General features: G+C 41.4%; 1 protein-coding gene across 1 annotated transcript; it reads right to left on the reverse strand.

The window, feature by feature from the left end:
* Nucleotides 1-13248: 13248 nt before the first annotated feature.
* Isoc1 (isochorismatase domain containing 1) lies at nucleotides 13249-35432 on the reverse strand. The gene is made up of 5 exons (XM_034518391.2): nucleotides 35090-35432; nucleotides 23828-23947; nucleotides 23495-23698; nucleotides 21772-21888; nucleotides 13249-15847 (listed from the first exon to the last, which is right to left on the reverse strand). Exons 1-5 carry the CDS (start codon nucleotides 35396-35398, stop codon nucleotides 15701-15703), a joined length of 897 nt encoding a protein of 298 aa, XP_034374282.1. The 5' UTR covers nucleotides 35399-35432; the 3' UTR covers nucleotides 13249-15700.
* Nucleotides 35433-72089: the final 36657 nt, after the last annotated feature.

Genomic DNA, 72089 nt, shown 5'->3' on the forward strand with positions numbered 1-72089 from the left:
TGTCAGCACATGATACCCATCTCAACAAGACACCTATTAGTTCTGTTATTTAATGATTGAAAGTACAAGAATGGAATAAAATAAAGATGGGACAAGAGGCATTTGAAATTAAAGATGGCTACTGAGGTTGTCCTATGAGAAGTAACTAAGTGACGTAATGTGACCTGAGGGAGACAACACAGGGAAGTCTGTATTTCAGTTGATTTTCAATTTTGTTTTGTGACTTCGAAATGGATACAGTTTGCTGACCTCTGTTAGGAAAGAGAAAAATAAGATGACTTGTAATTATCTTTTATTTATTTTCCTTTCTATTTTATGTAATAAAATGTAATGTTAAAAACAATCCCAATAAAGAACAGAGTCTCAAAAAAAGAAAGAAAGAAAGAAAGAAAGAAAGAAAGAAAGAAAGAAAGAAACAAACAAACAATGACCATATTACTCCATAGGGGAAAGCTTTATTGTGTGAAGACGAGTTTATAGAATACAGACTGGGGAAAACTGAGCCAATAGTGATCGATTATTGGTTTTCATTCTGGCTGCATACTAGCTTTCCCCTGGGGCAGTTCTTTCAAATACACATGTAAAGGGCAAGCTACAATTAAGTCAGGATCTTCTGGGTTAGGTGTGGACATATTTTTTAGGGCCCTGATGATAGCAATGATTAAAAACTATTGCAGGAAATATTAAAGAGAACGGCAAGTTCCCCCACTACTCCAGGCACTGGTAGGCCACATGGCTCCAGCTGGGTGTTCTCATCTCAGCCATTCTCTTACCCAGAGCTTCAAAGTTCCCTTGGCTGGTCGCTGCCACGCCAGCCCCAATGCAATGACTGCCCTCCTTGTGGTTAGCTATCACAATTCCCAGTAACCTGGTAAAATCAAAACTCTAGAAGCTTATAATTAATCAGTCAGATTTATTTATCAATAAATTCTCAATACCCAAGATGCCACACAGTAAATTCAGAGCCAATGATGATAAAGGCTGCCCACCTAGATTAGACAAGTTACCTCAATTATTCTATCCCTATATGATATTATATCTACCTGTGGCCTTTTAAAACCACGCAGAATCTGAATCATCCTGTTTGTCCTCCATTTTGCTTCCTCCTCCCTACCCTATCTCCTCTGTCTCCATCTCTGCTACTCCTTGCTCCGCCTCCCTTTTCCCTGTCCCATCACAGGCTTCTTGTTGTATAAATACTTAAATTAATTAGATCGGGAAAATCCTGCTACAAAGAACCACTGCTCTACACAGGAGAGATGGCTCAGTATTTAAGGGCACTTGCTGCTCTTCCCAAGAACCTGAAGTGGGTTTCCAGCAACCATATCAGGCAGTTTCTTCCCAGCTGCCTATAAACTCCTGCTCCAGGGAATCCAGTGCCTTCTTCTGACCTCCACAGACAGACATTCACATATGAGCACCAGCAGCCCCATCTTTAGGCTGAGGATTGAGTATCCCTCTCACTCCAGAATTAAGTAGTACTTCTCAAGCATGGCAACTGTCTAAAGATTGTGTTAAACTCCAGCACGTTTCTTGTTTGCTGCACTTCACTTTTAAAGTGATACACACCTTTCAGTTATAAAATTAAGAAAACTCATTGTCATACCTCCAATGGCTTACAATCTAGAGCCAAGAGTCTTCCTTCCCCCTGGTCAGCCAGGTTCTGGGGTAAGGCTTGAGATACACAAAGCACGTCATAAACATAAACCAAGCATATCTTGGTCTCAGGCATGGAGACCTGGGTTTTGTACTTGTAGAAGCTGGGTTTTAGAGTTTTAAAACCTTCTCCAGGTGATTCTAAAAAAAAAAAAAAAAAAAAAAAAAAATGGCTGCTGTCTCTGAGAGCTTAAAGGGTCAAATATTGAAGATCAGTTGGCAAACTATAATTAAGGAAGAATTAGAATAAAACATTATTATTATTATTATTATTATTATTATTATTATTATTATTATTTTACCTATTCACCTAACATCCCACTTACTGTCCCCCTCCTGGTCACCCCCTCCCACAATCCTTCCCCCATCCCTCCATACCTTCTCCTCTGAGTGGGTGGGGCTCCCCTGGGTATCTCCCCATCATGGCATATCCGCACATAAGTAGCAGATGTGCAGCTTGGTCTTCAAGTGGCTCTTAAACAACTGGATCAGGGACTGTCCCAAAAGCTGTTGCCTGCACGTGGGATATGTTCTTCTAGCTGGGCTGCCTTGTCTGGCCTCAGTGAGAGAGAAAGTGCCTAGCCTCACAGAGAATAAAACCTCATTTATGGCTGATAAATGAATCTACAGAGTGGGCTTGTGGACCACAGACCTGCCAGCAGAATTTTCATTTACTTTGGGTCTGCAGTTCCAAATGGTTCTGCATTTCCCCGTGGTAACCAGGAGAGCCAAATGGTACCTGGCTGACCATTAAAAGGTAGGAGAACGTTCCCTGTGCTGTGTAGGACCTGTTCTGGTTCAAGTATTTATGTTCTTCTTTGCCCCATGGGTTCTAGATTCAGCAGTGCCCAACAGCATAGTAACTCGAGGTCACTTAGCATGATGAACACTGTTGTCATATATCAAAAATGATTGCACCTGAAAAAATAGTTAGCCTTCCCAGTAGACATTTAGATACCACTCTGGTGTAGGCATTAACAAGTGGTCCTTTCACAACTGAGCTGACAATACCAGTTATTTTGTTACATTAACAGAAAGTCAATGAATACAAATACAAAGCCTTAATAATACTGAGGACCCCTCCCCTAACAATCCCTGAGCACAGTTCTGCTTCTTGACACAGATTACTCTGTGTTTACGTTCTACCTCTAGACTGGGTTGCTTCAGAAACAGCAGTTCTTCTATAATTGTCCCAAGAAAAGGGGCTTTCATTATATAGGCAATAAGTTAAGCAGAACTGAGAAAATGTACAAGCAAACCCACAAACACTATACATTGATTCCAAAGAACCCTCAGTAGCTAATGTTTGTCTGGATTTTATCCCTTATGACCTAAATTCTTCATCATCACTTATGTGTCTGTAGGAGAGTGTTGTGGGTGCTCATGAGCAAACACAATATTGACAGGAACCTGAAGCAAGCTTGGGTCTTCTGGAAAAGTGAGACCTCTTAACTGCTGAGCCATCTTCCCAGCCCCTAAAATCCTTTAAAGCCTACTCTGCTCTATCCATGACAGATCATCTCGCATCATTAAGTAATGAAAATATAAATATCTGTAAAATGAATTACTTATTTTCATTTCCCCATTCTAGTTAATCGTAATATCTTTGTAGAACCAAAATGTTATCAAATAATGACAGTAAGGTTATTGAATTTCTTTCTTTCTTTCTTTCTTTCTTTCTTTCTTTCTTTCTTCTTTCTTTCTTTCTTTTAAAATCAGAATTGTGGTCTTTATTTTAGCTACAAAATACTTTTCTTACACAAGCTTCCTTTACTTATTTCTTTATTAAGTTTTTCTATATAGCTGATATTTTAAGGTTTGAACAGGAAATGATAAAACTATTCTGAGAGATATCAACATACACATAGCATCATTTATATCTTCCCAGAAATTATAATTTCTGTTTTTAATCTATAAAATGTGCTTTAAGAAGTAATGATTATATGTTCTTTAGTTCATAGAAAGGGAATAATCTCAGAACATGCAGCCCATCTATCTAACTTTTAAACTGCTCAGCTCTTTGTGTGTGATATTTTGTGCTAAGTAAAATGAAATGTGAAGTCAGCCCTCCTCAGCAACACATCTACCATTGTGACTGTATTTGCTAAGACGATTCTTGTTAAGAAGCCCTGCTACTTAAGGTCGAAGTCTACCATGTTGGATAGCTCTTCTGAGCTGGGCTCAAAGTGGAAGATGTCCTTTTCCAGCAGGGCTTCCTTTCTCTGACATATCTGGGGAGCCACACCCTCTACCTGAGGAAGGTCAGGCAGTCCTTGGCAAACCTACAAGTTCAACTTCCTCTTTCCCAATAAGAACCTGCCTAGCAAGTACCTGGGATTTCTGAAATGCCTCTCCATGCAAATGAGGCATTCATAGTAGTTTAAACTCTAGCCAATGACTTATATTTACCTTGAAAACTCCTTCTCACTCTCCAAGGGTCATATATAGCCTGTGTTTACCCAAATAAAGTGTGTGAGTACAAGCTGGTTCACAAAGATTGTCTAAGAGAGCTGTTTCATTAAATACCATCTAAAAGAGTTGTAACACTAAAATCCTTGGAGAACCCTTACTCCCACTCCCATCCCTGCCCCCATTCCCACCCTCACCCCATTCTTCCAGACCAGTGTGCAGGGGTGCCTGAACATCCTGAGGGGGAAAGTGGAACTTGGAAGCACAGATTCTGTTAACAGTGTGAAGGGTTTACTGAATAATTACAGTGATCCAGGTTGTTGTTGTTTTTTTTTTCTCAGATTCCATTAGTCCCAAGAGTAACCAGCCCCTGTGGTGTTGTATTGCTTAGTTATATGAAAACTGTGGAGTCAAATCTTCAGCCCTGAGTAAGGTTTTCCAAAGACCATTCCACCAGCAGTTTTTAGATAAAGGGAGGTATTTTGTCAGCTCATCCACCCTCCATGAAAAAACCTGGTGAGTCCTCAGGAAGGTTACTGTACATGAGTTAGAACCCAAATCCTGCCAAGGCAACCCTGCCTGTTTCAGTGTACCATGCTTATCTGCTGGAAAGCATTCCTCTGAAACCCTTGTGTTGCTGTTGCTCTTCATAAGAGTACCAAGATGTCAAGGCTATGGAGACTTTGTACCCAAGCCATTTCTCTGGGTTGATCAGGTAGCTTTGATTGTTGAGATAACAGCTCCTTTGGGCACAGAGAAAGCTTGTTTATTGCTCTGTAGAAAACCTCAGTGTTAACCTATTCTCAAAAGGGCATTCAACTGGCAAACAACATCACCTTAGTGAATGTGTGAGCAAAGCAAACGAGCAGAGAGCTGCCCATCCTGCTTGCAGAGACATGAGTAACAAGGTCCTGTTGCTGATCCAGAAATGTCATGTCTACTGTCAGCTTCCACAACACAATGGCAGGCTAATCGATGAGTTCATCCGAAGAGAAATCAAATCCCAGACATGACTGCCTAATTTTAGCTTGAAAATTCACAGCGTGTATCATTATAGAAACTGATTTTATTTTAATTACTCAAAAAAAAAAAAATCACACTACTTTGTAAGAGAAGAAACCAAGTAAGGTTCATAGTGGGCACCCCCACTGCTGTTCAATCAATAAATCCATTCCAGCTTTCCTCAAAACTATTCATGTCACTAAATAATCTCACTGACCTTAAAGCTAATACATAATATATTCAGATACTCCAAAGAACTAAAGGCTTTCAGTTTTAGATAAGCATGGAGCTATTAAAAGATAAAATATGTATAAAGTAATTTGTCAAAGCCAGTGACTATTCAAAACAGATAAAATGAGCTTCTACCGCTGAAAGACTTGAAGTCGGAGGTTGGATGAGCTGAAGCAATTGTTTCGTGCTAAAATAAAAATAATTGCAGATTTGAATGCAATTCTAAAAAAAAATGGGGAGGATTAGAAAGTTTTAAATGAGTGACATACTCTGCATTTAGTGTGTTGGCCAATTTCTCAATGAATTTGTAAAACTGTAAGTCTTGAGAGAGCAATCAAGCTATGATATATCTGAAATTACAGAAAGGGTCATCCAGTATAATAAGAAAAAAATTGGAAGCAATGCACTGCCAAGTTGCTCCTGCTTCTCGTACCATCAAGACTTGTTCAAGGGTTTTTCTAATATCTGACAGGCTCTGTGGCTCCCAGGCAGGCAGACTGGGGCATGCTATCCTGGAATAACAGCTATAGACCCGCTTTCTAAATTCCCACTGAAAGTCTAGAGAATGTTTTAACTTTTCCACTTCCAGCCAGCTAGTCAACGTTGGGTAAGTTATTTGTTCACTTTCTTGTTTTACTAAGTGACAGATACCCAAGGGACATTTCCTCTTATGAAAGTCATTTGGCAGACATTTGTTAAAATAAATTTTATTGTTTACAGTTTGATGCGTGTCATGTGAATTAGAATCACAACAGGATTTAATGTTTTTTTTTTTTTTTTTTTTTCATCTTGAGGATAAAAAATTTCCAAGTGTAACACTTAGTCCTAAATGGGATGGTTCCATCAAATCCTTGCCCTCAAAGCTCAAAGAACCCTGCAGAAGAGGCAGTGGAAAGATAGTAAGAGCCAGTGGGGGATGGAGGACACCTAGGAAACCAGGCCTTCTAAACACAGCAGGATAGACACACAGGTGAATGAATCATGGAGACTGTGGTAACATGCACAGGTTCAAACCAGATGGGGGTCCCATTGCTGAGAGGGGAAATGGACACACAATTCATCCTAACTCATCCTCTCCCATCCCCAACTCAGAGGCTCTAAATACTTGCAGAGAAAAAAAAATTTCCAAGAGTCTCACTGACTATACAAACCACACTTAAGGTCACACTTAAGCGGTAGATGGCCAACACAAAATGAACTCAGTGGAATTTTTCGATGTTCCTTGTCACCTAATGCTATGTCTGGGCATTATATTTACTTATTTTTTTCCCCCTCATACATCTTTTGTGTATATAATCTGGTTTCTAGTGTTATGAGATTTCAGTCTGTGTGAATGTCAGTATCTGTCTATGTGGGGCTTGTGTGTGTGTGTGTGTGTGTGTGTGTGTGTGTGTGTGTGCTCTTTCTTTGGATCTTTGTCTCCTGGTAGTTTGTTTGCTTTATCATATTCTGATTTTTTGTTTGTTTGTTTGTTTGGTTGGTTTTTTTTCCGAGACAGGGTTTCTCTGTGTAGCCCTGGCTGTCCTGGAACTCACTCTGTAGACCAGGTTGGCCTCAAACTCAGAAATCCACCTGCCTCTGCCTCCCAAGTGCTGGGATTAAAGGCGTGTGCCACCACCGCCCGGCGATTTGTTTGTTTTTATTTTATCTTATTTTATATCATTTTTTAGACACCTGTCTGTAGTCTAATGAGAGAGAATGAAAAGGTGTGGATTTGGGTGGGTGGGAAGTTGAATCAAGACAGAGCTGGTAGGAGTTGGGGGAGAAGACATTGTGTGGAAAAGAATCTGTTTTCAATAGAAAAAGAAATTTCCATGTGTTAAAAGCTATCAAAAAATGATCAGTAATTTTAATGTTTTCAATTAAGAAGTCCTTCAAATGACCACTGGCATTTCCTCCAGTATGCAAAAGAAAATCTCTTTTTCTTGTCTTCTTTATCAACTCATTCGGTGATCCTGTTTTTGATTTATTTTTTTTTTTTTTGAGACAAAGGGTGTCACTAGCCTTTAAAATGCACTCCTATTTGTTATTCAATATTCTATTTAAAACACCCCTGTCCAGCTGGAAGAATAAATTGCTTACTTTACAGGGCAAAGAGTATTTGTATTTTATCAAATTATCCAGAAGGCTAAAGATGTATACATATAATACAAAAGATACTAAAATTTGAATAGTAGCAAAAATGTTTTCATCCTTCAGTCATCAATCTGTATCTAGAGTCTTCATTTTTTAAGAGACAAAGACTCCAGATTTTCAATTTTTCAACTTATACGCAAACCATATTTTTAGTGGGTGCTGCTAAAAATATTTGTATTTCTAAAACAAACAGTTTTTGGTTCATTTCAAAGCTGTAAGCATTCAATACATGTTAGCAGTGGATGCCTGTGTATTAACTATAGGGTCTAAAGCACATCACCTCATTTCTTACATACAGTCACTGTCTGAGGTGGGAGGAACAGTTCAGCAAGGAACCAGCTGCAAGAACAATGGACCAATCTGAAGCCAGTAAAATATACAGTGCAACTAACAATTACATCAAGTCACGAAGCTTTGTCTATGACAGGTATGCTCCAAACTGACTGCTCTGTGCGGTGAAACCTACAGAAAGCTAGCTTAACAGGGAGTGGTGCTTTATTATTAACCGAATGGGGTGTACTACTCAATTAGCTACTACTTCTGGAAAAAAGTAGTAGTTAATTGAGAAGAGATGGCTTGATTTCTTTTTCTGCCGACCCCCTGCTTTTCGTTTCCTTCTTCCTTTTCCTCCCTATTGGAGGAGCATCATAATGAAAACATCAAAGTGAGGTTGTTATCACACTATCTGCTTTTCTTCATGCTAATGATTCCATGACTAACAGGGCAGATTGTCTTAGAATAACGCAGACATTGCTGACACAGAATAAACCGAGAATGCATGAGTTTATTGAGCTTAATAAATCTGACTGGTAAAACAAAACAAAACAGAACTGAGCTTAAAAAGAAAAACTAAGCCGGGCGGTGGTGGCACACGCCTTTAATCCCAGCACTTGGGAGGCAGAGGCAGGTGGATTTCTGAGTTTGAGGCCAGCCTGGTCTACAGAGTGAGTTCCAGGATAGCCAGGACTACACAGAGAAACCATGTCTTGAAAAACAAAAACAAAAACAAAAACAAAACAAAAAAACCAAACCAAACAAACAAAAAAAACCCTAAGAGAAAAATCCAAATCAATCAATACAGATACTTGAAGAAAAACTAAAACCATAAAACTTTCTTTCCTTAAGAGGCTGGAGAGATGATGCTGTGGTTAAGAGCATGACTCTTACAGAGGACCTTAAGTTTCCTTATGAAGCAGATTATGTCCACCTGGAACTCCAAGGATTACCGTGCCCCACCCCCCCACCCCTTTTGAACACCCCTGGCATCAGCCCACCAATGTGCACATACCCACTGTTGTCAAATTCCTTTCTAGAGAGAGACTAAGCAATATCTGCTCCTCTTCCTAAACTCCCAATGACAAACTGAAACACAATTCTACCCAAAGTTTACTTTGGGGAACCAATTTATAAATATTTATTGCAGTTTTCCTTTTACCCCAGCTGGCTCCCAAATAATTAAGGCAGGAATATTATATTTATTTAACAAGCTTTAAAAGCACAACAAATAGAGCAGTATTACTCTATTTTAATCCTCTATGCTAATCTGGCTACTTCCCAGCCAAAATCCCCATGACTCTTGCCTTTAGGACTAATCTGATCTGGTTCTCTGGAAGCTGTTTTCTCCGAGCTGCTGCTGGTCTTTCTCACCAAGGGGAATCCTAACTTCCTCTTCTCTCCTTTCTTCATTCCTCTGGCTGGGAGGAAGTCTAGCCTTAGAAAGGAAGTTGTTTAGTCATTGGTGGATCAGCTTTTTAATTGAACAATCAGGGAATAATTGGGTAGCAGTTTTGTAACCATATATGGGGGCATAGAAATGAGCATTTGATTAATACAAGAGTAATCTTTACACGATGAACCATACTTTATGCCTAAACACAGGTAAAGGTTTACTTACAGGGGTGTGAACACATCTTTCTTCCAACAAGCTACCCCAGGAAAACCTTTTCCTAACAGTGTTAAGATCTTCTCTGAAACCACATAGAAAGTCCCCTCCCTTACTCTTTCCTACCTTCTACCCTCTTCTATTGCCTGTTGTATGTCACCATGCCCTAATTATACAAAACCTCAGAGAGGGACTAGAGTATAAAGGTTGGCTCAAGGATCATTTCAAATCTTCCAAGCTCCCAAGAAGAATCAAGGTACCAAGCAGACCTACCTTCTCTTTCTACTCTCCAAAGATGAACTTCCTTCTGAGCTCAGGTAAATAAAGATTTTGTAGAACCCAACAGAAGTCCTAGCTTCCTTACAGGTTGTTCGCTAACCCATTAGCAGACAACCACCCACATTTTCCCTCACTCTAGAACTCACTATGTAGATCAGGTTGGCCTTAAACTCAGAGATCCACCTACTTCTGCTGAGATTAAAGGCATGGGCCATTAGACCCAACAGCCACAATTTTGTTTTCCTCCTCTATCTTCCTCATTGGAGGAGGTGTGGCCTTGTGGAAGGAAGTATCACTGTATAGATGGGCTTTGAGGCCTCCTATGCTCAGGCTCCGCCCTGTGTGGAATGAGAGCTTCCTCCTAGATGCCTGCAGATGTCAGTCTCTCCTGGATGCCTGTGGATCAAGATGTAGAACTCTCAGCTCCTACACATCATGTCTGCTACCATGCTTCCCAGCATGATGATAATAGACTGAACCTCAGAAACTGTACACCAACCCCAAATGAAATTTTTTCCCTTATAAGAGTTGCCTTGGCTATGGTGTCTCTTCACAGCAATGGAGACCCTAACTAAGATACTTTTCTTCCCCAAGTATCCCTGAAACTTAGGTTTGGGAGTCGTACTGTAGATGTACGCATTGAGGCTGGGCTCTGCAGCTCAGCATTTCGATAGCTTGTGGTTTTCTGTAAAAGTCTCCACCTATTGCAAAGAGAAGTTTCCTTGATGAGAAAAATGTTGGATTTTGTCAAAGGCCTTTTCTGCATAAATAGAGATGATTATGTGATTTTTGTCCTTCAGTTCACGTATGTCTTTAAATCCAATTATGCTCATTACATTTATTGACTATGCATAGTGAAGCACCCCTGCATTTCAGGGATATGGCCAAATCAGTTTTGGTGTATAATTTTTTTTATATATTTTTGTATTGTCTTTACATATTTTATTGAGCACTTTTAAATCTACGTTCATAAGGATACCGGCCTGCAGTTTTCTTTTATGTGTATCCATCCCTACCTGACTTTGGTATTAGAGTAACAGTAGCTTCATAGAAGGAGTTCTGTTTTTCTCATTTTGCTTTTGAATAGTTTAATAACCATTGGTTGTAGATCTTAGAAAATCTTAATTTTGCTGTGAATCCATCTGACCTGAGCTTCGGAAGACATTTTATTACTATTTTAATCTTATCATTTATTGAGCTGTTTAGGTTGTTGAGCTCTTTTTGGTTTAATTTTGGTAGTTCAGCTGAATCTAAACATTCAACTTTTTAATTTTTCATTTTTAGGTTTTCCAGCTTAATGGTGTATGGGTTTATACACTGTTCCCTTAAAATTTTCTGAATTTCTCTGGTGTCTAATGTAATGTTTCCTGTTGATTTCAGAATCTGTTCATTTGGGTCCTCTCCTTTGCTTAGTTAAGCCACGGGTCTGTCAACAATCTTTATTCTCTCATAGAACACCCCACTTAGACTCACTGATTTTTATTTTTTTGTATTTTCCTATTTTATTGATTTCTGTTTTGATTTCATTATTTCCTGGTGTTAACTAGGCTTGGATTTGAATTGGTTTCCAAATTTTTGAGTTGCATTATTAAGTTGCTTATTTGTGCTCTGATTTTGAATGTAGACACTAAGAGGTATAAATGTTTTCAATAAGCCTCAGGTTTTGTTGTGTTGTTATCTTTTCCATTCAATTCCAAGAAACTTTTCTTTCTTTCTTGATTTCCTCTTTGACCCATTCATCATACAGTAAGAATTGTTTCCATGAATTTGTGAATTTACTAGAGTTGTTTGATGTTGATTTTGTTTTATTACATTGAATAAGGCAGTTAATTCAATCCTTTAACTTGTAAAGATTTGTGTATCAGGATGTGGTCTATTTTAGAGGTATATATATATACCTCTAAAAAATATATATATTTTATGTATATGCTGCTGAGTAGAATTACTCAGTGTCTGGGTGGGATATGTTATAAATATCTGTTAACTATATTTTATATATGATGTCACTTAATTCTAATGTTTCTTTCTCCCTCTCCCTCTCTGTACAGCTGACCTGTGTATTGGAAAGTGGAGTATTGAAACCACATGTCTTTAAATCCAGTAGCACACTTCTTATGAAACTAGTTACAACAGAATCTGATTTAGGATAATGTCTTCTTGGTTAACTAGTCCCTTGACAAGAATGAAATGTCTCTCTTTAGCTCTTCTGATTAATTTCAGTTTGAAGACTATTTTGTTAGCTATTGAGATAGATGCCTGCTTGCTTTCTGTTCCTATTTGATTGGAGTAATTTTGTCTTCTGCCCCTAAGGCTGTGTTTATTGTAGAGACCACAAAAATGGATTTTGTTTCTTGATCTAGTCAGTCAGCCCATGTGTCTTTTGACTGGAGAATTGAGGCCATGGCCATTAACATTTAAAGTTATTGTTGAAATGTGTGCATTAACTGTGGTCATTATGTTGTTGAATTTTGGCGGTGTTTGTTCTCAGGGGTCCTTTCTGTTTTAGTAATTATGGTTGGTTTTATGTTTCTTTCCATAGTCTACTGGCTATGCTCATTTCCCTCTTTAGCCTGATATATTACTTCCTGTATTTTCTATAGGTTTGGTTTGTTGAGTATATATATATAAAGTTTTCTTTTTCCTTCAACTACAGTGAATTGTCTATGTAGCTGGTCTTTTGCAACTTTGTGGGTTCTTCTTTCTTCCACATTTTCAACCCCCTCACACTACATAGGAGAGGGAAAAAAAAAAAGAGGAAAGGAAAGAGATCCCTGAATAAAGTTAGAAGTTGGAAGGGGTGTGTGTGACATTATCAAATTAGACAACTTCTTGCTGATTAGGGGCACTGGATTCATTGGGGCAAGTTTGATCTTCACTGTCAGTATATCTAACTTCTTGTTGTTTCTTCTTTGTGCATGACTACTTAACAAACTGACCAACAACAATCAACAACCAATCAATAACCCACGCTACCTCTCAGGGCCCTAGCATTTATATAACCTCTGAAAAGTCCCCAGATTTCCAAGCATCACACAAGCACAGACACTATCTGCAGCTGGCAAAATCATGTCTCTGCTAAGGCATGAGGCAAATCATAGTCAGCTGCTGTGGACAATGTAACGAAGTCTTATGTCCCCACACCTGGGATTAGAATGAAAGCACATTCTTATTTCTGTGTTTTTGTAAAGAAGGCAAAATTCTTACTCCATGTCTATTGTTCTCCACCCTCTGATCACCTCTAGCATGGCTGAGTAATGACTCCTAGTATCAGTGATGAAGTGAAAGGTACGGGACATGGAGTCAGGTAACTGGTTCTCCTCTTCCTGTGTGAGTTTAGAAAAGCCATCTCTGTGCCCCAAACACTGCATCTCTAAAGTCCAAAGTTATAGAACCAAAATGAACCTCTGATTGGGGCCTTTCTTTCCCCAGCTGTAAAGTCATACTTGCCCAAATAATTTTGAAAGAGTGAAGTTAAGCCACTTAAGGCGAGAAATGTGCTATTTCAATGGCCATAACAAAATATCAGTTTCCTAGCTGGAGTAAGTTACCAGCTTAACTTTAGATTAAGTTTGCACAAGATGTTGAGCATTTCCGGAAGGAGCCTCCTGCTGCTCCCAGACCCCTTGAGATTCAATACACTGGACCTTTCTTGCTTACAATCTGAAGTTCTTTATTTATGTCAATGAAAGGAATTTCATTATCCTACAAAGTCATGGACACTTCCATTTCAAAGTATTACAATCAGTTCAGTTTTCCTATAATCATAAAGTCTTGCCACCTTCTTGGCATGATTCACAAGACAGAAAAGAGAAGGCAGAGTTCACAATCATTCTGAGCTTCCATTGTATTTACATTCCTGGACCTGATACAATTTCATTCAATTCACACTCACTAGCTGATGTCTGTGTACAATTTCATTCAATTCACACTCACTAGCTGATGTCTGTGTGAAGATACTCATGTCTTAATCCCTAGATCCTGGAACAGAGATACATGGCCAAAGGATGTTAAGGCTGCAGGTGGAATACTGTTGCTAATTAGGAACCTTAAATCACATGTGATCTTAGGCCAGGCAGAAGGGAGTCAGAAGGGACCTAAGGACCCACACTTGTTGCCTGAGAAGATGGAAGTAATGGGACAAAACAAACAAACCAAAAACAACCTATCAAAAAAGCCCACGTGAGCAGATTCTAAAATCACAGAACTGGAGGAAATAAGTCATCGCTTATACAGGCCTCAGAAAAGATCACATCTTTGCAATACAAGCTTTGATATCACCACAGTAAGTCCTAGAACTTGAGTTGAGATGAAACAGTCTGTTGTCTTGAGACGTGGCATCTATGGAGTTTTGTTAGGGCAGCCACAGGACACTAGTCCGGGACCCCAGAGCTGGCTTCAGCTGTGGAAGAGGCATGGGTACAAGGGAGGGAAACCATCCTACATTAAATCTTTGTTTTGCCAGTTGCTATGCCTTTTTGTTTTTTATGAAGGGGGAGGAAAAAGCTAGAATCAGTATTTTAACAAGCACTCCAGATAATTAGAGTTTGAAAAACTAGATTATATTTATTAGACATTATCTTAAACCATGGATAACTATATGATGCTTCTTTCTGGATTCATCTGCTAAGCAGTAGCTCTCAGCCTTCCTAATGCTGCAATCCTTCAATACAGTTCCTCATGTTGTGGTGACTAACTAACCATCAAAGTATTTTAGTTGCTACTTCATAACTCTAACTTTGCTACTGTCATGAATCTTAATGCAAATATCTGATACATAAAATATCTGATATGTGACCCCTGTGGTCACAGCCCAGAAGTTGGGAACAACAAAGCACACCAAGAACACTAGACTGTGGTGCCTTACCAAGGCTCAAATGACAAAACACATTTCTATAGTGCTAACAGGAAAACTCTGCAGGAACTTTATGGGTCTGGGCCTGCGGAGGATTCTCCTCCTTTGAAAGTTCCGACGAGTTATAAGATTATAAATATCAAATCTGTTACCTTTGAAAAGTCATTACCATTTTTTGACTAATATTCATGGAGTCATGGGAAACAAACAATTTCACTCACATAATACATTTTCTTTAATTTTATACAAAGAGAGCAACGTTCCATGTATCACAACATACATTAAAATGCTTTTTAAGCACTAATCAGTATGAAATGAAAGTAGGTTTATTGACAGGTTAACAATGACCACAGTATTATTCCTATGAGTCCTGTTGATGACATCAGCTATAACAATGCTTGAAGGGAAATATGGGCATTTTAAACTACATTTTACCTAGTGTTTCTTTCTCCACCAACTCCTGTGTACGGTAAAAGACGCACTCAAAAATACCGTCAAGGCATTGTTAGGGCATACCTCTGTCGATGACCCAGCACTGCAAACCACTCCCATTTGTTTACAGGTTTGAAATAACCAAGGAGGAAGTAAAACATTTGGTGGAAGAAAAAATGTTAATATAGACAGTTAGCCAGAGGGAGAAAATCCATGAAGATGGTAACAGGAATAAGAAAATTAGTGCAGTCAAGACAGATACACAGTATTTAAGATAACTTGCTCTGGTTAAGTCATTGTACCTCCCTCGGCAACTCCAACACTGTGAGAGGAGTAGGCACACGAGTCAGAGTCCTGCCTGTCAGTTCTCATCCAGGAATCATTGGGTCTACACTGACATTACAACGGATGTTCCACAACAATAGAAAAGTCAAATCATTGTGGTAGGTGGTTTTTTTTTTTTTTTTTTTCTCCATTAAAGTGCACAATTTAAGAAAAACGTCACCAGAGGATGCACTTTGGAAAGATATGGTCAGGGTATACAGTGTAGACAAGACAGGCACCTCCATGGTAATTTGTCTTAGTAACTAAAAGCTCATTAGGAAACACAGAAGAGAAGCAGCACCTGAAGCCTCAGCATCGTAACGAAACACTTGTGACTAAACACTTGTACCCAATGGTCTAGACAGTTAAGTGTTACTAAGAGCTGCAAAGAAGGAGCTGCTGTTGACTTAACATATTGGTTCTAGTAGAGACGAGGGCTTGTCTGGCTTGCAGTCCCGCCGCCTGGAGGGAAGGAGGATCCCAATCCTTCACGCCTCCTATACTTTGGAAAGCAGACCAGACTCCGGGGCACTCGCCTTGATGAGGTTCTGGATTTCCTTGAACTTCGGGTGGTCTTTGTCAGCTACCAGCTGTAGGAGGACAGCCTCGCTAGTGGTCACGATGATCCCAGTTCGAGCAAGACGCTAGAAAAACGAGAAACACAGACGAGAAGTGAGCTAGAAAACAGACATGACATAAAAACAGCGGAAGTGGGCCAGGACCACAATCAGGGCCTTCATCTACAGCAGTGGTTCTCGGCCATAGACGTAAATTCAGGGAGAAAGAAAAGTTTCAAACCCAGCTGTATCACAACTGTATCATGATTATTAATGGGCTAGAAACATGTAAAGGGAAACAGGAAGCCAGAGTCATGTTACCAGGCTAATCACATGAGCAAAGAGAAAAGAGTGATAGAAATCGTATCCCTATCTGTGTCAATCAGTTTTCATCTCTACTTGACACTCACACTGGGGTCTTCTGGGAAGAGGAAAACTTAAGAAAATGCCTCTATATAATTGCCCTCTAGGCAAGTCTGCTAGGCATTTTCTTGATTAATGACTGATGTTGGAGGGTCAGCCTACTTTGGGTGGTGCAAAGGCCCTGATAAAGTGAGCCTAGGTTATGTAGAAAGCAAGCCAAGTGCACTGGCTGGTTTTGTGTGTCAACTTGACACAAGCTGGAGTTATCACAGAGAAAGGAACCTCTCTTGAGGAAATGCCTCCATGAGATCCAACTGTAAGGCATTTTCTCAATTAGTGATCAAGTGTGGGAGGGCCCATTGTGGGTGGTGCCATCCCTGGGCTGGTAGTCCTGGGTTCTATAAGAAAGCAAGCTGAGCAAGCCAGGGGGAGCAAGCCAGTAAATAACATCCCTCCATGGCCTCTGCATCACCTCCTGCTTCCTGACCTGCTTGAGTTCCAGTCCTGACATCCTTTGGTGATGAACAGCAATGTGGAAGTGTAAGCTGAATAAACCCTTTCCTCCCCAACTTCCTTCTTGGTTATGATATCTGTGCAGGAACAGAAACCCTGACTAAGACACCAAGCAAGCCAGTAAGCAGTATTCCTTGGTAGCCTCTGCTTCAGTTACTGCCTTTGGCTTTCTGCCTTGAGTTCTTGGCCTGAATTTACTCAGTGATCAACTGTGACATGGGAGTTCAGATAAAATAAACCCTCTCCTCCCCAAGACACTTTTGGTCTTGGTGTTTATCTCAGCAATAGAAACTAAACTAGGGTACTAGCCCCCCAGAGGAGCACACTTCCTGGGGCTGTACTGCTTTGCCTCTCATTTCACTCTCTCAAATGGGGGCTTCTTTTGGCTTCAAGTTTTGATAAACTCTTGTGTTTTTATTTATAACACAAAAAAGCAAAAGAGGCACCACATCAGAATTTACCCTGTACAGTGCAATGAAAACAGGAGACCATGGGGAATATTAATACTTTTGCCTGGTGTTACTGCCATTGGGTACCTATTTATTTAAAAATAATCTGTAATATGGATATAATTATAACTATCCAGTCTATTTTATTAGTAGTTTGCTATCCAATGGTATAAAATAGGTGCTTAATTGCATTAAGAAAATAGGGTTCTTAAATTATTTTCTTCTGACTCCAAAACAGCACCTGATGACTTCTCATAATTAGAGCTCTGGCCTAGGAATGACTGGCAGAAGGGAAGAGCCTCAAGTGAGACTTGAGAATCTGCCCCAGGGAAAAAATGGAACCACCAGGTCTTCTGCCATTATAAACTTTTTTAGAATGACTATAAACAAGGGTTATGAGATGGAAAACTGTGTAAACTCCCTAACAGGACTGCTCCCAACAGAGAGACTTTGCCAGCTGTTCCTGTAGAACCACAGGAACTACAATAGATATTTCAAGGAGTGGGGATAAGAGGTGGGGGAGTAGCAAAGAGAAAGGCAGAGAGGAGAAAGTCAGGAAGGGGCAGGGAGAGAATCCAACATCGGGGACTTTTCCTCCTGCTGTATGGATCAGAATCTTGTTCATCTACCCTAATCATCTTTGGAGATGCTGGAAGTTGGGTCACACTGGGGTGTACAGGGCCACTTACCTAAAGACTGGGGGGGGGGGGCTAAAAATAACTGAGCAAAGAACCTATTAAAAAGGAAGGTGTGGTACAAAAAATGCAAAGCTTTTAGAACAGGCTCCTAGGTGTTTGCATAGAGGTTGCCCTCATGGATTGAGAGGAAGCTGGACAGACAATAGCATCAGCTTCTGGTGTTCTGTGCACTTCCTGATCATTCAGTCTTCAGCCCACCTTCTCCCTGAGTTTAAATGGAGCTCTGGAAGATTCCTCCTTATACCTGCAGTTAGTCCAACTGGGCCAATGAAAAAGGAAGGTTGGTTCCTTGATGTTCAACCTAAGACTATAAGTCAGTGAAGAAGTACCTAACCCACTTCATATCCGAGCAACTGAAAACCACCCATCAGTACATAAGTCAGTGATGAAGTACCTAACCCACTTCATATCTGAGCAACACTGAAAACCGCCCATCAGTACAGGGGCATCAAGTTCAAGAGAGGATTTACTCAATCTATTCTGCAACTCTTCTGAGATCAGACAAAAGTCAGGCAGGTGCAGGTTGCTACATCAATCCATTATACAATTTTGGACAATTGTTACCTCAAAGTGACACAGCCCGACAGATGGCAAGTACATACAAGGACACGTCCAGTCATTAAGTCTATGCTTGATGCTTGCTAACTAACTATACTTATTGCAAGTAAAATAAATTTAAGAGTCAATATGGATCAGGAATATCTGAAGTAGTTCCGCTCTGAGGGAATAGAGAAGAAAGGGAGCTGGCCATATTGCTGTTAACTTTCAGTTCATATATTTAAAAAAGTATTTCTGTAAAAACTTTACAAACTGCCTACAACCTGGCAGGCACTGCAAACCTCACCTGACCTCACTGCAGACACTGCATACCATCACCTGACCTCACTGCAGACACTGCACACCATCACCTGACCTCACTGCAGACACTGCACACCATCACCTGACCTCACTGTACACACTGCACACCATCACCTGACCTCACCTGCAGACACTGCACACCATCACCTGACCTCACCTGCAGACACTGCACACCATCACCTGACCTCACCTGCAGACACTGCACACCATCACCTGACCTCACTGAAGACACTGCACACCATCACCTGACCTCACTACAGACACTGTACACCATCACCTAACTTCATTGCAGACACTGTACACCATCACCTAACTTCATTGCAGACACTGCACACCTTCACCTGACCTCACCTGCAGACACTGCACACCATCACCTGACCTCACTGCAGACACTGCACACCTTCACCTGACCTCACCTGCAGACACTGCACACCATCACCTGACCTCACTGCAGACACTGCACACCATCACCTGACCTCACTGCAGACACTGCACACCATCACCTGACCTCACTGTACACACTGCACACCATCACCTGACCTCACTGAAGACACTGTACATCATCACCTGACCTCACTGTACACACTTTACATCATCACCTGACCTCACCTGAAGACACTGCACACCACTATCTGACATGCTGTGGTCACTTTCCCACTTTCAACCCTGATGCACTTTCATCTACACAGGCTCTTCTGTGTCCAGGCAAAAAGATCTGGCTCTTTCTGTCCCTTCCCAGCATGTTTCAGAGCCCACAGAATCAACTAAGCAGGACTCAAAGAGACTAAACCATGGAGCCTGTATGGATCAGAGCTAGGTTTTCTGCATATACATTATGGTTATATAGTTGGGTGTTTTTGTGGAACCCCTAACAATGGGAGTGGAGGGGTATGGGGAGTCGACAGAAGGCGGCTATCATCCTTGCAGCCATCTTGAGCCATATACCCTGACAAGAGACTTGCTTACAATAGCCTACAACAGCTGAGCACACTCTGATAACATCTTGTTTTAGATACCCAGGATTTTCCCCTGGGTGTATGAGACTTAAAGGTGTGTGACTTAAGGGCATGACTTAGAGGTCAGATTTAGAGACAAGACCTAAGGGCATGACTTAAAGGCTTTGAGGTGAGTCATATAAAAGGTGAGAGGCAGCCAGAAGAAATTATTATTAAGTATTATTAAGTATTAGACACTTGGAGGCACTAGTGACTAGGAACTCAAGACTTGGGACTTGGACTAGGAAGAGAGACTGAAGAATAAACGGTTGAATCACACTCTGTCTGGTCTCCATTCCTCGAGTCTGTCCTCACTCTCTCTCTTGCTGAACCCCGACCCAAAGACCAGAGCAACTTGGGGCAGTTTGGGCTCTAACAATTTAGCCCCCAAGGCTTTTGGCAGTGCAGGTTCCAACATTGACAGAGCGTTCCGCAACATTTTTGGCCCCCAAACGTCAGCTAGTGCGGCTCTCAACAGGGGGTATCTCTGACTCTGTTGCCTGCTCTGAGGACCCCTTTCCCCCTACTGGATTGCCTCATCCACCCTTTATATGAGAGTTTGTGCCTAGTCTTTTTGTAACTTGTTATTCTGTGTTCGGTTGATACCCTGGGAGATCTGCTCTTTTCTGAGGGGAAACGGAGGAACAGTGGATCTGGGGAAGAGGGGAAGTGGGGAGGTAGAACTGAGAGAAGTGGAGGGAGAGAAAACTCTGGTCAAGATGTAATATATGAGAGAGGAATAGAAAAAAGAATCCATATGAATGTAGAAGAAAAGTCCTGGAAATACCTTCACAGCGCACAAGATTTTTTCTGTTTGCACGGCTTTCGACCATTTGGTTCCTTTAAAAGGCTTCAAAGTCTGATCATTCCCATGGCAATAAAGTTTCCACAGGAAAGTCATGAAGACAGCTGCCCGTTGGGGTTGACCTGACAGCTGTTAAACCTTGGTTAATAAGGAAGCTTGAAAAGTGGATTCTGAGGAACTCGTGAGCTTACAAATCCTTGCTGAGGTGAGGAGCCGCCCCGTTCATTCATTAGACATCCTCCTACCCACTAATAAAACTTCCAAAGGGCATGAGGACATTTTAAAAAAGCAAACTTCTACCTATCGGACAATCATTTTATGTTCCTTACCCCAAAGCTCCAGAGTCTTTGAGGAAAAAGGGACAGAAAGACTGTAAGATCCAGGAAGCAGTATTTTCTAGACATACCAGAGAAAATGCCCATGTGAACTCAGAGCAGTTTCAACACCACACAAGACCTCTGTAAGCTCCAGACAGACAAAATCCAAGCATAGAGAGTGGAGGGTGGACACATAAATTCCATATCTGGCTGAGGAGCCATTGGTATTGAATAGCTACTGGGAGAAAGGTGAGTCAGTGCCTTGTAAAGATATGAGACCTGATAGGCTAAGCAACTACACTGCAGGGCTTGGACTCAATCCCAGGACCATAGGCTAACCAACTACACTGCAGGGCCTGGACTCAATCCCAGGACCATAGGCTAACCAACTACACTGCAGGGCCTGGACTCAAACCCAGGACCAGACGGGCAACACAAATTGGACTCTGGGGAAGAGACTTAAAAAAAAAGTAATCTCAAACTTAGATGATGAGGGTGGTGTATGGGGAGGAGTTGGAGAGGGCTGGCCATGCTTAAAATGTATTGCATGAAATTCTCAGGGGATTGAGAGAAATATTGCAATAAATAAATAAACAGCGAACGTCTACCTACAGTCCCAAGAGAGGTTCTAATCTTTCAGGAAAAACCAAGAAGGGAAGCCCACTATGTTTTGAACCAGTTGTTACTGGGACAAAGGTGGCCAGTTCCCTATGGCCTTTCATCTTCTGTCCTTTCCTTTTGCAATCTGCAGGGTACTTCAGGCTCCAGAGCTGGCACAGTCCAGAACAATGCACAAGCCAGTCTGTACCCAGAGCACTGGATGATCTCCCAACGGCAAACCCTCCGGCATTTCTTTACAATTGTTTTAAATTTACATGTCATTTAGTATCAGTGCAAGTGTGCTCAGGTGATACTGAGCCAAGCTAAAGTTTAAAAGGCAAATCTTCCAGGGTTGTTAAATATTCCAGACGCCTAATCCTTCTGAAAATTCAATGACGAAGTAGAACAAGTACCTCAAGAGCAAACATCCTGTCCATCATGCTTCTCGAGGAGGTGGCGTCAGCCACGATGTGGACCTCAATGCCTCGGCCGACCAGCTCCAGGGCAGTCTGCTGGATACATACGTGCGTCTCGAAGGAAAGAAAGGCATCGTACGTAAGAACACGGTAAACTGTCGGTGCAAAGCTTAACAGCACCATTCTGACTCTCAAGAGCTAGGCAAGCTCCAGCGTACGTCAGCATCTCCACAGGCAGACAACTGGCTTTTATCAGTGTTTTTTTTTTAACGATCACATTGAACAGACGCTCAGAACACTGTTAAGTATCTCATGACGTTCACCCTGAGTGACCTTGAGAACGCTCACTATCACCACTCAGGTGTAGGACCATTTGCACTTGGGTTTACGTCTGCATCCATATCAGGAGCACAGCTCAGAAGAGGACCCTTCAGTGCTGAGAAAGCACTGGGGCAATGGAGTCATACAGAAGCAAAGACAGGCCCGGGAAGTAATTTACAATGCAGGCCAAAAAGCAAAAACACTTTACAAATACATTAGGGCAAACCGGAAAGGACCAGAAATGGAATAATCCTTTTCATATTGAGCTTGGGCTCTAGTTGGCCAGATAGTTTTAGGTATAAATCAGCATTCTCTAGCTTTGGCTTATTCACTTGAAGATCAGGGATTATCCAGTGCCCATTACTAACAATGGCACCATACAGATGCCATCGTTGCAGGCGCTCACTTGTAGCCTCAGTAGAGGACATAAAGCAAGCAAAGCACCCTCTAAGAATTAATCATGATGAATAAAAAGCGTATGCAAAAGCCAGTGCACCTGTGTGACACAGTTACACAACTGAGCTTCCTCTCAGCAACCACAACTGAAGTAAAAATTACTAAAGTGAAGACTAAATCTCTCTGTTACAAAAACCTATTATGATCAAAACATTATTATCAAAATGTAACCATATTACATTAATGCTATTCTATTGCACTGAGTGAATAATTTTGTTCACAGTGTTTTCGATTTCAGTATTAGAAGTCAGAAATAAGCTGAGTATGTTGGTACAGCGCTGCCATTTCTGCACTCAGGAGACAGATGCAGGAGGATTGCTATCAATTCAATGTCAGCCGAGGCTACATTGTAAGTCCCATACCACCGAGCAAAGTCATCTCGAAAACTATATAAAATAAAATGTAATAAATCAACTGAAATTGGCACTAGGAATCCATGAGTACGTTTTCCCTTCATAAGAGCATGTACACACACCTAATTGAAGGACAATGAACTGTACAGCCTTGGAGCTGTATGGGTATGAGGTGTGGTACAGCACAAAATGTGCCCCCAATCAAGTCCAGGAACACATAAATAAAAGTAACCCCTTTGGGGAAATGTCTTCCAAAGCAGGCAGCAGGTGGTTCTCGGAACAGCTGAAGATCAAACGCAGCCCCGCTCACTGGTTGTCTGACTTTGGGCAGGGTATGATACCTCTATGCCTTAGTTTCTTATCTGTGGTACTGGGGGACACAAGGTCCATAACTCACAGGGTTATTGAGAGAGTTCAAGGTGTTAGCAGCTACAGGGAATTTAAAACAGTGCCATGCAGGTGGAGAACCCATAACAGGTGGTGGCCATCTTCCTCAGTACCAGCCACCAGCATCCTATAAACAAGACTGCATTCTGGGAACGCTGAGTTTTCCCACAAATGGTGCGCTCCGAACCCAAAAGGGAACTTACTTCTACTCCAAACAACACAACACTCCGGACGCCAGGAATCTCAGCTAACGCCGCTTCGACTTCAGGTAACACCATAGAAAACTTGGTCTTTGGAAGAACCAGTTTTACACCTGTTAAGTCAATTTCTTGAACGGTGCTGCCAAGTCCTTTGGGGTATTGTTCTGTTATGATAACTGGAATCCCTAATATCCGAGCTCCTTGCAACTGAAAAGCATCAAACAAAGGTGTAAAAAAACTGTGTTGAGTAGAGATATAAATACACATTGTGTTGAATACAGATATGAATGCACTTTGTGCCTCAGACAATTGAAACAAGCAAATGCAGGAGCATACCAGTCTCTGTCCCACACTAATGATGTCTCCAAAGTACTTGATGGCTGGACGGAATCGTTCCTGCATGTCACAGCAGAAAAACACAGTGCTCGGAGGTGTGAGATTTCCCAGGGTCGTAAGCTGGGGAATAAAGAAGACAAAAGTGATCTGGCATTTGTATTACAATGACATTTATTTCCAGTGGATGTCACTGCAAACAGAAAAATGTTCCTATTGTTTGCCTCAGTCAGTAAACTTACAATACAACTACAAGAAACGATCTGAATTACCACCCTCCTCCCCCCACCAACACCCCTCTTGATGGTTTATATATATGCTCGGCCCAGGGAAGTGGCACCATTAGAAGGTGTGGCCTTGTTGAAGTAGGTGTGTCACTGTGGATGTGGGTTATAAGACACTCATCCTAGCTGCCTGGAAGTCAGTATTCTGTTAGCAGCCTCCAGATGAAGATGTAGAACTCTCAGCTCCTTCTGCACCATGCCTGCCTGGATGCTGCCATGTTTCCACCTTGATGATGATGGACTGAACCTCTGAACCTGTAAGCTAGCCCCAATTAAATGTTGTCCTTGTAAGAGTTGCTTTGGTCACGGTATCTCTTCAAAGGAGTAAAACCCTAAGTAAGGCACCCCCAGAAAAGAGTATTACCCACAAAGACATCCTCCAAACTGCATCTGGTAGAAAAGGAGGGACATAACGTAAAGATGAACAATACATAAATGTTTAAACAAATTTTAATACTCTCAGAGACAAAACATTTTAGTCAATTAAAAATATGCATATATGTTTCAAAGATTTCTTTCATCTAAGGAGAAATGCTTGCATAAAATGTTAATTTTTACAACACACTTGAATAGCATTTCAGTATAAAAATATAAAGAAAAAGAAAATATCAAAAAATAGGCAGTTACATAATTTGAATATTTTTTATGCTCTTTTTTGGTGTCTTTAAAAGTATTTGCTTAATATTATTTGTGAATCTTACCTTCAAATCATAAACCTATTTACATTAAAAATGTAAATATGATAATGGTATTACAGACAGAAATTAAACTGTAAAGTAACTCATGTGAGGAAAGTAACAACTGAAAAAAATCATCTGTAGCAGAGACTGTGAAACATAGAAGCAAAGACAAACAGAAAACAAGCTGATTCATTACAAACACAAAAATCACTGCTATCAAGATAAAAGTCACTTGCAAGGGTGACTTCTGGAGTGCAGTGAATGAAACATGTGAACTGGGAAAGGAAAGGGTGGTGGGAGAGGAACCCACCAAGAGGGAATTCTCAAACATTATCAGGAGCAGGAAAGCTAATGAGTTAGTAGGAAAACAGTATTACATTTCCAAGCTTCACATCTGCATCCCAGCAACCGCTTATGTAGCAGCCTGTCAGGTGCGGGACTGCTTGGCTATCCAAACACATACACACACACACATACACACACACACACACACACACACACACACACACACACCCCTCCCTCCCGCCACTTTCTGTCTTTTCCTCTTTCTCTGCCCTTCCCCATCCACTCTCTTTCCCAATAAACTTTCTTTATACTAGGCCTATAGCACTTGTTCAGGGGAACACCTCAGCATAGGTCCACTAAGATGCTCCCCCTGCGGCAACTACACCCCATTATACCAGCAAAACATAACAGGTTTTGCAAAAATATAACAGGTAGCACATGCCAACAGTCTGGGCCCAGTGAGGATCTACTCACATGTAAAATTCACACTGACTACAGGAATTTAACTTCACTGGATACTTAAAAGCCCAAGGTGCTTTTACTTTCCACCTGCAAATTAAAGAAAGCTCTGCAAAGAATGCGGTTGTTCCGGAGAGAACCAATGCCGTTACTCTCCCTAGTCACCCACTAACCCCCCTCTCGTTGTCCTGTTTTGCATCCCCTAAAACCACCCACAGATATCAATTATTAATATCCTGGAGAAGTCTGTGTCCCAATTACACGGTTGTAGCCTCTGCAGCAGCTCAGCTCTAGACTTGGCCTTACCATCTCTGCAGGCTGCAGACTCTAGAGGAGACGATTCCTACCTGGATTAAAGGAGCCACTGAAAGAAATCTTTTATCTCCACCACTGCGGCTATCCTAACTGCTCTATGATAGCTTTTGTCTGTGTACTGGTTGCAGCCACTGCTACTTTCATCTCCCACTGGAGCTGAGACATGCACACTCCTTCATCAAGGGCAGTCCGGTAGCATACTGCATTGGAAGGTGAGAGCCACCTACCTTCCAGTTATCACTATAGAGAGAGTCCAACTCCACCAACAAAGCAGGATTAATGTGCTCAAGTGCCCTGGCTGCCTCCTCACTCTGGTTTTAAATTATACTTTTTTATTTTACATTTATTTATTTAGTATAGGTATGTCTCTGTGTGTGCAAGTTCCAGGATTTATACTAGGAGGTCAGGGGGGACAAGTCCTGGGAGTCTGGTCTCTCCTTCTAAGACATGGCCTCTGGGATTAGGTATCAGGTCATCAGGTTTGGCAACAAGTGCCTTAATCACTGGAGCCAGAGTGCCTGCCTAAGGTCTGTACTGTAGTCATTTTCAAAGCAGTGCATGTGATCTACACACAGAAGCCGAGAAGACCAATTTTTGTGTATTCAGGATTTTATTTCTTAAAGCAATCACTGCTTTCTGACTTATGCATTTTAAAATCCCAGTAACCATTAAGTCCTAGTTACCTATGCCCCCCCCCCAAATCTATGTTTTTCTTTCATAAATTTAAATAGTAAGTATCACAGTGCTACTGTGATTCCAGTAAATGATGTAAACAATTTACGTACAAGTGGCCTATGTGAAATTACAGTCATACAACTCAGCCAGACTGGCCATTCCATTTGCCAGCAAGTTTTCACAGGAAACCTGGCAAGTGTTATTAATGAGCTAACAGTCAAGCCCTGAAATGCTCACAGTTCACACAAGCTCACAGTTCACACATGCTCACATACTAACTCAGTCTACACGGTCTAACACTATAGGTCCCACACCAGACTAGCAATCTGCATCCTAAATACACAGCAAGTTAAGAGAGTTTCCACCAACTAGAAACACAGCGCTAGAGGCAGACAAATTTAGCAGCGGCAGGAACTGACAGGGGAGATGGAATAAAAGACCCAAAATACAAGAAAGCAAGCCAAACTCAGACCCACCGGCATCTGAGGAGGTAGGAACACATTATTCTAAATTAGAAAAATGTCATTCTAGTATTCATAAAGAATATATAAAAAAAAATACAAGAATATATCAAATAACATACTATTTTACAGGAACCACAAGATAGAAATGGTCAAAACATTCAGTTACCAAATGTAAAGGAATAAATCCTCGCCTAGCCAGAAATCTGGATCTACGTTCTGAGGGCAGAAGAGAAGCAACCCTCAAGCTGTCCTCACCCCACAGAACCCTTTTCAGTAAACAAAGATGTTAAAGAGTGACTTCTCTTCTTGTAGAGATGGAACTCCTGATTGTGTGAGTCTCAGACACTTCCCCATACTCTTGGAATCCGCTACAAGTGGCAAAATCTGCCTGAGGTAGTGTGAAGGCAGGAGAACCTGACTCAAGGGAAAGCTGACAAACAAAATCAGCTATAGGGTCCTCACTCATGCACTCAGTAATTCACACTGACAAATCCATGTGTGTGCTTGACATAAGAATGACCTGCACAGATCCTCAGGGTCCTACAACCTCAGGCTACCCATAAGAAAAACACCCCACACGTGAAAACTTAGGACATCCCATCAAAATATCTGACTGGTGCTTCTCGGCATGGTCAAGGTCATTCGTAATAATCAAAACCAAAGATAGCGTCATAGCACAGAGGAACCAAGGTAGCCACGGCAAATGGTTTTAACGTTATCCTGGACTGGATCGTGGATAAGGTTGACCTGAAATATCAAACAGAGAAAGACAGGAAGGGAAAAAAAAATAGTAAAAGCCAGTGTGCAGAGGCTGGAGAGATGGCTCTGTGGTTAAAGCATGCACTGCTTGCTCTTCCAGAGGACCCAGGTTTAGTTCCCAGCATGCAGTGGGCAGTTCACAATTGCCTGTAACTCTAGATCCAGGTGATCTTATGCCTATTTTTGAACTGCACTGAACTGTGTGTGTGTGCGCACACACACACACACACACACACACACACACTCATGCACACACATGCATACACACACACATACACCAAAAAAATTAAAAATAATAAAAACAATTAGAAAAACTGGTACACAGCTCAGTTAACAGTAGTATACCATGCTGGGCAGTTGGTTGTGATAGATAAACCACAATAAAATACAATATTAACAACAGAAAAGCTGGTGGGACAGAGGAATAGAAAATCTGTCTTATCTATGCAACTGCAGCATTTAAAAAAAAGTTTTAACTCTTATAAAATGCAAGTCTTATACTTAAAATAAAAATAATGGCTTCCCTGGGACACAGTAGTTGGAGATACTGCGTGACTGTAGAGATAACCTTCAGATCTAACAAGCTAGAAAAGGACACATAAAGAAAAAGGGAAAAACAAACAAACAATTCTAACCATATTATCTGCCTAATCCTGTCTATCACATAGATTCCAACAAGATGCCATTACAATTTAATTCAGTTATAATTCGGCGGGTTTTTTTAATCCTGACTCACAAATTTTAGTTAAAATTAAATTGTAGGTACCCAGAAGTATTACCAATTGCCCAAAATATACAAGTTACAACTTCAGTATGACCAAAACTACGATGACAAAAGCAGATTTGACTAAATTGTTTGAGAAGCAAAACATTTATCATTTGCACATCAGTGCAGACACAAGAAACACAAGTTACATATTATGTGTGTGTATATATATGAATATACACATTTAAATATAAAGGATTATTATAATCAGTGACTTCTGGAAACAAAAGTTTAAGAGACAGAATTTAAGTACAAAACTCTTTGTCCACTTCCCTTAGAACTGCCACACTGTGGCACTGACCTGAAATTTCGTATTGAATAGAATACCTATAGACTTTTCACAGAAAAGTTTTGATATGCCTATTACCCTGGCCGTGTGCTCTGATCACTTAACAAAATGGCCACTGGCTGGCCACTCAGGAAAACAAAACATGGCTAGCTTAGGTTAATGATTCTTACCCTTTCCAGGAACAGAAGTAGGATATGGTATCACACTGCTGAACAGTGTCCCATATTCCCCTTCAAATTCCTAACCCCAGTGCCTTAGAGAAGGACCTTCTATGGAGCTGCAGTCACTGCAGATAACCTGACTTAAGATAAAGACACCCACTAAGTAAGGTCCATAAATAAGGGGAGACGCTTATACAGAGAGATGGACAGATAAGGATGTTGGGAATTGGTTCTAATGCTTTGCCTTAATTCAGCTCTCCAAATCAGGAATCTGTATGTCCAAGTGCTGAATTTCTCTGTCCCCATTTGATTTTTGATTGATCAATAAAGAGCCAACAGACAATGGCTGGGCAAGATGAAAGAGGCGGGACTTCTAGGATCCCCTGGGAAGAAAGGGTCCTGGGAAGTAGTTAGGAACAGGAGGGAGTGAAGGCCTAAGTGTAGGCTCAAGAAGGAAAGTGGCCTAGAAGTGTCTTAAGCAGCAAAGAGAGGGGCCCTTCCAGAAGGAGCCCAGAAGGAGCCAGGGCAGCAAAGATAAAACATAGATTTAGGATGTGTTAAGTCAGGAATGCCGGAGGGGAGTGTTTGCTGGCTGCAGGAGTGTTGGAAGTGCTCAACCATTGAGCTAGTCAAGGCATATCAAAATTAAGCCCGCACACCTGAGCTCACGAATGCGTGCTTGTCTTTCATTCTTGAATCCAGAGGGCTCTGGAGGGTGGCGGCTTGAAGGGAAACCCGCCAGGAGCATATAGCGGATTAACTAATTCGCTGATACACAAGAATGCCTTGACCATGAAAGCAGACATGGGAGTGATGGTATCTATACGCCATGATCTTCCATAAACATGAGGTAGAGACAATCATAAAAAAATCCTTCCTCACACACAGCCCTCAGAAGGAACCATCCCTGCTCATGCCCTTCGGTCTAGCCTCTGGAAATGTGAGACTATCTGTGTTGTTCCAGCTCCTCAGTCAGCAGTGCTAACGATAGCCCCTGAGCCACAGTGAGGAACCTGTACGTGTTTAGGAGTGGGGAACATAAGAGGGGGGATTGTTTTTCTTTTAAAATGGGCAGCCCATTACTGTCAAGATAAGCATAACCTACTTGAGTAAGAGTGTGAAGGGAATTAGGTACCCTTAGGTCTCAACCCTGGGACAAAGGGATGAAGCATCTATTTAATGTATCAAAGTGGATCTAGCAGCCAGCTTCTCCCAGCATCCCTCAGTTCCAAGGCATGGCTGGAATACCCTGTCCTCTACTCTCCACACTTTCTTGTCCAGGGTCTAAGCTGCTCTTCCTTCAGAGGCTCTTCCCTCTGTAATCCAGCCATTTTGGCTACCAGCTCTTTCTTTTTTAACCTTTGTCTTCTTTGTGCCTGCACCTGTTTCCTTCCTTCCTCCTCACCAGGCTCCTGCTCCCACCCCCTCCCCCTCCTCCTCCCCACGTGGCAGTTCAGGGTCACTTTCACTCTGGACTCTCCCAGATGTCCCTGCCTCTGGCTATGCTCTCCCTTTTATCGAGAATAAACTTTCTCCTCCACCATATCTAGGAATACTCATGTCCTTTCTTTTCATTTCTTATTTTCATCCAGTATTTAAGTCCTAAGTGTTTCCAATCCAATTACATAGCTTCGGTAGGACCCTGACCTAGTATCAACTCATTTAAAATAGATTGATTTCCCACCCCACATACACAACCTGTGAGGATTCTAGACACAGCCCAGGCTTGTGGGTATTAGAACCTGAGTCCAAATCTCAGTTTCACTGTGTTCAATTACATAAATTTAGGTAAATCATTAACATCTTCTGATATAATTTTCTTGTCTTTAAAACAGTAAGATAAACAGTATTTTTCTTCAGCTGTGGTGATATCCAGCAAAACAAACACTTGAGTCAGCACAGGCTGAGAAGCTAAGGAGGTTAAAGACAATTTGCCATTAAGATGGCTCTAGAAACATCACTGTGCTAATTTTGTCTGCAGAATTAAGAAACTCATTCATAAAGCGCGTTTCCAGACACCACCATAAAACTCATTATTGTATGGTTTATTTTTGGCAAAACAGATTCTGAGTCTTTCCCCTTCCGATGGCAAGAGAATATTTTACTTTTGCTTTTATGACATGTGTATCTACCCTGGGTATGGATGTCCCTGGTATAACATTACCCCCCCAACCCAAAGTCTGAGCTCTCCAACTCTCCAAGGAAAATCAGCTGTGCTTACCCACTGAGAGCTGAGACCTGAAGGATCTCTCAAGATGCCTCAGGGCTGGGATGAAGGTGAAACTGGGCTGAGTCCAGAGCACAATGACATTTAAATCTACATTAAGATTCCCCACGGCTAACTAAACCTAAGGGGACAAATTCAAACGCAGGTCACAATTCCCACACTCAGATACAGTTTATTTATAGGTAGCAGCTAATTTACACAAAGGAACAAACAGATACATTGTTTTGGGAATTACTCTGCAATACTCAAAGTTTTTAAGTGGCCCATATACCTCTATAACTGTATTATCCTCCTCTATCAAACCAACAGTCTGGAGACAACACCTCGAACTCGAGATCTAGGCATCTCTTCTCAGTGCCCCTAAAACACTCGGCACCCCAGATACACCCTGCCAGTGTCTCCTCAGTCTGAGTGTGAGCTTATCCACGCATTTTCCCTGCAACACCCCTACAAGCAAGTTTCCTTTCGATAAGTTTGTATATGCTCAGCCCAGGGAGTGGCACTATTAGAAGGTGTCACCCTGCTGGAGTATGTGTGGGCTTGTTGGAGTGGGTGTTTCACTGTGGGTGTGGCTATAAGACCATCCTAGCTGCCTAGAAGCCTGTATTCTGCTAGCAGCCTTCAGTTGAGGCTGTAGAACTCTCAGCTCCTCCTGCCCCATGCCTGCCTGAATGTCGCCATGTTCCCACCTTGAAGATAATGGACTGAACCTCTGAACCTGTAAGCCAGCCCCAATTAAATGTTGCCTTGGTCATGGTGTTTGTTCACAGCAGTAAAACCCTAACTAAGACACTTCTGCAACCCCAATCTCTACCTTCCAACCAGCAAGGCGCAAGCAGACCATATTCCTTTCTTCTTTGTGTAGCTGCCTTTCCTCCTTTCTTTTGTGAACTTAACTGTCTCTTCTAGTAAAATGTTTGTGCGACACCTCATAAAATCTTACTAGAACATGAAAACTGGGTCCAAATCCTCTCCCACTTAACCACCCCTGGAACAGGTCAAAATAACCTGCCTAGGGAGGCTTGCATCTCCTGCCCTCGAAAAGTTGCCAAAGCCTTCTGTCTTATCTGGCCTGCATCCATTTTTTCCCTGCCTTCTGCTTGGGCTCTCCGTGCCCTGGACAAGGTCTGTGACAATGGCCTGCCTTACCATGAGTCTCCAACATTACACATCTCTGTCATGCAGACCTGGAAAACACCGTTTGACAAAGTACAAGAGTCTTTATAGAGAGACCTAAACTTCCACCCCATGACTCCTTCATTCATGTTCTGCCTCCTATGACTCTAAGTCTGTCAGACTGCAGACACACAAAACCATGAATGAAACATGAGCTATGTCTTCAGCTACCTGAGCCATCAGCAGACATTTAGTCACTCTGACAGGATATTTTTTTTTTTTTTTTAAAAAGGGAGTCCCTAAAAAGTTCCCATACTTAAGAACTGACAACGGATGTCTTCAAGATCCATTCTCAAAAAAATTTCTGCCAACCACAGGGGCAATGTGGCACAACCACTCACTACCCCACAAGGTCACTATCTACAGCAGTCACAGCACACAGGGAGGCATTCTAGAGTGAGAGTCTGCGAGCCGGGGCCTGCATTTGGAGAGATGCTGTGATAGGATACAAGCACAGGACTGCACGCAGAATGCACAGTCAAAGGGAAAAGGACCTACCACGTCTATCACTCCCACTTCCCCAGAAGCCACCATGAGTCTTCCTAAGTGACAGGTGTCCCTTGTCAAAACAGCAGGGAGCAGCTCAACAGAAATGAACAAACAGAAGCTTAAGTCTGGCATGCTTTCCAGACTGCTCAAGGGTGCTCTCATCAAACATGCAAAGGAAGCAGTCACCCTACAGGAGATGCTCAGACATTCCTGAGGACTTGTTCAGGTTTTGCCAGCTCTGCCTTTATAGCCAGAGAATCCAGGGCAATCTCCTAACCTTCCTACCCTATGCTGGACTCCTCAGAGAAATGAATGTCATTACTATCTCCACCAAGAAGTGAATCCAGGCCTGCATCTACCGTGCAATGCACTCAGATGCCACTTCTATGTGGAATGAACTCTCTTGAGACATAAATCACCCATGTTAGTAGAGTTATACAGACATGTTCCAGAAAATATAGTAGCAACAAAAATAAGTTGTCTTTTCTGAAAATGTATCCCCACACATAAATACATGTGTGTACATGTACATCATTTCATGTACTATATAAAACATCCTTTCATATTATCGACAACTATGCTGGGAGAGGCACATGAATGAAAGGATTACAATGACTAAAGTGAGAATATGAAATGTATTTGTAAGTACGTCAAAATATAGACATATATAACTGGTAAGCTTAAGGATTCTTGGGTTATTTAGTGAGAAAAGTTATTTGGTACTGGGTAGACTACTGCTGTTATGATTATTTTATTGAAGGAAAGTAATTAATAAAATGAGAATATGAAAGTATGTGTAAGTCCTTCAAAATACAGACATATATACAATATACATAATGTATATACAATATACAAAATACAGACATACTAAGCTTAAGAATTCTTGGGTTACTTAATGAGAAAAAAAGTATTATTTGTTGGGAGAGAAAAGAGTACTTCTATTGTTATGGTAATTGTTTTAAACAAGATTACAAAAAAAAAAAATCGATTATAAAGTATTTCAAAAGCCAGAGTGACCTAATTATAGATTGCTGTTTTAGCACGCACGCGCAAACACACACACAATTGATTTTCAGACTCTTTAATAGTTGAATCACATCTTGAAATTGTCAAAATATAAAATTCCTACCCTGGCACACAGAAAAGCAAATACCAACTTAAAAATCTAAAGCCTAGTCACAGGTAGGAGCCCCTCTCCCTCCCAAGAATACCAGGAAATGGTTGACAAAGAAGTCTGTATCTTCTACACTGCTGGGAATGGATTTGTCAAAGGTGAATCCAACATATTGGATCTTTGGCAGCAGAAATCTAAACGGATCTTTGGAAGGCTGCAGAGAGGCATCATCTAGAACTCTTAAAGAGATAAAAATGGAGAATCTTAAACACTAAGGAATGCAGCTCTGATCTGGGCAGCAGGGCAGATCGCTGCACCTCCTGCGGCCTCTCTGGCAGGTAGCCCATGAACTCTGTCCTCTGAACATATGAACTTTAATCAAGTTAAAGCATTCCCTCAGGATCCAGAGATGCTGGGGGGAGAGACAGCACAATCCAGTCTGTCTTTGAGTACAGATGATAAAAACTAAAAACTAGGGGATAAGCCTCTCAAAATGGCACTTGGATATGAAAATTTCTCTCTGCCCTCAAAAGCCACATTTCAGTTTGTCTTCCAGAGAAAAGGCTGAGCAGTTCTGCACGTAGAGAAAACTACTATACATGCTGGAGTGCCTAAGTTAACACCTATCTCCATTCCTCTCAAAACCATGTATTCGCCCGAGAATCCTCAGATTTTTAGGGGGAGGCGATTGCCTCGTATTACAGCACGGCTTTAAGCAAGATAATAATGAATAAACTCTAATCCGTAGGTACAACTTCCTCAGCCTAGGATGCACAGGCTTTCACGCTATTTAAGTGTCTACTGCAGTTCTCTTCCTAGGTAGGCACCCCGACTGTCACCAAAACGAAAGGAGACGAGAGCCACCACGGTGAAGTTTGCATTTCTGCAACTGGTTACCACAACTCCGGGAACAAGCCCTGAGGCTAACACTGCCCACGATCTGCATCACCCGTGGGGGCTGGGGGTGGGGGGAAGGAAAGAGCAGGGGCAGCCGTGGGGACCCTGCAGGCGGCTGCCGCACAAAGGCGCGGGGCACTCGGGACCACACACGTGGGGGCGTGGGCGGCCCGCGCAGGGGTGTGGGGGGGGAGGTGACCGGGCTCGGCGAGGGGCGGGACCCACCTGGATCTGCAGCGGCACCAGGCGCAGCTTGCAGCGCTCGCTCACAGCGAAGCCTTTGGGCAGGTCCACGTACTGGCCCCACTCCTCGGCGAAGAGCTGCACGACGAATTTGCGGTGCATGTCGAGCTGATCGCCGTACAGGCTCAGGAACTTCTGGATGAGCACGTCGTAGCCCGCGCCGTGGGGCACCGACGCGGGCCGCGCGAACACCGAGAAGCAGAAGAGCACCGGCACGCCGCCCGACGGCGCCCCCGCGCCCACACCGCCGCCGCCAGCCAGCGCGGCCACCGAGGGCTCCGCCGCCGCCATGTTCCCTTGCGCGTGCGCGCCGCCTCCGCGCGCCAGGCCGAGGGGCGGGCCCTGGACGCCGGAGACCCGCCCGCGCCGCCCCGGGGCTCGGCGCCTGCCACCGGCGACACGGTCACCTGTGGCGCTTAGCGCTCGGGGACCGCAGCTGGCCGGGCCTGATATGGACCGGACAGCAGTCGCAGGCCTCCACGGACGACCAGAAAAAACTGCAAATTACCATCTTCCGACCCGCGATCGAGACCAGGTCCTTCTTGATCTCGCGCTAGTTTTCTTAGGCTTCAAGAGCAAAATCGGAACTTACTGAAACTCACGGTTTTCCCTTTTTAAGTAGGTATAAAGCATCATCTTCACAATAAAACGACCCCATGGACACTATAAGATGTAACAATTCACAATAATTAGTGCAAGATTCTTGACGTCAGGTCCCAGGGATATCGGGCTCGTAAATACAAGCATGAAATTAGATATGAATTAGTAAACATATCCTTATCGAATAATGTTTTTAGTTTTGTTAGACAAGTTTTTCTTTTTTTTTTTTTTCAACTACAACTGCTATTTGGTACTGATGGTTCGGTTTCTTCAGGAAACTTAAGTACATATATTTTAAAAATTGCATAAAATGCATTTATAAAATGTGTAATTTTTTTTTACAGGGAAAGCGAGTTTTATATCTATGTGTTGACACTAGCTTTTGACAGACAGCCTAACGTTGCCTTCACGTCTCTGTATCAATAGCATATCAAATAACGTAAATAACACCATGTCGGCTGGGCACATTCTCATTCAGTAAGGTGTAATTGTGGCAAACAGTACCTCACTATGGTAGAAAAAGAACACGAATGCCCCATTTCACCGATGAATTATTCTCAACAATCTATTGTTAGAGTAATAATTGGATCCGCTTAAATAAATGATATTGGAAGGCGCCAGTGAATAGGAAGCTCCAAGTGGACATCAAAGTGACACATAGCATACAATTATCCTAACTCAACTTAGACAGGATTCTCAGGAACACAGCTAATTAGAAGCTAAGGACATTCAGAATTCAAATTCTGAGCCAATCAAGAAATTTGATTATATGGCGTTGATGAATATGTTAATATACTTCAGAAGCAAACCCCTCAGTGGATTAACACAGTGAATAATTGATTCTTGCTTTTCCTGTTAATCAGCAACACTGACACCCTCAATACTCTTCTGCCACAACCTCCATTCCATCTTTTAGGCACCACACTCTTCCTATTGCCCGTTTAGTCTTAGTTTTAGATTCTTTTTGTTGCCCCAAACTCTAACCCAGTGCTTCTCAACCTTCCTAGTGCTACCACCCTTTAATACAGTTCCTCATGTTGTACTGACCCCCAACCATAAAATTATTTCATTATCACTTCATAACATTATTACTGTTGTGAAACACGGATGTAAATATCTGATATGCAACCCCAAAGGGGTCAGGACCCACAGGTTGAGAACCATTGCTAAAACTGTGTACATGCACAAAGGCTCACATGTTTTCTTAAAAGCCCTGCCTTTAAATACCATCCATACACCTTGACTTCCAAACTGGTATCATGCATGTTCCCAGTTTTGATCTCCAACTAGAAAAGTATTTTTTAATGTTTTGAGTTGGGAACTGAGTAGATATCTCACATTAAACATGACAGGCAGTACTCTTGATTTCACTTCTTCTAAAAGATTTGCCTCCCCTGTTATAGCCAATAAAATAGTGACCCCATTTTATTCACAGAGTATAAGTTGTCACTTAATGTTCTCCTGTTTCTGTTTCTTCCTTCCCTAACCTATCAATGAGACCTGATGCTCCAAATCCCAAGTCTTTTTATCCATATCAGTGCCACTGGCCCAGATCAAAACACCATCCTCATCTCTTTCCTGTTTATAACCAATCACAAGTGGTGACAGGATTTTACTCAGATGGCCCTGTTTAAGTCACTTACCACATTTCATTTGTATGCAGTATGGATCCATATCTTCTAGTACACAGGAAGTGTGTACTAGAAACAGGCGGTGAAATGAAGAGGGCAGAACTTTAAAGAATTTATAAATAAAGTCAGGAGATTGGAGGGAATATGTACAAGGAAGAAATGGGGATGATAAAAGTAACAAAAACCTAGACTTCTCAAGCTCAGGATCCCGTGTCTGGAATGAAATGCCCCTGGGAAGTCTGAACGTAAGGTCACAGGTTGCAGAAAAATAATCAGTGACGTAGTATAAGACTAGTAGAAATTATCGAAAGTAACGAACAGGGGTTAAAATGTGTAAGGTCAGTTTGGGTCATTTGTGAGTCCATGTGAAATAATTTATCACCTGCCATCGGAATTCAGAAGAGAGAAGCAGACTGAATGTCAAACAGCGCTTCCTGGTCAGAGTTTGGCATGCCAGTGTTTCATGCAGTGGAGTTTTGGAGTGAGGTGAAACCACCACTGGCAGGCTGATAATAAACACCACTACCAACACCTATGGCACACCGGCAGCCCTGGCATCTCTCAATTTTTTACCAACGGTGACCAGGATCATGTCAGTGGGAATGAGTCTCGTGGTAGCTCTAACAAGTGTTTGAGAAAACTGTGGAGCAAGTTAATTATAAGAATAAAGGAACTGAGTGATAGTTTCAAAGCACTGATGCACTAGGGGGAAAAAAAAGGCAATTGGTAATTAGAGGTGGAGTCTGAGAGGCAGAGGCCACTTGAACAATACTGAGAGTCTACATCCCCCAGTGGAAAGACAAGAAGCTGTGAATGAGAAGACTCTCAAAGATTAAACTCCTCTTACTGTAAATAGATTTATTTTTGGCTGTACTGGGATTGAACCCAAGGCAAGTATTCTACAACTTAGCTACATCCCAGCCCTCACCACCACCTCCAGGAACCCTGTAATAAAGGCATGGGAATGAACACCTGGGAATGGGTACAAGGTTTTGTATTTCATGGTCATATTCCCCAAAGAGAAACTACTCCAGAAAGTGTGTTACAACCTATTTAAGCTTATCCCTGACTAACTTACAAGTAAATGAGACTCAGACTATGGTTATTTTATTTGGCTTTGACAATTACTGGGGGTAACCCCTTATCTACTTTTCTAAGTACTGGCCTGGCTACCACCTCTCCAGCGGTGTACCTCAAATACTTGCTGTTTCTCCAGCCCATATGTTCATGGTCCATCTCCTCTCATGGTGCTGCTGTAAGGGCTGGTGACTCTCTGAACTGGACTCAAATAATATGCAAAAGCAAAGAGTGTTTTATTCTGCAGAAATTCAGTATGCTGGGGTTTACCATTTACCAAGATGGAGACACACAGGTGAGCTTGCAGGCCCAATTTAAAGCACATTAGGGGAGCTTTTGGGAGGAGTAGGTGGTCTTTATCTTGATGGTTGGCTTGATCTCTAGGGATGTGGGGATCTTTGGGACTGGCTAGGGCTCTGGGGACATTCCAGAACCTTTGCTGGGTTTTCAAGGCTGGAAACGATTGCTGACTCATTGCTCTTGCCTCAGGCCAGGTGGCAGGGCAGCTTCTGATTGGCTGCCCGCACCAGTGGTTTTTTTTTTTTTTTTTTCCCAGTAACTTGCCCAGACTTGCCCAGTTCTGTAAACAGAAATTTAGGCCTAGTCTCCCAACCTGCAAGTTTGAAGCCTGTCATGGAGTCAGCCTGTCTCAGTCCTCTCAGTGTTCTCTTCCCTCCCCCTTGTGGTCTCTGGATTCTTCACCCCCAACCAAGTAACTCAAAACCCACCTACCTCTAATCACTGCAGTAACTGGCTGTAGCCATTTTCATTTAACCAATAGTTTTAAATTAAGGAACAAGGTTTGCATAACAAATGCTTGTAACCATGAGAATTCACTTCTACCTAGGCCTAGACCTTCAGGTACAGAATTTAGCATATTAGTACATTGTAACAGAACAAACCTCAACAGAAAGCACACCATACCCAGAGAAAATGAAAAGTATATGACTGACTCCTGTAATTCAGCAGTAAGAGACACATGACACAGTTAAAAGAGGATGAAAGATTACTTGCCAGAAGAAAGATAAATGAACAAAAAGCACACAAATGTGTGTCACCAGAAGTCAGGAAGGCACAAATTCAATATACACAGTGTTTTATCTCACAGACATTAAAACAGTTAAAAAATCAAACAATATGTACAGATTCCTGTTCCTTTTGGATCCTGGAACCCTGGTTAAGGGCAGACAGGGAATGAAAAGGGACAGACACACAGACACATATTCAGTGAAGCTAAAATAAGATGGGGTCTCTAACTGCAACCCAGAACCTCTCTGTTTGTGTTTATTGGGTGCAGCACAGGGGGAAGGGCTGGCTAGTCTCCACAGGAGGTCTGCAAGTGAGTATTTCTCAGTGCTATCTTGTCACACTGACAGAAAAGTAATTAATATATACGCATAAAGATACAAGCAGGATCCGAAAATAAAGGAGTTGATTGAGTGTTCGTATCTTTCTGCGACACTTACCCACCTACTGTTTTTGAATGTCTTCTGTCCATGTAGAGTGAAAATTATAAAGGCCATTTTATAAAATATGTGTAGATTTTTCCGCCTTACAGAACTCGGAACTGAAAATAAGATTTCAGGCCTTCACATTCCAGGTGAAGGACACTTGCTGGATTACATTCCCCAAGCCTCACCCAAGGCAGGAAGGCATTCCTGACTACAGATAAAGATGTTATCACCTAGGTGGGGCCATAGCCCTATAGCCGGAAAAAGTGACTCTAGATCATTTGGGCTAGATTCTCTGAAATGTTCCACTGTTCTTGGTTACCCCTCCCTTGGTCTTCCCAGTGCTATGTTCAAAATTTGTAAAACAACCAATCATGTGTAAGCGCGCGAAAATGCCTTCCTCCCCCCACCCCATGCTATAAAAGACCCTTTAACCCACCACACGTGGCCAAAAACCCTGCTCTTGGAGCTAAAGAGCATGTCGTTTTTGACCGCCGGCTCCTCCCCTAATAAACCTCTGCTGATTGCATCCAGGTATGGTTTCTTGTGATTTTTTGGGTGGTCGCGATTCCAGAGGCTTGAGGAAGGGTCTCCCGAGTATGGGGGTCTTCATTTGGGGGCTCGTCCTGGATATGCGACCACCTTAATCCAAGAACCACGCTGGGAGGTAAAGGGACACCGCGGTTTTTTCTGTCTGGTTGTTGTGTGACCTTTTGTATAAATTGCCTGGTTTTTCATGTACTGATTTCTGGTTTTTCATGTGCGGGTTTGCCTAAATCGTCTGATTTCTCGTGTGCTAGGGTTGCCTAAATCGTGTGCTGTTTTGTCTAGGTTTGTTTAAGTTATTTGGTTTCTGAGTTGTTTGTGCCCGTCTGTCTGAATTATTTGGTTTCTGAAAAGTGCACTTCGGTTTGGACTGGCAGCTGTTTCTGTCTCGTGAGGGGCAGTAAACCATTTTTGTTTCGAGAGGAGACAAATGAGTGATTAGCAGACGTGCTGGAGAGTCACTAGCTGCTGCACCCCCAGAGACGTTTGGGGGTTCATCTAGGTGCCGGGGAGGACGTGGAATCCCTCTAGGCTGGCACAGGTTTGCATCTAGGTGCCGGAGAGGATGTGGAATCCCTCTTGGCTGGCACTGGCGATTGAGACGGGTTTTTTTGTTAGTCTTTTTGTGTGTTAACAATGAAAACTAGAGAGAAAAGGTCAGAAATGGCCACCGTGGTAGTTGTGCTCTCATGGCAGTGTGTCTATTTTTGGGTTGTTCATTGCTGGTATGTTAGAAATCTGTTAGACTTGGTCCAGCATAGGCTGACCAAGTTGTCTGAATCTGTTAAATCTGAATCTGTGAAGACTGACCGCGTTGTCTGGTTATTGGAGTCTTACTTGGAAGGCGAGAGGACTTCCAGAAGGTCAGGGGATCTGACCGTTGGATTTCAGGGGGAAGGTGAGAGGCCTTCCAGAAGGTCAGGGGATCTGACTGTCAGGTTTCAAGAGACTGAGCGCTCCTACTTGGGAGAAGACGTGGAATCCTTCTCCATCTGGGGTCGTGACCAAATGTAGTTAAGTGTTATTTGTGCCACCCGTGGCAGGGGTGAGCTATCTGTGTTTTATGTACTACCCGTGAGAGGGGTGAGCTATTTGTGTTGTTTTTTTATATGTGTGTGTCTTTTCTTGGCAAATCATCTGTGTGTTAGCTGTTAATCTACTGTGTTAAACATCTTGAGTTAAAAATAGGTAACATGATTGCCGGCAGAGAGAGAAATGAAGCCGCCGGTACAAGAATACAACTGCAGAAAGGCGGGCAGGTCCTTTAATAAGGGGCAGCTACCTCGGTTCGTGCTCGCGGTTCGTGTTCCTACAGCCTGCCTACCGCATGTAGGGAATGCTTCAGGTAACAGCACATGGAGGGTGCCCTCACCCAGCCCGCTCACCCAGCCCCCACTTGGCGGGCTACAACTCGTGGTTCCCCAGCACAGCAACAGCGTGCAACAGCTACCTAGTTTGGTATTCCTGGCTGTACTGGGTACCTTGAGGTCACTAGTGCAACAAATGGCGGTTTTCCACCTGCCGCCTATGAAGATAGATGAGAACCCAGGTGATAAAAGAAAAAAGAAAAAAAAACCTGGCAGTGGAGCCAGGACAGCTAGACAAACAGCCACAGCAAGATTGTTCACCTGAGAGTTAATTTTTTTTTTTTTTTTTTAAAAAAAAGAGAGACAAGAACTGGTTAAAACTGCTTACTTAATTTAGTTTAAAACTTACTTGTGAGGCAGTCTTGATTTACACAAGAAAAACTGATAATTCGCTCTGCTCTGTGGCTAGGAGAAGGACACCAGCAGAAAGCAAAAAAAAAAAAGGGGGGCCAGCAGTTTTTTTAGCTTCTGTAATAAGGAAGTTGATAATAATTTTTTCCCAGTTTAATAAATAAAAGAGTGTTTTGTTTTGTTTGTTTGTTTGTTTTTCTAAAATTACAGCTTAAAAGTTACAGGCTGTCCTGAGTCAAATATATATATATATATATATGCATGCTTCAGTTTTGATAAAATTTCTAGCCATTACTGTTTGAGTCAATTTCATTATATGAAATTTTCATTAAGATTTTGTTCAAAGATGAGAGTTTTGACGAGATAAAATTAAAGAAGTGGTGAAGACTTGTGCTCTTATGTTAGACATAAAAATGTTTACTTTGTTGTTCTTGTATATCACTTCTACCAACGTTTCTATTTTGTTAAAGGTTAAATTCAAATAAGTGTCAAATGTAACTCAAGTTGCCTTTTAAAAATTGTTAATAACTGTATGAACCTTCAACATCTTAATAATCCTTGCTGTGAAATGCTACAGATAAGGTAAAAGCCTTGCTTTCACAAGACCTTTGCAGGTTCTGGTCTTCAGATTGGGGACCCCGTCAATTGATCAGGCCGTGGTCAGCAGCAGGTCAATTTGGAGCAGATTTGACTGAGACCTCCATGTGACAGAAGGTAAGGGACACCCAGAGGCCCACGCCAGATTCCGCTGATAGGTCTTGAGAGAGAAGATTATATGAGACCCCACTAAGTTTGATCAGGACACATGAGGTTAAGCAGAGATCAGATAAGTTACCCACAGCCTTCTAGACTAGCTCATAGAGACATTCTGTCAGTGTAGACAAGGCTCCAGAGGCTACAGAGACTACAAGATAAGTCATTGAAAGATTTAGGAAGTATACTACATATTAAAATGATTGATGGTAATAGCAAGTGAGAGAAGATTTAAAAGAAAGGAATAGAGAAGAGGAATAGAGAAGGTTTAGTGTAAGTCTAGAAGAAAAGAGTAGAGAAGAAGAATAGAGATCAGTTGCTGTGAGTCCAGAGGAATCGAGAGGAATAGAGGAGACTAGAGAGAGGTGAAGAAAGAGAAAGGTGACAGGAAAGAATTTACAGAAAGCAGAAAAAAGGGATTCCAATCAAAGAGAGATAAAACTCTTTGAAAAAGACCAGTGTGCGCATTGCAAGTGAAGGAGCCAGCTTCAGGGTCCAAGAGGGCCCTAACAAATAGAAGCCAGGGCCAGAAAATCCCAGGCCTCGAAAAACACCCCAAGTGACGGGGCAGCTTGGAGCCACCCAACTTTTGATAGACACAGGGGCTTCCTCCAGGCCAATGGGTCAAAATGTATTCATGGACTACCCGAAAATGGTGGACTAAGAGATGGGCTGGGTATCCCATTCATTTATGGTCATCCTAGACTGTTCCTACCCTCTGTTGGGTTGAGACTTACTCCCCAGGATTGGGGCCCAGACAGGCTGCAACTAACTGACAAGAACTCACAGGTAGAGGAAAGGCTCCTCCTACTGACTCCAGCCGGGAGCCGAGGTAACGTGCTTTACAGACGGGAGCAGTTTTCTCCATGCTAGTCAGACTACTGTGGTGGACACAAATGTCATCTGGACTGACTCCCTACCCCTGAGATCATCGGTGCAGAGAACAACCTTGGAACTTGGGGCTGACAAGAAAGCTAACATCTGCATGGACAACAGGTATGCTTTTGCCACAGCCCATGTCTGCAGGACTACATACCAAGAGAGGAAACCCTGATGAAGCCGGCAACTGTGAGTACTCGTTGCCCAGGACACCAAAAGAGAGGAGACTCAGTGGCCTGAGGCAATAACCGGACATATCAAGTGTCTTGTTCCAGCCTGTTCCAGTTGTGGGCCTAAGTGATGGCCTCACTTAAAGCACAGAGTTAGAAAAAGAACTCAGATTGCTAGCCATCCTGCCAGATACTATCTAGAGAAAAAGAGACAATGGTGCACACAAGAAGGGAGAACTATACTCCCCAGAAAGCAAAGGATTTACCAGGCTAAATACACAGATGGACTCTTAAGATATGAGTACAACCAAGTAGCCAAGAGACTTAAAGCGTATAAGGGACCTTAGGTTCTGAGCCAGAGAAATAATAAGACTTAGAGTAAATAAGAAATACCTAGGAGAAAACAGCCTAGAATAGGGACCTTCCCGAGGTTTCAAGTGTCCTAGGTAATTAGATCAGAGAGCAGTTTTAAGGTAAGTCAGGAATTGTCAGAGATATTAGAAGATCCACTGTTTATACTGTCTCCAAAGCTCAGGACAGGTAGAGAGAATATACAGAACCCTAAAATTAAACTACCCTTGGGAACTGGCGCTGGCTAGAGTGTCCCTTGTCCTTGCTCCATACCCAGAATGTCCCTTTTGTGTGAGAAATGATTTTTCAGGCTACTAAGAGACTTCCTGGTGCTGCTGACCATCTGACCTCCTTGAAATCCACCAACATGTGCCTGAACATCCAGACGCCAGAGCAACCTCCTGCTGTTTAGCTCAAGGTCATCTGCTATACTACAAGGCCAAAGAGGGCCCTGACTCCTGAGACATCCCACCCTAGAGGCACGGGGGCAATGCTGCCTTAGAGGATGGGGCTTAGTGTGTATACACCCAAGGTTAAATGACAGCTTGTGATTACAAGATTGAAGTTGAAATGTGAATCTAGAGTTATATAAATTTGTTCCTTTTGCAATTTCTCTTTATTATTTATGTGATTTTATGTATATGTAGACAGCTATGTGCCACAAAATGTGTAAAAGTCAGAAGACAACTTTGAAAGTAGTTTTCAAAAAAAAAAAAAATGTTTTGAAACCCCTAGTCAATAAAATAGGGCCCAAGAAGCCCTGTTAACAAATACTTAGTTCCTAAGATTGATAAATAGTGAGCTTGCAGTCAAAGATTATTATATACTTGTCCAGCTAGTTCCCGCAGGTACTCTTGAACTGAGTTTGAGATACACCCTAGATGATTCTGCAGAGAGCCTATTTTCCTTGACTCTAGCTGTTACACTGTGACTAGGAGTGGCCATAGGTATAGAGACAGGTGTAACTACATTGATACAGACACCTCATTACTTTCATCAGCTGAGAGCTGCCACTGATGTGGATTTGAGAGCCCTAGAACAGTCAGTAACAAAGTTAAGTTGTTACTAGACTTGCTGTTTCTTAAAGGAGAAAGTCTGTGCTGCTCTAAGAAAAAATATTACTATTATGTAGACCATTCAAGAGTGACCAGAGAGTAAATTCAGAGAAAGGTTACACCAGAGACACAGAAAGGCACAGCAATGTTGATTCGAGAGTTGGTTCAATCCTCCCTTGCTGGACCACTTGTGATTTTACTTTTGCTTTTAACCATAGGCCCCTACATTTTAAATAGATTAGTAACTTTTGTTAGAGAGAGAATAAATGCTGTTCAGCTTTTTGTGTTGCACCACCAATATAGGACTTTGGGTCAAGAAAATAGTAATTATGACACTGGAGTTTAAACTTTTCTAAAGATACAAATAGGAAAAAGTGGGGTTAAAAATAGACTTATTAATAATTGAGTTTTTATGATTAAAAACATAACCAAATTGGAAGAGGTGAGGATGTAGAGTGAAAATTATAAAGGCCATTTTATAAAATATGTGTAGATTTTTCCGCCTTACAGAACTCGGAACTGAAAATAAGATTTCAGGCCTTCACATTCCAGGTGAAGGACACTTGCTGGATTACATTCCCCAAGCCTCACCCAAGGCAGGAAGGCATTCCTGACTACAGATAAAGATGTTATCACCTAGGTGGGGCCATAGCCCTATAGCCGGAAAAAGTGACTCTAGATCATTTGGGCTAGATTCTCTGAAATGTTCCACTGTTCTTGGTTACCCCTCCCTTGGTCTTCCCAGTGCTATGTTCAAAATTTGTAAAACAACCAATCATGTGTAAGCGCGCGAAAATGCCTTCCTCCCCCCACCCCATGCTATAAAAGACCCTTTAACCCACCACACGTGGCCAAAAACCCTGCTCTTGGAGCTAAAGAGCATGTCGTTTTTGACCGCCGGCTCCTCCCCTAATAAACCTCTGCTGATTGCATCCAGGTATGGTTTCTTGTGATTTTTTGGGTGGTCGCGATTCCGGAGGCTTGAGGAAGGGTCTCCCGAGTATGGGGGTCTTCATCCACTTGTCTCTGTGTAGTGTAGCCATCTGTCACTGCATCCAAGGTAGCAGTAATTCTGACCTGGTCTGCTATTCCTAGCTGTCATATTTTCTTTTCAAAGAATTTGCTTTCAGAACACATTTCTATTTTAGTACATTCACTTCTCCACGATCATCCTTTGAGGATAGAAAGTGTTTATAATTTATTATGTTTTGAATTTTGGCATTTCTATGTATTGCATCAGGATGTTTCTGTCTAGCATGGAGTCTGGTTTATTTTTCAATAAATAGACTCCTGGCATGGGAAGAAAACAAATCCAACTTATAAATTCTTTCCTAAACTGGAAAATCCTATTGTCTACCAGATTTATCTTAAGGTCTTGAAATTGCCCACCCTCAGCTTGTCATACCTCTACTCAATCATTATTTTGCCTTTCTTTTGATACTTCAGCTGTTACTTGTGTGCAATTCTTAGTCACTCTATTGTTGCTCAATTGTAAGTGGTCATGCCACCTTTGACAAATGCCATTTGTGACTGATACTTTTTGATGAAAGATTGGCAGAGCCTTTGAAATCAGCCCAGCTCTCAGTATCCATGGCTCCTGAGAAGCTGACAGGAACAATCTTGGTGCTATCTGAGAATATGGATCTGCCCCCCCCCCCCCCCATCACCAGCACCACCAGCACCAGAACCAACACCACCATTAATACCAAAAACAACCCCGAAAACCTCTCCTACCTCCACCAATATCACAAATGCCCATCATCACCATCCACCACCCACCACAACCACCACCACTATCCCCACTACCACCCACCACCACTACCACCACAGTCCCTACCACCACTATACCACCACTATCACCACCAGCCACCACACACCTCTGCCACCACCAACATCACTATCACCACCCCACCTCCCCAGCCTTTATTCTACACTCACCCCACCTTTGCACCAACGTCTCATTCTCGGCTGGATTTTCCTCGCTCTCTTTTCAAGTGAAGTCTTTGTACTAGATTTGAGGAGGTGATCGTGCATCTTGTCTTCTTTTTCTACAAGTCTCAACATATTTTTATACTCCTCAAAGATAGCCTTTTAAAGAGTGACTTAGTTTCTTCTTCGATTTGCAGCTTACCTGACTCCGGTACAACTGACTTCCTCTATTTGTTCACTTGCACCACCTATGTCAGTAACTGGTGGTCAGCTTAGTTGTCAATCTCACGGTCGTGCCCATGCCGATTATCAGCTCTGTGGCCAGCTTCCTAGGTTTCTCACAAGGATTCATCATATCAATAGTTGCTCTTACGTACTTTGCAAACAGGTATACCACAGCTCCCAAAGCACTTCAGCCTTCTGAGTCTCCGCCCCACTGTTTTCACCCATCTTCTTGTCTTCTTTACTTCATTGGTCTTCCATTGTCTGCCTTAAATGTCCACATTGGCAGCACTCATGCGTCTTTTCTTCTCTCTTCACTCACTGGAAATCCAAGACACGATCCAGCTCCGTAACTCACCTGCTACTACAAACCACGTTACCTCCTTCAGAACTACAGACTCGTAAATCTGTCTTCATAATTCCCCTTCTCTTGGATCTCTCTAGAACTTCCCAGATGTGTCATGTTCAGAGTAGAGCTGTGACTGTCATCAAAGTCTTCCCCTACATTAGAAGGTAGTGCCATCCATAACACATAATATAGCTCAAAGATGCTGAGTCAGCCTTGTTTTATGCCTCTCACATCCCTAACATCTGCCAGCTCCATTCTTTTTCCCACCAGTCCTGTGGGTATTGCTTTTCTCTAACCCCTTGTGGCCACTGCCCTCAAGGCTTATCTGTCCTCTTTGGATTGCTGCTAAGTGTTTTTTTCTTTGAAACCCTGACTTTTAATCCACACTGAACACAGCAGAAAGAACTGTTGAAAACATTCTATGTCTCTATGTCAAGTCCCTCTGCTGCCTTGTCTTGGCCCTGTAATGTGGTGTAAGGTCCAGCTATGCCTTTCCCTCCTCTCTCTCATCCCTTCCTTCACTCTTTAGTGCGGAGCCACAGTGGATTCCTGAAGAAATGCCCTATTCCAAAGCCCCATGCTTACTCTTCCAGTAAGGCATTTCTCAAGATTTTCTTATGTTAGGCCCCTTCTCAGCCTTCAGGTTTGTTTGGAGTAGATTCTTTTCATTGAAAATTATTATATTCATGTTCTCTTAGCACTTACCACCCACTCCTCAACTTGTTCCTGAGTTTAGTTATGTGTACACAGGGCAGGGTTGAAAACGTGACCAACTCTTGCATCCAAGTACCCTCAGCAGCGCCATGCCTGTTAACCAATATGAACCTAAGGAATACTCATTGAGCCAAGAAGTTCATATGTAGAGTCAATTAATTTTTCTTTCAAGTTCAAAAATTTTAAGTGTCTGGTTTGAGTAATTTGAAATAATATCTAGTTCTGTAAAATATTGCAATATAGTTATATCTTACAAGTTATAGTTATATTCTCCAAGTAAACATACATTATTTACAATATGTATTTATTAAAATAATCAATTACCCATGAATTTCTTTGCAAGAAACAGAATTTCTGGTGATAGAAATTTTGTCTTTTGCTTCTAATTAGAAGCCCAAGGCAGATAGGTGACCTCAGCGTGTGTGTGTGTGTGTGTGTGTGTGTGTGTGTGTGTGTGTGTGTGGACAGCAGCTCAACACTGTCATAACCCTAGGTCAGTAGCTCTATGGCACATCTGATTCCTTCTCTGAGCCCCACAGTATTCACTGAAGCTCCATGCATTACACAATTGTGTCCCATGTCTGGAAGCAGAGAAACACAAAGGGAGCTTCCTTTTTTCATTATTACTGAACTGAGAATATCTTTTTCAAAAGCCTCTCTGCCAACTTTTCCTGTTGTATGTTCATCCTGGTATTTAGAAAGACTGGAGGACTCGTGCTTACATGGTCTCTGTGGGTGCTCTTTATAGCTAATTCCATCACGTTCATTAAATCTTGACCATCCTTTGAGGATAGAAAGTGTTTATAATTTATTATGTTTTGAATTTCGGCATTTCTATGTATTTTATCAGGATGTTTCTGTTCAGTGTGAGTCTGGTTCATTTTTCAATAAATAGACTCCTGGAATGGGAAGAAAAAAAAATCTAACTTATAAACTCTTTTCTAAACTGGAAAATCCTGTTGTCTATCAATTTATCTTAGGATCTTAAAATTGCATACCTTTAAATGTTAAAATTTAGCCATGAAGAGTTTAAATGATTTCTGATAATTTCCTTTCTAGGCTTAAACTTGGCAAATTAAGTTTCATTGTTACTATGTCTTTGATGCCAACATTTACCTTCATAGGCAAGAATTTTTTTATTCACTTAACATCCTGCCCATGGCCCCCTCCCAGTCACTCTCTCTCTAAATTCTTGCCCCATTCTCCCTCCCCTTCTCCTATGACCAGGAGTGGACAGCCTGGGCAACCCCTGCCCTGGTACATCAACTCTCTGTGGGGCTTGCCACATTCTCTCCCACTGACACCAGACAAGGCAGCTCAGCTAGAAAAACATATCCCACAGACAGGCAACAGCTGTTGGGATAGCCCCTGTTCCAGTTGTTTGGGACCCACATGAAGATCAAACTGTAGCACATCTGCTATATATGTATGGGAGGTCTCAGTCCAGCCTGTGTATGCTCTTCGGTTGTGGTTCTGTCCCTGAGAGCCCCAAGGGTCCAGGTTAGTTGACTCTGTTAGTCCTGTCAAGTTCTTATCATCTTTGGGGCTGCAATCTTTCCCCTTGTTCTTCCATAAGAGTCTCCAAGTTCCACCCATTCTTTTGCTGGGGATGTCTGTGTCTGTCTGAGTCAGCTGCTGGGTGGAGTCTCTCAGAGGACAACCATGCTAGACTCCTGTCTGCAAGCAAACAGAATATCATTAATAGTGTCAGGGGTTGGTGCTTGCCCATGGGATAGGTCTCAAGTTGGGCTAGTTATTGGTTGACCATTCTCTCAGTCTCTTCCCCATCCCCCACCCCTGTAATTCATGTAGACAGGATAAATCTTGGGACAAAAGCTTTGTGGGTGGGTTGGTGTCTCTATCAATCCACTATGGTTTCTGCCTAGCTACAGGATGTGGCCTTTTCAGGTTCCATATCTCCAAATGTTGAGTCTCAGCTAAGGTCACCCCCATCAATTCTTGGGTGCCTCCCCTAACCTAGGTCGGTGGCACATTCTCAAGATGCCTCTCCCCTTGTCCATTGTAAATTTCCATTCATAGAGGCCATCTGGGTATCTCTCCTGTCCCTCCCCATACCTGACCCTGACTGCCCCCATCCCCCTCCCCATCAAAGTTCCCTCCCTCCATCTTCCCCTTAGGACTATTTTTAGCATCTTTATTTATAATAGCCAGAAACTAGAAATAATCTAGATGTCCCTCAACTGAAAGATGGCTATAAAAAATTTGGTACATTCATACAATGAAATATTATTTAGCTATTAAAATCAAAGACATCATGAACTTTGCAGACAAATGGACGGAACTTGAAAACATCATCACAATGTGAGATAACTCAGTCCCAAAAGTCATGCATAGTTGTACTCATTATAAGTGGATATTAGCCGTAACCTACAGAATAGCCATGCTACACTCCATAGACCCAAAGAAACTAAATAAAAAGGAAGGCCCAAGGGAGGATACTGGACTCTCATTTAGACGGGGAAATAAAATGGGCAAGATTTTTTTTTTTTAATCCAAACTGAATCTTATTAAAAGGTGATGGGAACATTCTGCTTCTCTATCATTTTTCTTTTCAGGAAGTCACCCCACCCTGTCACACTGATCACACGATGCCCCGAACCTTGCGCTACTGGATTTTAAGCTTTGAAGAACAAATAATCTCAGGAGCTGGGGGCAAACAGAAAATCGAAGGGAACACAGTGTGCCCAAAGTCTGTGCATTTGTTGGCCTTTGAACCAATTGCCTACTAAATATTCTGGGCTTCCAGGACTCTAACTGGCTTAGCACTTTAGCGTCATCTTCTTTAGATGTTCTTTATTGACTGTTAACTAGTAAGGAGGCCCAAGTATAAGTTCCTTCATGGACTATTTAATTTGATCCATATAGTAATCTGAGGCAATGGTGACATCTTAAATACATCTACACATTACACATTCCTATCTTCTGCAGAGGAAAGTGACACAGAGTAGCATCACACAAATCACTCAAGAACAAATGGCTGGTAAACAGCAGTGTCTGTATTTGAGCTCAGAAACTCTGTGACCTTCAAAGCTACCTGTCACTGGGGGTTACACAAAAACAAGAGAAAACAAAGCAAAACAAAACAAAACACCGTCATTTATATAGAAGAACTCCCATCTAGTGCACCAAAATAAAAGTCAACAGAAAAGAATTTCCTCTTTAAACCCGACCTCTGAGGGCAAGGAATTTCACTACTTTTTTCTCCTTGGCAGGACTTTTTGTCCTATCGCTCTTTTGTACACAGAATCACTTTAAGTGCAGGGCTTTTAGAGTAATACAGGGAAAGTATGTTGTATAAACTGTGTGCACTTGAGGTGTTTGCTGAACTAATGGACTTTTAAGCAATCCATCAAGTCTGCCATGCCTGAGCCGGCACCAAGCAGTGAGTAAGCCTTCGCGGCTATTTCATATTGCTTTTTTGCTTATAAACACAAACCCTCCTAGAAGAGTTTGATAGTACCCCCAATAGTTAACCTTCTTAAAGCTTCTTTAGCCAACCCTGGATCCTAAAAAGGGTTTTCTAAACTGTACAGCCACAATTCCGAGCTTTACGAATTCCTTCCAGAAAGCCCACATCTTTTCAGCTAAGGAACCTTAAGCCATCTGTTTCGCCCAGCTTTTGATCTGTGCATCTTGCTTCTTGCTAAGACTATTTCATCAAACAGCCTGTGTCTGTCAGCATGTGCTGGGGGCTGTGACAGCTCTGTGATGACAGTTTCCCCTGGGTTGATGTGGATGTTATTTGTGCTGAACCATGTTCTCCTTTGCTCTCTCAAAGTCATTCTTTACTTTTCTCAAAGAATTTTCATCATTATTCATATTGTGACTTTTAAGGGTTGCATCTCTTGGTCTGTAAGTCACAGATGCCCTTCATATAACTCTCATTTATGAAGTCAGACTAGTATAGTATTTTATATGTATCTCTGTATACAACCCGAAGACAGCTTACCAGTGCTGGGATACAAGTACTTTTAGTGTTAAAAATACTGTGTAGATGTGTTCAGATAATAACACTATATCAAATAACAAGCCAGTATATAAAATATTACGTGTTAGCTGGCGAAAGAGACATTCTCTCATATGTTTCTGGTGAGTGTGTAAACAAATACAGTCTTTACAAAAAAATCAACCCGGAATTATATATCGGGAATATTTAAAATGCCTGTAATATTTAATTATGAACGATATGGTATATGTCAGTCTAAAGAGTTGTAAGTCACTCACCCAAATATATAAATTGACTAAACACAATATGTTTATTTGTCACTATAAAACAGGGATGACGAAGTGGATTTGCAGATGTAATGATTCAGAGACCAACATTTATCCTTGTACAGCTGTGTCATCCTGTGTCCTCCTCTTCCTTTGCATCTGGTAAAATGAAGGGGCAAGAACACAGGGGAAGCTACACCCAACACTTTTATCCACAAGTAACACTCAGCCCTTCCCCTCACAGTCCACTAGTGGAAACATGTGACATTATATGCATAGCTAGAGGAAGGAGAGGCCTCAGCATTAGTCTCACTCTATGTATTGAAATAAGAACTGATCTTTGACTTATTAACTGTCTGTGCTGGAAAGCCTTCAAAAGAAGTGAATCTTAAAACTTATATGTGATTTTAATATACAGAATATTACATAGAAAAATATAGACCCGATACCAAGAGAACATGGGCTTCAGGAAAAGCCAGGTTGACTTGGGATTGAGTACTGTCTGGCCTTCATAGACTGGTGTTCTTAAGCGTGTTGCAAACTATTTCATCTTATAGTTTGAATCTGTCAAGGAATTTGGTGAAAATTTATACATTCAATAGCACACATTAGAACCATCAAAGAGCTAAATTTGCACAATGCTACAGGAAACATTTCTAAAGTGTTAGGTTTAAAACAGGGGGAATCTAGAAAGAATACAAACTCAACTTGTTCTATACAAAGATCTGAGCAGCCATTTGCAGCTTTCCTCTATTTTTGTTTCCATTTTTGAGACAAGAGACTATTTTGATTTTTTTTTTCACCTCATTGGCATTCTGTTACTTAAAGTTTCTTAAAATGATACACTATTACAGATAAACTTGAAATTATTTTTAAAATTCTACCTGCTGTCCCAGAAACTGCCATTCTTTATATATATATTTATCTGAAGACATTATGCTCTACCTGTGCAAATTCATCAGCATAAGACATGCTCATTGAGAATACTTAATATATTTGAATAATAACCTTATTTTATTTTTCTCATGAAGTATTACATGTCTAATAGATACACATATTGAGTCTATAGATCTATTTAGTCCAATGGTTCTCAACCCGTGGGTCTCAACCCCTTTAGAGTCAAATGATCCTTTCACAGGGGTCCTGAATATCAGATATTTGCATTACAATTTATAAGAGTAGCAAAATTACAGTTGTGAAGTAGCAGCAGACATAATTCTATGCTTGGGGTCATCCAAAATGAGGAACAGTATTATAGCGTGGCATCATTAGGAAGGTTGAGAAGCACTAATTTTGCCTGCCTATTTCAACAGTTCTTTAACATTTAATTGAATGAATGTAATCCAGTCCATCCATTCATTCAGCATCTAAATATATTAATGGGTTTGCAATTGTCTCATAGTCCAGAAAGTGCTGCTGTGATCTTTCTATGATTCCTAGTGACTTCATAACAAAAGTAAAATTTCTGATTCTTAAGTTGATAAACTATTGCCAAATAAGCCTCCCACTGGAATTATTTCAGTCAAAATATGAGATTAAAATGTATAAACTATTTTTTTTTTTGCCACTTCAAAAAGCCCTTGTGCTTTTGGCCAACTGTGTGACATTGAATGATTTTCCCTATGGTTTCAATTTTCTTCTCAATAACAAGTTATGAGATTAAGCCCTGTTCATATTTATTGAATGCTCAAACTTAGTTTTACATCAGCTGCGTATAACCTTATTCATTGCTAAAGAAGTATCATATGTAGCATTATATATTGTCAGAATTAATTTCACTCTGAAACATCAGTATTTCAACTGTTGTTGTCTACTTTAATATATTGCATTAGAAGTAAAGAAGCCCAAGTTAATGCTTGGTAACTCTGATGGAAAATACTAATCTATTCCTAGATAATTTTGTTGTGAGTACTGCATGTGACCCCCAAAGGGATGTCCTAGAGAAAATGTGTGTTCCACAGATCAAAGAATGACAAGCCACTAAGCCTCTGACAGTTCACCTTCCCTGCAGCCAAAGACAACATGCTGCCAACTGCCCCTGTTTCATACTGTTCATCTAGGCTTAAATATCTGCTAATTTACATAATGGCCGCGGTCCATCAGTTAATAGTATTTACAGCAAAAACATATGGCCAGTCCTTGCAAGGCCAGTCATTAGCTAATACGAGTCATTCTGAAATGACATAGAGATGATTCATATTGTCAGAACGAATTCTCTGTGAGCAGCCTGACATCTACCAGAGTGAACCTTAAGCATAGATAGCAGCGGCTATTTATGTGTTGATTACTTAGGAGCCCGGCAGCCTACTCACCCGTCACAAGCACAAGGCATAGCCATGGACTAAAACTCATACTACAGCTTGGGGGAGTTAAGAAGAGATGACAAACAGATAGAGAGTCACAAAACAACAGAAGTATAGAGACTGAGACAATTTTGCATTCACCAGATGAGGTACATGGTTATATTGCAATAAAACATAACCCATAATAATAATTCTAAGTATCCCCAAATAGTAACTTAACAGTTCTGGTTGCTTATATTACATATTCAGCCTAGGTTTTAAGAAACTCTTGTCTGGTGCAGTTATTTGGAAGATAAAATCAGTGTTATGTCCAGGTTATTACTTGGTTGTCCAAAGCAAATATCATGTCCAGCTGTAGTTTTTTTTTTTAAAGATTTATTTATTTTATATATATGAGTACACTGTAGCTGTCTTCAGACACACCAGGAGTGAGCATTGTATCCCATTACAGATGGTTGTGAGCCATCATGTGGTTGCTGGGATTTGAACCCAGGACCTCAGGAATAGCAGTTAGTGCTCTTAAACACTGAGCCATCTCTCCAGCACTTCCTCTCCCTCCAACTATAGTTTTTAAGAGGATTTAAAACTGAAAAATTTTAATGATGTTAAAGGAAAGAGATGAATTGAAAATATTTAGAAAGCAGAACAGTGGCCCCAAAGATCACTATTATGGTCACACATATGGGTTCAATTGGTCCATATTCTCAGTCCTGTGCACAGAGGTATCTTTCCTCTCTTATCAAGAAAGATTACTCTAGAATCCAAGGCACGACAGACACTTAATACATTGAACAACTGGGTTAAATTCACCACTTCTCAGTTAGTTTATGCTACTCGTGATGTGGAAACCTAGCAACAACAAGTAAAGTGCCTTCTAACACACACACACACACACACACACACACACACACACACACACGACACACAATACATGACACATCCAACAAGAACAGGACTGCCACAAACTGTTTAAGATTTGTTTTGTTAGTGTTTGTTTTTCTGAGAGCCTTACTAAGAAATAGAATCTGGAAACTGCCCAGCATCTCTTTCATCCTAAACTACATTTTGGCTAATGCCTAGAAAAGACAGACACAGCAACACTCTCTTCAAGTGACGTTAATAGTCCACGTGACACACATTGAGGGAGCAGCACAGGACAGCATTTACATTTATCTCACACTTGTTTATTGGTGTCTAGGCTTGCACATTCGAACAGCATCATGGATTTAGATTTTGAATGCTAGGATCTCTCACCAGCCACATCTCTCTTCTCATCTCATTTTATTCCTGACTGTATAGGCAGCAGTTGGATGCCTGTGATTCCAACATTGACTGTTTTATGCCAACTGAGAATTCTCTCTACAGGAAACAGTTCTACAGAGAGAAAAGAGACGTTATTTTTATAAAGATGAAAAATGTCGGTTGAAGGAAAATACCACAACCTTTCCCATCAACTAATAACATAACTTTTGAAAAATAACTCTACATGAGAGCACCTAGGTGAGGGTCTTATAATAAGTGGATTGTACTTTAGACGGAATGTTGTTATAAAATAATAAAATAAGCTAGGGTAGAGAATAGAATACATCAAAGAGAATTCTCTGCCGAAAAGAAAACGCAAAGGGACTTTTAAAACAGAAATTAGACCAGAGCCTTCAAGTATGGCCTGTACGCCATTTGGGGAAGTGCTGTGAACCCGAGTCCTGAAATTTACAAAATCCGCATTTCAACAACATCATCAGGTACTCTCTGGATGTTAGTGTTTGAACTTGTCTAGCTTGTACTTACTGAAAAGTTATTTCCGGGAAGATGGCTCAGTCTGCAGGTTCTTGCCAAACACACATGAGGACCTGAGTTCACATCCCTAGCATTTGCATAAAGATCCTAGTGTGATGTGTAACTGTAATTCTGGTGCTGAGGTTGGCTGGAGTAAGAGGTAGGGAGGGGGTTAGAATGGTGGTCAGGCAGTGTAGAGGCAGGAGGATGACTGGGACTTGCTGACCAGCTAGCCTTACAGAAGTTTCAATCTCTAGTTTCAGTGAAGAGGCACTGTCTCTAAAATTAAAGTGGAAAATGACTGAGAAAAAGAACTAATGTCGAACTCTGGACTTCAAATGCATATGAACTTATGCTCATAACTGCCCACATGTGTATGCACAAATAAACACACATATACATAGAAAGAAAGTAGAATTATTCACATATTCTTGAATACTAAAGGCGGCACTTAACACAATGTCTGACTAATATACAACAATAGACAATTATTCGAGTTAAGCAGTATTTTACTAGAATACATGAGAAATAATATGCAACACTACTGCTGTCATAAAATTTATATGACAATGGAGAAGTTAGAGGACTGAAGGAGCTGAAAGGGTTGGTGGCCCCAAGAGGAGAGCAACAGTGCCAGCTAACCAGAGCTCCCAAGGGTCTAAACCACCAGCCTGGGAGCACAAAGGGAGGCACCCATGACTTAAGCTGTATACTTAGGGGAGGATGGCCTTGTCAGGCATGGGTGGGAGAGGAGATCCTTGGTCCCATAAAGGCTGAACACAGAGCGGGGAGGAATTCAAGGGTGGGGAGGGGGAGTGGAGGGGTAGGTGGGAGCACACCCTTGTGGAGGCAGGAGAGGGGGATGGGATAAGGGGTTCCTGGGTGGTGGGGGGAATGGGGTGAGGGGATAAAACCTGAAATGTATTTAAAAAATAATAAAAAAGTATATGACATGACAAAAGATAAACAAAAATTTAAAAAAGAGAGAGAGCGAGAGAGAGAGAGAGAGAGAGAGAGAGAGCGAGAGAACTTCCTGCCACTTATATGGATTTAACATAAACAGGTCAAATTATAAGCAAACATAATGTACAAAATGTAATTTTTAAATTTTGTCATGTAAAAACTTTTATATAATAAGGGGTACTGGGACATTTGATCCAAGTTTATACATCTTATTAAGTACCATAATAGAAAATAGAATTTAGCTTTTCTGATCATAAACCAATATCATATTTAATAGCATTAATTAATGAGAATTGGGTTTTTAAAAGCTCAATTATAGTATTGATCTTTAAATTGATAAAGTATCAATTACAGTTGCATGCAACTCTGTCTTAATTGCAAGTGGCCTTTAGAGGCCCTTGAGGGAGGGCTTAGAACAGAGCTGGGGAAGGCTGGGGGAGAGAGGCTCCATCTATGTGGCTACAGGGAAGCCCTCATCCCTGCTGTGTAAGGCCTTCCAGGTTTGATCTGTTGAGGAAGCAGCACCTACACCCTGGTATGTACCCATCACCTATGCTCTGTAAGGAAGCCCAGCCAACTCTGGTTTCCTAGAGTGAATTTTGGTGGGCGTATGCTTTGTTTGGGACCTTAGGAAGTGGTTCCATTGCTTATGTCTGTCCTTGGGAAGAAATTTTAGCAACAGTAGTCAACAACTTTCATGTGTAATAAATTCATACAACACAATAGCAAGAAAACAGCTAAAGGATCAATAGGATTGTTCCTAGAAGAAGACATACACAGAAATATAATATACAGTACAGTGTCATTAACCATCAGAACAAAACTGAGTGAGGAAAGCTAGATGTGTACGCACAAACGCTGCATGATCCCACATATATATATATGGAATTAAAATAACCAACATTACAGAATTTGAGAGTGGAAATGAGGTCACAAAAGAGTAAAGGGGATGAGGAGAAATTGGGACAGAGAAGATGTGAATGACGGAGTATTATCAGACTGGTGGAATATCTTTTAGTGACTACTGCACTATAAAATTACCAACGGTAATCAGAATGAAGTATTGTCTATTTCAGCATTGCTAAAATTACAAATGTTCTAATATTCTCACTATAAAAACATCACAAGTTGTTGATGATATATATATATATATGTATATATATATATTAATTCCCTTATTTAAATCTATGTTATACATATGGATTAGGATATTATTACACGGTACATCACATCTTATAAATATGAATAGTTTTTGTCAATTTAAAACAGATTTGTGAAAAGATTTATTTCACTGCTGACTCTCTCTCTCTCTCTCTCTGTGTGTGTGTTTGTGTGTTTGTGTGTGTGTGTGTGTGTGTGTGTGTGTGTGTGCCTAAACTTCCAGAAGAAGGTGTTGGATCCCTTGGCACAGGAGTTACAGGTGTACTGCCTGCCATGGATGCTGAGGTCCAAACCCTGGTTCATGATTTTCAAACCCTGGCTCTTGTGGTTGACTAGCAGGTTTCCACATTGCTGACCCATCTCTCAGTCTTAACATAAACCTTTAAAACACCAAGTTATATATTTTAAATGTGTAAGTGTGTTTGGGTGCCTATTATACATCAATAAGCTATTAAAAACAAAACAAACAAGAGAAGCAGTCGAGGGCAAAACAGATAGCAAAAATAGAAAAGGGACAAGAAGGGCACAGAACAAATTAAGACAAATGGCAAGATATAGATTCTGAATAAAATACTAATGATAGTGATTATATGTGGATTATAAATGCATTTTGTACTGAAGTTGTAGGGTACTAAAGTCTCTGCAAAAATTGGTACGCTTTCAGTTAACTCTTGTTCCTATAAGCCAGTGGTTCTCAACCTTCCTAATGCTGTGACCCTTTAATACAGCTCCTCATGTTGTGGTGACCCCCAACCATAAAATTAATCTTTTTGTTACTGTTGTGAATCATAATGTTAATATCTGTATTTTCCAATGGTCTTAGGTGGCTCTTGTGAAAGGGTCCTCCGACCCCTCAAAGGGTCCACATTAGGAAAAAAAGCAGTGGTTCTTATCCACAAGTTAAGAACCACTGCTTTTTGAGACCTAATCTAAAGCATTGTGGATTCATAAGTGTTGAGGTTTGGTCTGGTGCTAAGTATTGTAATGCTAACTTTTGTATATCAACATCTAGTTGTCTCAAGGTGAGTGAACTCTCATGTATACTGGCTTTTGTTGTACAAACTTTGCTCCTTAATTTCAAACTATTGGTTGAACAAAAATGTCTACAGTCAATTACTGGAGGAAATAGAGGTAGGCAGGGTTTCAGTTACTTGGCTGGGAGTCACAGGTAGAAGGAGAAGAAGAAAGAACACAGAGAGAAGAGGGGCCACCATGAGAGGAGATAGACCATGAACACATGGCCTGGAGAAACAGCAAGTATTTGGGGGTATACTGCTGAAGAAGTAGCCAGGCCAGCAATTGTGGGGCTGTGAGAGGCAGCTGGGTACCTGGTAAGCAGGCTTTGAACCCTAGAGACCTTCAGGGAAGGTAGGAGTTCAGCCTTGCTCCTGGGCCCCTGGCTCTTTTCACAAGCTACAGCCCCTCCCACAGAGAGGTTTGTAGTCATTGGTCAGGTAGCACAGGTAGAGGGCATGACTCAGGCCACAGAGCCTCAAGACAGATCTCCATATTAATGAGATACCTAAAGGCCAGAAGGCATAGCCAATTAAACATTCCTTCCCAGACCCTCCTCCTTGCAAAAGGTATTTAACCTCAGGCCTGCCTTGAGTATACGGGACATAGCTTCATCCATTTTCTGCCATGACAATAAGTATCTTAAGATCATATTTTAAGACTATGGACTATCTCTCCTCTTTGGGGTCTATGGTGGGGATCCGTGAAGAAGGTCTTCAACTACAGAGCCTCAGTCTAATCTCCTGTCAACGACCTCTCTACATTTCAGCCACAGGGACCACCAACTCAAGCAGGAAAGCCGAGCCTGCCTTGACCCAGACAAGTGAGTCATTGTGACCAAGAGTCTGTTCCCCAAGAGACACAGCCAGAACTCATCTTTCCCCCTTTCCCCTTCAGCTTTGGGTTGATTCAGCCCTTATGCCCCCAGTCTCGGCCCTTTCATGGCCTCTCAGTGGCACCTGGGAGCCCAAGGGCCTGAAAACCAGTCAGTTCCTGGTCACCTCGGTCCAGGGACCTACAACCCAAGAACTCCGGCCCCTACAGGACCCCAGACTGTGTTCTCTCACCCCTAGAGTCCTGTGGCTTCTCACAGCCCAACATCCACCCAGCACTGGCATGGAGTAAACACAGTCAAATTCCTGTGCCTCTGCCTCTCTGAGCCATGGCAGACGTGGGACCCACAACTCAACCCACAGGACCCACGCCTGCCCCCACACACTACAGCCCAACAAGCAATTAGAAAAGTAGCTTAGAGTTGCCCCCTAGGAACTGTCAAACCCAAATAAAATAACCATAATCTGAGCCTCATTCATTTGTAAGCTAGACAGGGATGAATTTAAATTGGATTAACTACACATAAGGTTCTTCATAATAGGCTGGCTCTGCAGCTCAGCCTTTGCACCATGAATAAGAACTCTTTCAGCAAAACTCACTATTCCTGCCACCATTTTGGGGTTATCAAAGACCCTGGGGTCAAAGATCCTCAATCACCTGATTCACTTCTTTGTATTTCTTTTACTTCATTCAATAAATCGTAGCCTCTTCAAGTACACTCACTGCATTTTCGTTAGCATACTGTGATAAAGCAGTGTTTCATAGGACACTTGTTTCATATACACTTATAAAGAAATTTGATCATACTCATTATTTCCCATTCTTGATCCCATCTCCCCTCCAGTACAAACAGTACTTACGTTTGTGAGACTGACTTGCTTTGCTTAACATAGTAATCCATTTTCTTTCTAGTGGCATGCCTGGATACAATTTTATGTGTATATATACCACATTGTCTTTATCTATTCATCTGTCAAAGAACACCTAACATGATTCCATAACTTGGCTCTTGTGAATATTGTCACGATGAAAATTAGTGTGCGGGTATCTCTCCCGTTTGCCGGTTTAGATTCCTTTGGGCATGAAATTTACAACATGTCTTATGCAGGCTCTTGAATCTTCTTAGTGGAAAGATGGGTTCAAGCACTTAGTTTGCTGTCACAAGTGGAGGCAATTTGTTCTTTTTTTTTTTATTTTATATTTTATTTACATTTCAGATGCCATCCCCTTTCCACATTTCCCCTCCCTAGAACACCCCTGTCCCATGCCCCCCCCTTTCCTTTTTGCTTTTATACGTTTTTTAAAAATGTTAATCAAAGGATTTATAAGTTTGGTAATGCTCAATCAGAAGCGTAACCCAATACCTAACCTAGATATAAAAACTATCTTTGACTGGTGGAGACCTGTGAACATCTGCCTCCATGCCCCCTCTCTCTTTCTCTCTCTCATCACCTAGCTTCTCCTCTTCTTCATCTTCTCTCCTTGCTCCATCTCTTCCTCTCGGTACTCCTTCCCACTTAGCTCCTCCTACATATCACTCTTGCTGTTAAAGTAAAACTTTTCTCTCAAAATACAATTAGAGCATGCTTATTCCTAATTGTACCAGTGAGGTACAAGATAGTTCTAATACCCAGTCTATCATTTTGTTGACTAACCAGAACCTCTGTCATCTCTTCTAATTAAAACACTTACTTTTGATCCTGGCTTTTTTGGCTTTAGAATGAATGTCAGCTGAAAACCATCTACTCAGATCTTTTCTCTCAAAGTAAATAGCCAGGATTGGCTATGAGACTATAGGTCTTCAACCCCATCAGAAATCCAGAATGATTGAGTTAGCTGAAGTTATGGGAAGCACTAAACATAACTTCTAAAACTTAGCCAATTTATAGAGACTGCTGAACACCTGAAAAGCCCCTATACTACCGAACTTTGGAGCATCAAATCTTCAGCCTTCTGGCCCAGAATCATCTGACAGACCTTAGTGATGCAGGATTATTAAGGGCTGATTACTCTGTCTAGGCAGATATAATCAGTCGACTATTCTGCACGTGTGTCCTTTTCTGGACAGTAATTTGTCTGTAGATGGAGAGAGGCAATTCTTGCCTAGTGGCTGTCACCACACAGCTGGAGTAACTCCAAGGATGCTCAATTTCTTCTTAGAATCCATGACAGGAAGCTGTCAGGAGCAGACAGGTCTCTAATCAAAATAAACATTAATATATAAATATTTGTAGCGTCAGTTCTATGGACTTCTGATGTTTTGAAAACCAACTATCCATGTAAGGTAACCTGGACTGTTGTCTGTTCACTCCTCTCAGCTATTTCTAAATAAAATATGGAAAGCACCCTAACAGTAAACTCAAAGCCATGAATTTGCTATAGTCCCTTAACTCATAGGCTAACTGTCCCAAATCAGTTAAAAAAGTTAAAAAAAGGGCTGGGTCTAGACCTTGTATTCTTAAATGTGTTATACAGGCACAATGCCCATGAGAGTATCAATATTCATCTCATTTTTATATTAATAAGAGGCTCATACCAATGAAAACCTTAAATTTGAAACCAAAGTAAATTTTGTACCATTTAAGAATTTATAACTTCATCTTGATAATAATTATACAGATTTCTACCAATAGGTTATGGCTATGCAATAAGTCCTAGCTAATCCCCCCTGTTCCAACAAAACCACTACTTTTCCCTAGAAAGACAGACCATTATTAACCACATTAGTCCCCAGGCTCAGGGAATAGGGGCGCTGACTCTTCTTTAACTTCTTCAAGCTGATTAAGGGCGTTGAGATTTTAGAAGAGGGGTGAGGGGAAGAGTAAGTTGATAAGCCTCTGACGCTGTGTCTTCACTGAATCCAGATGGAATTCCAGGACATCGCAGATTTGGGTAGGTCTGCTCAGTATGCTTGGTGAGTAGATACACCAAGGCTGTGTATTCTGCAATATACAATTCTCAGAACAAGTTTTAGTATCAAGAAAAAAAAAAAAATTCCCCCCCCCCGGGGGCTGACATTTTTTTTTTAAAGATGTTGGTTCTGACAACTTTTTTTTCTTGTTAAAATTGGTTGTAGTATTTACGTTTCAGATTTTATCCCCTTACCCTACTTCCTCCCACCACCCAGAAACCTCCTATCCCATCCCCCTCCTCATGCTTCTATGAGGCAGTGACTGCACCTACCCCTTCTCACTATCCCCTCCCTGCCCTCACATTCCCCCCTCACTCTGTGTTCATTTTTTTTTTTATGGGACCAAGAAACTCCTCTCCCACCTATGTCCGACAAGGCCATCCTCCCCTACATATAGCTCTGGAGTCTTGGGTCCCTCCCTATGTGTTCCCTGGCTGGTGGTTTAGACCCTGGGGGGCTCTGGTTGTTTGGTATTGTTGCTTTCCACCTGGGGTCACTAACCCTTTCTGCTCCTTCAGTCCTCTCACTAAGTTCTCCATTAGGAAACCCCTGATCATATCAGTGGTTAACTGTGAGCATCGTCCTCTGAGTGTGTTGGTCTTTGGCAGACTTCTAAGGAGATAGGTATATCATGTTCCTCACATTATGCACTTCCAGCCATCCACAACAGTGTTTAGCTTAGGTGGTTGTACATGGGGTGAATACCCAGGTGGAATGATCTCTTGATGGCCCTTCCTTCAGTTTCTGTTCCATGTTTTGTTTCCTTATTTGCTCCCTTGAGCAATTTTGTTTCTTGTTCAAAGTAGAACTGAGGCATCCCCTCTTGGTCTTCCTTCTTCATGAGCTACATGTGGTCTGCAGGTTGAGTCTTCGCTAATCCAAGCTTTTGGGCTAACATCCGTGGAGATATGTTTGTGTAGCTACCTTCTTTTACGGTTTTTGTAAGATTACTTTCTTGCTTTTTCTAGGTTGTAGTTTCCCTCCTTGTGTTGTAGTTTTCCACCAATTATTCGTTGAAGTGCTGGATTTGTGTTGAGATACTGTGTAAATTTGGATTTGTTGTGGAATATTTTGGTTTCTCCATCAATAATGATTGAGAGTTTTGCTGGGTATAGTAGTCTGGGATGGCATTTGTGTTCTCTTAGGGTCTGTATGATATCAGTCCAGGATCTTCTGGCTTTTATGGTCTCTGGTGAGAAGTCTGGTGTAATTCTTATAGGTCTGCCTTTATATGTTACTTTGCCTTTTTCCCTTACTGCTTTTAGTATTTTTTCTTTGTTTTGTACATTTGATGTTTTGACTATTATATGGCGGGAAGTATTTCTTTTCTGGTCTAAACTATTTGGAGTTCTGTAGGCTTCTTGTATATTTATGGACATCTCTTTCTTTAGGTTGGGGAAGTTTTCCTCTATAATTTTGTTGAGGATATTTACTGGTCCTTTAAGTTGGGAGTCTTCCCCCTCATCTTTACCTATTATCCTTAGGTTTGGCCTTCTCATTGTGTCTTGGATTTCTTGTATATTTTGGGTTAGTAGCTTTTTGTATTTTGCATTTTCTTTGACAGTTGTGTCAATGTTTTCCATGGTATCTTCTGCACATGAGATTCTCTCTTCTATCTCTTGTATTCTGTTGGTGATACTTGTGTCTATGACTCCTGATCTTTTTTTTTTTTTAGGTTTTCTATCTCCAGGGTATTGTCCCTTTGTGATTTCTTTATTGTTTCTACTTCCATTTTTAGATCCTGCATGGTTCTGTTTAATTCCTTCTCCTGTTTGGTTGCATTTTCTTGCATTTCCCTAAGGGATTTTTGTGTTTCCTCTTTAAGGGTTTCTATCTGTCTACCAGTGCTCTCCTTAAGTTCTTTGAGAGTGTTATTTATGTCTTTCTTAAAGCCCTCTATCATCATCATGAGAAGTGATTTTAATTCTGATTCCTGCTTTTCTGGTGTGATGGGGTGTTCAGGGCTTGCTCTGATAGGGGAGCTGGGTTCTGATGATGCTATGTAACTTTGGTTTCTGTTGCTTACGTTCTTGCTCTTGCCTTTTGCCATCTGTTTAACTCTAGTGCTGCCTGTACTTGCTGTCTCTGACTGAAGCCTGTCTTTCCAGTTATCTAGCTTGTGTCTGATCTCCTAGGGGTCCAGATGTCTCTGTGATCTTTTCCAGCTGCACTGATTACAGTGGTACCTCTAGGATGCCTCAGGATATGGTGCCTCCAAGGTAGCAGTCCAGCTAGGTGTCTGCTGTTCTGGGTGCAATATCTCCTCTAGAATATCTCAGGATATGTTGTCTGACGGTCTGAGTTCAGTTGTTCCTCTGTGGCTCTGGGTTGAGTGGACCTTCCAGTATGTCTCAGGTGGAATCCAGGGTCCACACAACAGCAGACCTGGCAGAGGTCTGATCCAGGCCTCAGATCTGAGAACTAGTTTCTAAGACACTGTCCAAGTTAGAGCACCTGGGATCCCTGCTTCCTCTGGGTTCTTGGAGGTTGGGGGCAGGGCTGCCACCCAAGATCTGCTCAGTGCTCTGGCCCAGACCGGAAGGGACCAGTGTTCCAGGCCGGGAGTGACTTTCTGGGTCCTTGTGGGTCCCAGTTACTCCCTGTTTAGAGTGGGCCCTGCTGTCTGCTTACCTAAGATACTGCCTGAGTTAGAGTGCCTGGGATCCCCGCTTCCTCTGGGTTCTTAGAGGTTGGGGGCAGAGCTGCCACCCAAGATCTGCTCAGTGCTCTGGCCCAGACCGGAAGGAACCAGCAATTTGTTCTTAAAACATATATAAGTACAATCATTTTACCTTTTTGTAATACAGCTAAAATTATTTTGCCAAATATTAAAGTTTTAAAATTAATTTTAACAAACCGTAAAAAAAAATAACATTAAAAGCCACTGAACCTCTTTAGTTTAAACGGTTGTATCATATGGTTCTTATAGGTTCAATTGGTTGATTCGATGTATTGCAACAAGACACAATCCCATGAACATGAGCATGTAGATTATACAGGAGTGTTTAGCACCAACTTCCTTAACTAAGTTAAGCCTATGGAAAGTGCAGTAATAGAAGTAGAATGAGGAGCATCCTGCATGCACATTTCCAGACAGACCCTGGAGCTAGAAGCAAGGTGTAAGGGCATCACACAGCTGAAAGTGGAGAAATGACTGTGGATACACAGACAACAAATCTCTCTCTTTTTTTTTTCTTTATGTTTCTTAGGAACCACTCTGGCTTCTTGGGTCTCGTATGAAGTACCTGGCAGCTAGCCTACTATGCAGATGATGTTGAAGTTGAAAAGCTAATGTGAATATGCCTCCCATCTCAGTTGTACTTGGTTATTCTTGGTGATGAAAACAGAGCCAGATGGCAGTACACACGGAGACAGCTCGCAGAAATTAAGTAAGTTTACTCTTAAGTGACACAGAGGACTTCGGTTGCTTTGCTTTGAATGAAAAATGTGTAGTTCAAAAAGTGTGAAATGGATGGAATCACTTTTAACACCTCTAGCTTTGTGTGATCTGGGTTTGTGTAGAATCTACTCGACGTGCAGGATACAGATGAAGGGCTGTGACTATTGAATATGAAGTATGACCTGCTGAGGCATCAATGAGGGTTGAGGAGGCATAGAGGGAGACAGCTAAGAAGGAGATTTTTAAGGCTCCATCAGATAAGAAACTAGGGCACTTCTTTGATTTGAGTACTTAAGTAAAAAAAAAAAATCAATGGTGGCAGCCATTGGGAACAGAAATGTGGCCAGTTGAAATCTTGGGAAATTCTGATATGTAAGAAATAAAATGGGACTTTGAGAAAAGTACATCTTTTCTCTCTCTTTCCTTTCTTCCTTCCTTTTTCCCTCCCTCCTTCCCTCCCTCCCTCCCTCCCTCATTTCTTCCTTCCTTCCTTCCTTCCTTCCTTCCTTCCTTTCTTCCTTCCTTCCTTCCTTCTTTCCTTCTCTTTTTCAGAAGATGACCAAAGACTGATAAATGCCAAGGTTAGTATTGAGAACAGCTGTGACTGTAGAAGTTAAGTCATCCTTCCTCCCAGCCCCATGTTCTCAGAAATAAGACTCAGACTCAAAATATATTTACTAATACCTTGGACATATAGCTAGGTTCTTCTCCCACTACATCATAACTGAAAATAACCTATTTGGTCTGATCTACATTCTGCCTTGAGGCTGGTTACCTATGCTCAGATACCATGTGTTTATCTTGTCTATCACATCTTTCCTGTTGAATCTTCTGCCTGTCACTATACCAGAATCCTTTATGCTTGCCAGATGTCCCACCTCCTATTTCCTGCCTTCACTGTAGGTCATCAGATTTATTAATGACAGGTGCCACATTCATATAGACACAAGATATTCTCTCTACATTTATGGAACAAATAGTTCATAATTATTTCAGAGATGCATGGGCAAGAGAGAAAATCTCTTACAGAATGTGATTGGTTATAAAACTGGGGGGGGGCATTTTTAACCCCAGAAAGCAGTAAACGTTTCTAATGAAAGGTTAACAAATGAATATATTTACAGTTGGCTGTGTAGATGAGGGCTCACAGGTCATCATGTTTGTTGAGAGTTGGCCATGTAGATGAGATACTACCAAGCTCTTAATCATATAAGCTATCTTGATTTAGCTGCACTCTGAAAGTACAAAATTAATTTTAAATTCAAATTCAATTGACAAATTTCTATAGTCACTCACAATGAAGATTAACTTAAGAAGAATTTTTTTGAACAAATTCAACATAATGAGAAAGAAAGGATGGTGCGTTTAAGATCGTTTAAATGGTGATTGTGAGTTAGAAAGTAGTTATTAAATTTCCACAAGCTTGGTGTTAGCTGTGTAAGCCACTCAGGGACATTCAAGCATTTTGATTAAAGTCAAGAGAGTGGCTGGGATACCTTAGATGTTAGAAGTCTAAGAGGAGGGCATTCCCAGAGGAATGGTACAAAAGGACAGGTAAGAAACAGCCTTTGAGAAGGACCCTGGGGTTCACTGTGAATGGGTCACCCAACTGTATCGCTATTTGTAATTTAGACAGATTATTTAGCCTTTCCATTCATAACAGTTTTAAAGGTCTCAGTATTATCCAGCATTTACTCTCTGGCTGTCTCAGATTTAGGAATACCTTATTGACTAAAACCAAGAAAGGTCATTCTGGGGTTGAGTGAGTGGGTTGAGTTACACTATCTAAGAAATTGTTAGGTTTGGGTGCTTTATTCAGTCGCGCTTATGTAAAGGTACTTATAACCAAAGCATCATGCTTAACTGTCAATTGACTTTGATGATCTTGCTTGTTTTTATAAAACAGCCTTTGAGACTATAGTAAATTAATTGAACCTGAACTGCACATGGTGGTTAAACTCTAATTGCTCAGTAAATGACTAAGAAATATATAAACTCCAGGGTTTTCCAAAACCTCACAGTGGTCCCTAGGCTAAAAGCCTGCTATGGTAGTTTGAATAGGTTTGGCCCCATACACTCATGTGTTTGAACTCTTAGCCCATAAGGAATGGCACTATTAGAAGGTGTGGTCAGGTCACTCATACTTAGCTTTTCATGAGCCTCTGAAGTCTATGGGGAGGATATGAACACTGACCCAGAATGGGCATGAAGGACTTGGTCACAAATATAATAGTTTACTAAGTTAGTAACTCAACGCCCATATGAACCAAACAAACAGGATTAATGAAGCCTTTCCCTGTAGTTACAGATGCATAGCCCAGATATGGGAGCAGTCCAGAAACTCACTTACCGTGTGGGACTTAATTGCCCTGCATTCTCTGTATGTGCATATTTCTACTCACTCCTAGTTATTTCTATTTGTTGTTTAAATACAAGTTTTTAATTGTAAAATGACTGTAGTCTTTCATTGGATAGATCAATTGGTAAAACTAAATATTAAACTATAATCCTAATTCTAATTTTGCTGTTTGTAACTTTCACTGAAGAGATGGATTTCTTTTGATAAACTAGAGAAAGCCATGGAGATTTTTAGGGTAAGTTAACAGGGTTTGGGCAGAAACCAGTGTACCCTGAGGTATTATGTTTTCCAAATTCAGAACCTCTTCTTATGGCTTCATGTTTAATAGTTTCATTCACATTCCTATGAAAGCACCAGTTATTTTTTTAAAGGACTTCAGGAATGGTATGGGATAGCCCGCTCTGAGCTAGCAAAGTTTCCCTTTTATAATAATCTTTTGTCTGTGAAACTGGTATCATTCTGAATGGTGGTTGTTGCAATAAATGGCTGCAAACTTTGTTGCTAGTAAGAACATAGACTTATTACCTTGCAGCCTTGGATGTCAGAAGTATTAAAGTCAAAGTGCCAGTGGAACTGAATTCCCTGGCCCCAGAGATGGAGCCTGTTCCTTGCCACTCCATATTTAGAGACATTCCACATTTCTTCATTCATGGCACCTAACTGAATTTAGAAAAATCAACCCAACACCTTCCCATCTCTCTGCTCTCTCCATTTTCTGGAGACATGTAGATATGCATCCTTAAACTCCATTACCATAACATATCTTGAAAAGGAGAGAGGCTTGCTGATGAATCAGATACTGTTTTGTTGGCATCTGTGTGCAAGTACCATGCTGGAAATCACAGATACACTGACACACTCCACTTTAATTTGCTGCTGTGACCATACCTTGTTTTCATTGTTGTACTTATGGTTTAAATCAAAATGTGTTTTATTTACAAGTCTGTACTCTGGGCACACATAAAACTATACAAACACAAAAAGAGGATATCTGGATGTTAAAATGTGTATAGACGTTTAAAATAAATTTATTGGCAAGATCTCAAGTCTTTAATTATTTTTGAAGCTAACACATTTCAGTTTTAAAAGTATTCTACCAAAAAAGATTTTCCTAGAGTCCTTTAAAAAGTTCACTGGTTTCCAGAGGACAGACTCTCTATTTTATCTACAACAAAACAACTTTGGAAAACTCATATTGCAATTACAAAAAAACTACTAACCCTTATACTCGATGTCATTATTGCATAATAATTTTCTAAATTACTGTATTTGATTACACAAATGTATATTTTATACCTATAACATATGTAGCTGGTACTCTAAATTGATGTAACCTTTTTAAAAATCTAACTCAAAATCTCTATTTTTGTATATATTTCAGATATATACATATTCTAAACCTTCTAGACTGATGAGACAGATTGCATTTGTGTTAGATGCTTTTCATGAAGAAACGACTAATTCTCTTTTCCAACCATAAAAAAAAAACAGGCAAAGCTGGTGTCTGTATCAAGTCACACACAAGCTCGTGGGAGCTGGACTGAGACCTTGGTCATTGTGATATCTTGATTCTTTCATCTGTTAGGTTAAAGACCATTGCTCCATCTGGTCTGTAAGCATCATTCCGTGTTACTGCAACTGATGCTAAAGTTTTTGTTTGTGTTCTTTCACTACTACTAAATCCCTGTAGAGAGCTTGAGAAATAGCCTTACTCCAAAACCCTACTGGTACAAGAATTTCTTCCTCTAGCTCAGACCCATTTTGTCTAGATCCCCACAAAGGCAATTTCTCTCATGCCTCTATTGTGTCATCTAAAATGAAAAGGCTCTTTGGATTTTCTTGCTTCCCTGGGTTGTACCTACCTCAATTCTCTGAAGTAATTAAGTTTTTTATTAATTGTTTCTTTTCAGGTCCTAAATAGCACCATCCACTGGAGCACAGAACACCTCTGGGAATGCAGCATCATTGAGCTTCCTTGTGTCTCTGCTTCCAGGATGGCAAACTCAAATACATCCTCTGAAGATGAGGAACCATGGTCTTTGTCACTGACTTTGCCAAAGAAGACCTGGAGGGTCACAGACCAAGTTTTTCCAGGTTGTGCTGTGCCTTCTTGAGGCTAACTGATGTGATTGTTCTTGGTCAATGGAGTGATGGGGGAATGGGAAGAAGAGAAAAGAACTCTTACTTAGCTTTGGCTGGAATCCAAGGGAGAATGATACTCTACTGAAATCATTTCTATAAGGAATACAGTTGTGTTCATCATTCCCACTACCATAAATTCATCATGGAGTGGCTATAAATCTAAACACCCGTTTGTCTTGATTAATATATCTATTCATCCAAGGAAAAGCATTGCATTGAATTTTTCCTGTATTCTGGAAAACAGGTACTGTGTTAGTCAGAAGTTTGTCACTCTGACAAGATGTCTGACAGAATCAACTTAAAGGAGGAAGGTTGTATCTGAGCACACAGTTTTAGGAGCGGTGATTCATAGTTGGCCACCTTTATTGTTTCTAGGCCTATGGTGAGAAACAGCAACATTGCTGACAAAGCAAAGATTCTCACTTCATGAAAGCCAGCATA

Source organism: Arvicanthis niloticus, chromosome 14, assembly GCF_011762505.2.
Source record: "Arvicanthis niloticus isolate mArvNil1 chromosome 14, mArvNil1.pat.X, whole genome shotgun sequence".
In the NCBI taxonomy this organism is placed as follows: domain Eukaryota; kingdom Metazoa; phylum Chordata; class Mammalia; order Rodentia; family Muridae; genus Arvicanthis; species Arvicanthis niloticus.

Bases quoted from the DNA above. Each gene is read 5' to 3' on its own strand.
- Isoc1 (XM_034518391.2), bottom strand. From the start codon at position 35,398: ATGGCGGCGGCGGAGCCCTCGGTGGCCGCGCTGGCTGGCGGCGGCGGT. The intron at 21,889-23,494 runs GTAAGTTCCCTT...CTTTCCTTCGAG, and splicing joins TTGTGTTGTTTGGAGTAGAA to ACGCACGTATGTATCCAGCA. The intron at 15,848-21,771 runs GTACTTGTTCTA...TCGTTTTTCTAG, and splicing joins ACAGGATGTTTGCTCTTGAG to CGTCTTGCTCGAACTGGGAT.